Raw genomic sequence first — 65,826 nt, forward strand, 5'->3', positions numbered from 1 at the left:
TTCACAATAACAAATCCTTTGCATCTTCAAGGTTTTTGGCATGTTGTGAAAAAAACATCCTAATTATCCATTTTTACCACAGGTTGTGATTCTACAAAATAGAATAAATGCCAAGTTGATGAATACTTTTTCAATACACTGTATGTTCACTGCTTTGCTGTTCACCTAATTACTTCACAATGCTGCATCTTTCTTGGCTCGGTCATGGTCTGAGCTGGAGGACACATCATATAGACAGGGTGAGATCAGATCATCTGCTTTCTTTAAATCCCACAATTTACATTTAGCTCACTTGCTTCCATCTACACTTTTGTTTTGTTTGTTTTGTTTTTTTTACACAACAATAGTATATTTGCTTTGATCAACTGGTCATCCCATACAGCAGTCACACTGCAGGATGATCATCCAAGATTTCTGACTCTGTCAGAATTTGTCCATGGCGATGTTTTGGTCACAAAACCATGCTAACGGCCAAATGTCGCACAGTGTATACCAGGCTAAAGACCATCCAGGCCTTTATCAGCAAAAGGTGCAAATGCTGGCATTTGTAACGGCATGGAGGCACATCAGTGCCCATGGAATCACTGACTTGTGTTTGAATAAAAGTATCATTGATGTAAAGGCGAATATTGAAATTTGGTAGTAGAGACATAGGCAAAGGCACGACAAAGGCAATGTCTTTTCTGTTGAGTTCTGTGGTTATTTTAGCAGTACAGATCTGTCTCCTATAAAAAATGTAAGATAAATCTTGAAGAGGCATTCAGCATTATTGGACACAGACTCCTCTTGCAAAACTTCAATAACTAGTATCCACAGTTCCTGAATAATTAAAAAAGGATAATCAAAAATAGGGCAGTGTAACACACTGGTAAACATGCTTTTACCTCAGTTTTTCTTTCTTTTTTGACATGATTACTGGTAAAGTAATTTAGATTTGTTCGTATTTTCTAGATACAACAAAGCTGGTCAGTGAACACACTGATAATTTGTGTCTGTTAAATAAAGGTTCAAACAAATGACAGATTTAGACTTTTATAACATCTTAGAACATTTCCCAACGTTTCTGGAAACAGGGTTTGTATTAAGTAGCAGTACATAACCTTAACGGACTATACTGTTTTTAACAGAGAAAACTAATATCAGTAGAATGTTTATCTACAATCACGTAGCACCAGCTTCATCATTCACTAGTTCACACATCAGTCTCCAGGGTCTTATCACAAGGCCTTGTCTTATCCACACCATTGTCCTCAGACTCACCACAGCCTGACACATAAGCTACTACTCCATGATCATACCAGCAGGTCTGCTGAGTTCCACCCCAAACTCTATTTCTGCTATCACTCAGAGAAAACATAATGAGGGATATTTGCTACTTTTAGTATCAATAGTGCTATTAAACCCAAAGGTGTTATATAGAATAGAAATAGAATAGAAAAATACTTTATTCATCCCCCAGTAGTCAAGTAGCTAAATTTTTAAAAAATATTTACAATGATTTTATATTAGAATAATAACAATAATAATGACAATAATAAATAAATAACTACATTTGAGAAAAACATCTCAGCAATCACTGTTAAAAAGCCTTATGGCTTCCTCTGACTGCAGCTGCTCCTCTGTTCTGCCAGGATGCTGCAGTGGGGATGTTTATTGCTCTCCGAAACGGAATATAATTTCCTCCTCATCCATTGCTCTACCACAGCACTGAGAGGCCTTCTGCCTACTACAGAACAGGCCTTTTTCACCAGTTTATCCAGGCACCTACAGTTTTTGTCTGTAGTGCAACTCCCCCAGCAGACAACAGCATAGAACAGTGCACTCTCAATGATAGTGTGATAAAACATGCACATCGTGTCACTGCAGACATTGAAGGACCTGCGCCATCTCAGGAAGAAGAGATGGCTCTGGCCCCTCCTGTACACTGTTTCTATGCTGGCAGACCACACCAGTTTATTATCCAGCACCACCCCCAGGTATTTGCAGGTCTGAACAGACTATCTCCCCTCCATCAATGCAGACTGACTGGCATGGAGTTTTAGATCTCCTGAAATCCCCCACCAACTCTTTGGTTTTGGTAGTTTTCAGGAGCAGACAGTTATTTTTGGTCCAGCCATTGAAAGAGTCCACAAGGACCCTGTACTCCTTCTCCTGTCCACCACGCACACATGCCACAACAGCCGTATCATCAGAATACTTCTGTATGTGGCAGGACTCCGAGTTGTACCCGAAGTTCGATGTGTACAGTGTGAAAAGAAAAGGAGCTAAAACAGTACCCTGCGGAGCCCCAGTACTGCATTCCAGTGTTCCAGAACACATCTCCCCATCCTGACATACTGTGGTCTGGCAGTCAAATAGTCTATAATCCACAAAGTCAGGGAGGGGGCCACACCCATTCCTAGAAGCTTGTCTTTCAGTATGGGAGGCCGTATGGTGTTGAAGGCACTGGAGAAGAACATGATTCTCACATATGAACCAGGCACATCCAGATAAGCATATGCCCGATGCAGCATGTACAGAATTGCATCTTCCACTCCTATGTGTTTCTGGTAGGCAAACTGCAGGGGGTCAAGATCCTCAGCAACCTGCAATCTCATGCAATAAACAAGGGGCAGCTCCAAGGTCTTTGTGATATGAGATGTCAAAGCCAACGATTTGTAGTTATTCAGCTCCACTGGTTGCCCTAATTTGGGTACCAGTATGAGACAAGAAGTTTTCCATTGCATAAGGAAGCCTGAGAATAATGTATTCTGGCTGTCTTGTCAACAGTTAAATGTGAAACATTCATTTTAATGTGTCCAGAAAATTCTCCCAACATTGACTGTCTCTTTGTCACCTCAGTCAGACTGGCATGCAGGTTCCAAACTCTGATCTTAAAATTTCTCAAAAATAATATTTTATTGTGTCAGTGGCAAAAATGGAAAGAGACAGAGACAAGAAGACTCCAAAATAATCTTCTATAGACAGAAACGTTCATGCATGGTGCATTTATTTAGCCAGACATCAAAGTATAGGCCAAACATGCAGTGAGATAGCTCAGGAGCATTTTGATTATTTGTCTGTGGGCTTCACTTCATCTTTTATTTGCTAAGTGGCCCCTCTTAACCACTGCCCTTTCAATTTATTATTTAATTCTTTCCTCTTTGTCCAATACACTATTATAACCTAATATCCGAAACTATCTGGGTATTCTTCCATCCTTCAGGCATTTTTTTAAAACCATGAGTTCATCCCAGGTGTACCTATCTTTCTATCCTTCCCCACTCTCCTGAGTATGCATCCTTCAAAGTCCCCCAAGCTTCTATCTTCATATCTCATACCTACAGCCTTCACAGTTGCCCACTTTCTGTGTTTGTGAGGTTACATACAAGTCATGCGTGCAATACTTACAACATCAACAGAAATATAAATGCAGCTGTCTCTTGGGCTCCTTTTTCTTGCCTCTAAAATAAATGTGAATGTTAACTAAACTTTATTTGGACGAGATGTAAGTTGTAAGGTCAAGACCTACAGACCTACAGTACAGATAGTCACTTTCAGTTGAGGGAGACAACTAAGGTACCTAAAAATTTAAAACAGATATCTTCTTTTCATTGCCATGACTACAAGCTGAAGCTCCCGCCCAACTACCCGACCACATGGCAATGTTACACAGACAGTTTCTGACCTAAAGAACCCTTTATGTATGAAACATTTAATTTGATACATACTGAAATTCAAGTGTAAAAACAGATGTAATAGACCTACAATCACATGAAAAGGAAATTAAAGTATTATTATGAAATTGCTACATAATAAAAATCCTCTGGTCCTTGTCAGGTTTAAAAATTCAGTAAATACAACTCCAGATGAACAACAACAAATTACTTTTTGAACAGTGGCAGCTGTAGCTCAGGAGGAAGAGCAGTTGCCCAGCAATTGGAAGGTCGTGGTTCGACTGTCGAAGCGACCTTGGGCAAGACACTGAACCCCACGTTGCCTGCCAATGTATCTATCGGGGTATGAATGTGTGTATGAATGGTTAGAAAGCACGTAGTTATGTGTAGACTTAAGACGTGCTGTGTGAGTGGGTGAGTGTTAGAAGCGCCATTTACCATTTAACAGTGGCATTCAAGATGATCAACCAGTCCTCCTGGGAGTGGATGTCCAAGATTATGTGCAATACTCTGAATTATATGCATAAACCTAGTTACATCTCTAACTCTAACTCAGTTATCAAGTTGAACGTTACAAACTATGACAGTACAACTAGAAAAAGACTGAACAAGTGTGGTTCATTTGGAATGTTTGTCAAATGAAACCTTTTCCTCCTCTCTCTAAAAAGAACATGATAGCACAGCACAGGTTCGTAAAGTTGCAACTGAAAAAAACAAGACTTTTGGAACAATGTCCTTTGGATTAACGAAAGCAAAGATGTTTGACCATAATGGGATGTGCCACGTTTGATGAAAACAAAACAACACATCTTATCAGAGCAAACAGCTCACACCAACTGTCATACAGTGGTTGAGGGATAATCATTGCGGCCAAAATTCCTGTACACCTTTCATAAGCTAAGTAGACCATAAACTCCTCTGTCTACCGTTGTATTCTTATAACAAATATGAGGGTATCTACAATAGGACAATGATCCAAAACACAGTAGAAAAGCTGGGACAGAATGACTGAAGAAGAAAAGAATCAAGGTGCTCCAATGACCAACAGTCCAGATCTCAACACAACTGAAATTATGTGGTGGGAACCTAAGAGAGATATGCATAAACAAATGCACACAAACTTCAATGACATGGCAAAGTAGTAGAAAAGAGTGGGACAAAATTCCTCCAAAACAATATGAGAGACAGTTACATGTTAAAGAAAATGACTGCTACAAGTTATTGTTGCTAAAGTTGGTAATACACGCTACTGAATCATTCAGTTTTTCCATCCATCCATCCATCCATCCATTTCCTATACCGTCAATCCGTCAGTCGGGTAGCGGGTGGGCTGGAGCCTATCCCAGCAGTCATTGGGCGAAAGGTGGGGTACACCCTGGACAGGTCCATTCAGTTTTTCCCAAATTCTTTTTTCTTAGATTAAAAAAAAAAATCACTGCATGTGATGTAGCATGTCTTGTGTTTCTGTTCATCTGAGGTTGTATTTACCTTGTTCTAAGACCTGTTAAAGACCAAATATTTTCTTATTATGTTCTGATACATAAAAACATGGAAACTTCTTTTTCACAACTGTAGGCAAGGAGTTTCCAACCCGATCCACTCATCAAACATGGCTAGCAGTATTACTGCTATAGCTTAATATTAGACTGACAGCAATAAGAATGGCACCCCTCATATGTTCTAGACAAAAAAGGAAATGAATAAATTTCTTGAAATAGCAAAATATTTTTGCAGTCCATTTTCATGCTGTGCATGAGAAACCTCAGGAAAACCCAGAGCAGAAAGAAATTGGTACAATAGGTCCTGAGTCTCTGTGTGCAATTGTCCCTAATTATGAGAATGATTCAAGTGAGCTCCACATTCCAGTGCCTCTTATGGTTTTGCTGCTATGTATCTTGGAGCCTGCGGAGCCATTAATACGATACCAATCTTAGCAATGGCTCCAGTTCGGGCTTCCCATGGGCTCCTGAATGCAACCTGTCCAGCTCAGGGGAATCCAAATATCCATCCTGCCCCCCCATGCACTCACACACTTTCCTCCTTAAGAAGGTGGGCATCAGGACAAACAATCAATGCTAATGACAGATCCACGTCAGACAGAGGATAATTATGGGAACAGCATTCTGAAAGATAGTATGTCATTAAAACCCACCGTCTCCACTCCAACTACAACAGACTCTTTTCCTGCTGCCTGTTCATGCTGAGAGACATGTGTGTCTGTGTGTGTTTGCTGTGTGAATATTAAGCTGGACCAGCATTTTTAATGTCTACCATGGCCTCAAATAACTTTGCATGTAATTGCACCAGAGGTTGCTGAGTGAGCCTGTAAAGATGAGATCGAGACACGATAGAGACATGAGACACTTTTTGAGGGGCCATGCATGACTGAGGGAAGCCTCAAAATGAACATGACAGCCACAATTTGAGATCTAAATTTATGAAAATACTGACATAGCTGCTGTCAGATTTTGAAACCATATTTGCCAAGACACTATTACTGCAAGATGAAGACGTGACATGTTCAGTTTGTATTGATTTGCAGAGAAATAATCCTGGCACCCATTTGCAAAAGTATAAAATGAAAATGTCCCACAGGCGCCGTATGACTACATGAGCAGTGTTTGTGTTTATTTCTTCTTCTAGGCAATAATCAAGTTACTGAGGCAGGCAATGAATCACATGTTGGCAAAAAAACATGCAAGAACAAATGCATAACAATACAATCTGTCTCACTATGTGTCCAGATGTATGTGAATTTAAAGCCAAACAATAGACAAATTCGCCTGCTCTAGAACCCCAAGTAGTTTTTGTTAACACAATCTTACTTTAACACATTTTTTAAATAGTGCTATTGTAGGTTTCTTTAGACCAGTGTTTCCAAACTTTTTGGGGACCCACTTTTAAAAGTTGATAAATCCCTGTGACACAATTTACATACGGCCTAGTTTCTCAAAAAGAGAATTTGTGCATTAACAAACATGTAGGACTATTTTTCTTGCTAGTTAAGCATCATCTAAAAATCAGCCATTTAAAAGTGATAGATAAATCACTATTTTTTTTTATTCACCTATTCTTGACAACATATACTTCAGTAAAATGCAGTGAGGTGAAATAACTGCATCTCAGAAGAGTTGACAGGGCATTTCATTGTTTTTATATTCTCATCAGTACAATTTACACAACTTGTAATTAATGAAACCAAGTAAGTGCAACATAAGGCAGTTTATACTTTGTTTTTCTCCCTATCATCAATAAAAACAAACAGAAACAAACAAAAAAAAACTTTATTTGGCGACCCACATAAAATTCCCCGTGACCCACTTGTGGGAATGAATGTTTTAGACCATAAGAGTCACGCCCGAATCAAGTTCCAAAGTTAATGTACTACATTCTTGCCTTTAAGCAAAGAGACTGTATTAGAAGTTGTTGTGTGAACTGGTGAATGAGAAGTTACATTTTAGAACTTTGCCAGATGGATTGCTTGACAAAATTAAGACTGTGTCAGGCACACTTTGTCTATTGATTCATTGCATCCAGCTAATGGTATCATGTGCAAACTAAACACACAGCTAACACTACTAGTATTTGCCCAGTAATCATGTGCTCAAAAGTGTTTAGCAGGAAACAATGTAGGTGGCATCTTCCAGCAAACTGGCCGAAGAAACTACAACCTGCAGATGTTTACTTTCAGTTTTACTTTACTGAGAGTTCAATTGTAGGTACTTGTGAGGTAGTATTAAGGTTTGATTACTTTTAGAGATTTGAAAACAAACTAGTCATACAACTGATCATCCTGTATCAAATTATTAATAATTTTAGCTTTTTTAAAGAGCTGTCTAAATGAAAGCAAATGTTCTGCTGGAGGGGAATTATCCTTGTGAATACTATAATTAATGACAGCTAGGAGATGAATAATTCAAAAAGTGGTGGTGGCTGCACAAACCAGCCTGTAATGAGCTTCACATTGTTGCATTCATTTTCAACTATTTGCTCTCCATTTGGAAGACAGTATCCCAGCAACAGGTTTATTTGGATCAGCTTCAGTATCAGCAGGACGCTCTGTTTGGTGTTGCTTAGGCTGCCGTAGAAAAATCCAAGGCATGATAAAAACATAATATACAGGAGCCTGGCATCCCTAAGAGAGAGTCTCACTGTCTGTGGCTCTCTCTGGGTATCCATGTTTGGAAGTGCTGACAAACAGAGAAGAAAGACAAAAAGCATAGGGTCTGGGCATGTTGCTGGCTCCCAGCCAAAGAGTCATATTTGCATCCTGTTTGGTCTCCAACTATGGTCAACTCGCATAACCATGCTTGATTGTATGCATTCAGAGTAAACTCAAGCACCTTTGAGAAAAACTGGGAGTGAGTTTAAATGATTCCCTTGCTTTATATGAAATGCTGAAGTCTGCATGCAAAGAAAAAACAAGTATTTGAGTTGTCAAAAATAAATAGATAAAACCTACTCATGAACTTGATAACAAAAATCTACCAAACTTATTTTGACTTGAACATTTTTAATTTAACAGAGCTCCAGATGTCACTTACGTTGGTAGCCTCACAGACGTCAAGGCAAAAACAATTATTCAGTCACGATCTATGTATTTTTGTGTTTTTTCAGTTTAGTCGCAGTCTTGCCATTTCTTTACCTCTTTCCTCGGTTCCCTCCTGCCAATCATCAGTTCTACTCCCTTCACCTGTTTTCAGTTATCCTCAGCTGCTGTCATTCACTAATCACTCTCCCTACAGTATTTGGGCGGCCGTGGCTCAGTTGGCAGCGTTGGCCAGAATAGCAAAAACCATGTGCAGCAAAATATGGATTTAAGAGAGTGCGAAGGCCCGAGACATCCTCCATTTTAAGGTGGTTCCACTGTTGTGATAGGCCAGCTGTAGAGGTAATTATCCAGCCAGCTGCAAAGCCTACCCACACAGGTGAGCAGCATCCCTGCAGCAATTACCTAAAAACAACACAACACACGGGGAAGGGGGGAAGACACAAAAACACAGAATACCTGGCTGCCTGGTACATAACAGGCAGATTGGCACAGGTTGGCGGTTTGATTCCCACTCTTGCCACTCAAAAAGATTGGTAAAACTGACAGCTGGAGGGATGTCAGTCCACCTCCTTGTCACGGCTGAGATGCCCTTGAGGCAAGGCACCGTACCCCCATGCTCCCCAGGCGCTGTGAGTAGCTGCCCACTGCTCCAGGGAATGGCATCTGTCTCTATGATGTGTATGTGTGTCAACAGGTGCCAACCTGGATGGGTTAAAAGTGGAGGAGAAATTTTGGGTGTATGCATGACAATAAATTCTTTGTTAGATCCATTAGTTGTTGGATTTGGTTTTTTGGGGAAAAACCATCAGTTTTGGTCCTGCTCCTGTGTAATGTACAGTTTGTTTCTTGTTTTTTCTAGTTTAGTTTTTATGGTATTCCAGCAAGGCTGGGATTTTGTTTTATTTCCAAAATAAACTGAGTTTAAGTTACGTCCCGGCTCCATGTCTGCAATTGGGTCCATCTTCCTGATCTGAATCGTGAAATATTCATCTGTTGATAACATGCTCCATGAAGCAGGAGATTTAGGAACAGAGCAGATTTAACCTGATTTTTTCACATATTATCTGGGGGGTATGTTTCAAACAAATAAAAAAATATATACCAGTTTCAGAGAGCTTCTAAATTCTGTTTACAATGTATGAGTTCTCTTACAATGCTCATCAGTCATTAGTAGAATTGCGGTCAATTTCTCATTCCATGCCTTCATACCAACATTCTACAGTGAATCAAGAAGGTATTCAGTCTAATTCCCTTTTTACACATTTTGACATGTTGTAAATTTGATTATGAAAGGATACATACGTTTACAAAAGAGTAAACCATTATAAAATAGTGTAGAACTACAAGGACTCTACATGTGGGCAAATAGAGTAATTGAGCATGTCAGTTTCTGTCTCATTCCAGAAGATAGTTGATAATAAATTAATATGACAGTAAATGCAAATACATTAATTCATTATTAGTAAATGTATACAAGATAAATTGATATCTCTGCTTTAATTCCGAACTGTACTCATTGTGTTCATACCCCTATTTATTTACTTTGCCTTTTGATTTCCAGCTTAATTCATTGATTTAATAATTTATCATTAATGTATTGTATGTACCAAAAGTAGCCTGTTTTAAAGGGGAGGTTTCAAATGTGGGTACATTTACTCAAATGTGTCGAGAAATTATTAAAATTATTGAAAACACTTAAGACATGTGCTCTGACCATGCTGGAAATTGAATGTCATTTGTTATTATCACCTCTCCAAGGTGACGGTATTTGGTTTCATGCAGGACCTTGCTTCTCTCTAACAGATAGGGGATCAGGGAGTTACATCCTAGTTAGCATCTGTAAGATGAAGAGGGAATGGATTTTGAGAAACAATCTAACCATACAACATGAAGATTAAACGGACCACAAATCCCCCCAAAAGTAATTTGATTAATGTCTCTTTCAGTTTACACGTATGAAACACTTGTATAGTTAATTGGTTTTTCAAAACTTTATGTCTTCTATGAGCTCTGTTCCTTTTTTCTTAGGTAAACTGGATTTTCTTAAGGTCGTCACCCACTGAGGCAGTCACTAAGGTGGAGGAATCTCATAATTAAAGCCTCATTAAAGCTATACAGCCCAACTATGTTGGTGTACAGGGCAGACAGGAACCTCAGAGATTCACAATGGGGCTTTTCATAATACTTCATTTCTCTCAGGGAAAAGAGAAAAAGCAGTTGCTCTTAGCATTTGGGCAGATGTAATTGCAATCACTCAGCTTGTCTGATGCTGATAATGGGGTGATGGGAAATTCCTGTCAGAGTCGTGGCGCAGGGTGGTTTCGCAACCACTTTGGCAGGCTTCATGTTCCACTGCAGGGCAGCAAATGCGTTACAGCATGCTCACATAGCTGTCATTAAACACTTTTAGAAAAAAAAAACATAAGACAATCAAAACTCACAAGTGTGTGCCATTCTTCTGCTTGTTGAGCAATGAAAAGACAAATATACTGTCTACCAACCCCGCACAGTTAAACATGTTGAAAGAGTACAGCTTATGAAAAAATGTAAAGTGACTATGCTTCAGCAATCCCACTCAAAAAATATACTATAGATTCTGGCAATGCTGTTTTTAACACCATTATTTTCATGCTCTTTTTCTTGACTTGCAGATTCAGTGAAAATCAGACAGTGGGACATAAGTAGACATGTTAAGTGGTACCTTTAAAAAATCATGGTTAGTCAATTTATAAATAAAAATGTAATGTTTGTTTTCCAAATTACTATGCTTTCCAGAAAGCAACCCATTCCTGCCTGAAACATGTGCTACAGTAGGTGGTTGAAATAGCACGTGGGTGCGACGTTCTTGTGGTCGGCCTTTGGGTACAGTATGTGACACTTGGCATCTGAGCAAGGCCTCCAAGAGAAGCCTCTATTATGAGGCATTCATGCAATGATACTAACAAGCTTACTTTACTGGCTGGACAAGCATTCATGCCACTGAGTCTATGACCTTATTGAAGCCTTTTGAGACCACCCAAGAAACAATACACCAATATTAAAGCTTTTTAATAATGACCACGAAAAATGTAATAAGGCCCTGATTTCTCAAGACTGCAATGGGTTGTGAGCGACAACAGCTATTCAGTTTTAATTATACTGTAACATGATCTTAAACAGTAGAGAAGCAGTGTGGACTAAAGCAGATTAGGTTGTGTGGACACACAATGCTGAATGCTGTGTCTCATCTCAAAGAGCAAGATGTTTATTCAGTCATTCATTTTACTTGGCTGCTGGCCAACAAAGGTATTTTAGGTATTTTGAACATTTTACAATTTTAAAAAAAGTCATAGGGATCTGAAAAGCTTTGCTGAATTGTGGATCATGGTGCTTCATAAATAAATGGCCAATGCAGACAGAAAGTAAAAATTCTGATAGTGTGATGTGAAGTATAGAATAAGAAAAATTCATGCCTCAACTAGTGATTATTCAATTACTTCATGACATACTAATTGATATTGTTATCATTATAAAGTTTAAATAAGCATGTATACCTATTTATCTACATAATTATATATATATATATATTTTTTTTAATGCTGTGTCAACAGTTCTTGCTAGTGTAAATCAAAATGTGATTGACAGATTGATAGATTTTAATGCTAATAATACATTTTATTTGAAGGACCCTTTGAAAACACTCAAGGAAACCAAACAATAGAACTAGAGAGACAAATAAGAAACATACACAACATCACTGTACAAAACACTAAAAACAATGTAAAATGGGGCAGTGTGCCAGAGGTTAAGTGGGGCAAGCTATTTCAAACAGGTAAGTCTTGAATTTGGACTTGAAAAGAGAAAGAGCGTTGATGTTTCTGATGTCTAGTGGTAGACAGTTCCAGAGCCGGGGAGCAGGTTATTCAGTTGCTCAGTGGTAGCAAGGTGGTGGGAAGAATAGTGAAGTTAAGAGTAGGAACAGGATGGGGTGGCAATATGGGCAAGGTCAGACAAATATGGAGGAAAGAGGTCATGGATGGGCTTAAATTTGTACAGAAGTATTTAAAAAAAATTTACGGGGAGCCAGTGAAGCTGCTGCAAAACAGAGGTGATGTAGTGAATACAGAGGGTTTTGGTGATTTTACAAGCAGAAGAATTCTGGACTAATTGAAGCTTATCAAGGGATTTGAGAGCGAGACCAAACAGGAGGAAGCTGCATTAATCGATACAGGAAATAGAGGTTCTTGTAAATTGTGATGGAAAAGGTGTCAGCTTTCGATTGTGTAGTTTTGGTTGCAATCAGAAGAAATTTAGTTTTATCACTATCATTTTATCACCAAGATTTAAGAAAAACTATAATCTTAGCTCATTGAGATAGAGGGATTTGGGAGGGTGGAATTAGGTTTATTGGAGAGATAGAGTTTGGTGTCATCCGCATAACAATGAAAATGTATATACAGAAAATATTGCCATGGGGAAGAAGTTAAATAATGAAACGAAGGGGTCCAAGGATATATCCCTGGGGCACGCCTGTGGTAATGGGGGAGGTTCTGTTGAGTTGGATTAACTCAAATTTTATTAACCGTGATTAGATATCAAGAAATATACAACTGAATCGCTTTCCACTGTCACTCTTGTACCACTTTTGTTACTCAATCTATTATTACTTAATCTAGTATCTTAATCTTAATGTCAAGGTCAAAAAGAGAAAAAGGACAAATTAAGCAGTTTATAAAATAGGAAACAGGACTATATGTAAAATGAATGTGTAAAAAGTATAGCTGATCACTTCCTCAGAAAAGTTAACAATCTTACCAAGTCAGAGCACGGACAACAGAATACATAAAACATTCAAGGTTTGGCTGCAATGATTATGAAGAGCAAAAACATACATTTCTGGGGTTTTGCTGAATGGTCTGGAGCATAACTCTTGTAACTTAATGTGATGGTTACAGGAAGTGCCTGAAAGAAAGGTTCATTTTCAGATATAAAGTACAGTTTAATTCACACCCACAAACAAGTTTGTACAGCAGTGATTATGTCAGACAACACCATCAAAATCAGGATTTATCAGAACAGCAGCTTTGACATGCTTTGAAAGTGCCAATGGGTTAACAGTCTATTTAATGCCTTAAGGGGGAACTTATAAGAAACCATTTAAGGCTTATTTTAACATTTGACAAGGGAAACAGAAATATAGGTGAATGTTGATAACTGCTTTATTAGGAATTTGGCTGTTTTATAATACAGAATACTGTATGTGAGCACAGGGAGTAAGAGAGATGCAAACAAAACTCGCAAGCTTTAGCTACTTTCTGTTGAAAATAGTTGCCAACAGAGGTTTTGTTGCACCGAAGCACAGAAGACAACATGAAAACGCAGTAATCTACACAGACTTTGTCTTTTGCTTTCAATTTGTTCTATTTTCACAATTTCAGATTTTTCCTCAGAATATGTATTTCGACTTAGCTCAGGCCTGTTTGTATACAATCAAAACTAATGTCGAGGTTAGCCATATAAGCTGAAGTCTTAGGCACAATGTTTCTTTGTAGTACATACCTTCTAACATGTGGGATATTTCTAAATGCTAAACTGCCAACGTTAACCACTATCATGTTCACTTGGTGTACTTATTGTTGTATGTTAGCTTGTGGTAGCATCAGCTAATTAGCACTGAAAACAAGGTACAGTTGAGGTATTTGGCCATAAACCAAAGTACTGAAATGTTTACCTGAAAAGTTAAGTAATCACAAATTATATTACATTTTATTCTGAGACAAACATACATAATTTCATAGCATTTTATCTAATACTTGTTGATATATTTCACTCAAAACCAAAATATGGAGACAGTAAAAGAACTATCAGTTGATCTGGGGACCATAACTGTTAGCTTAAAATTTATACAATAGTTATAGAGATATTTCTGGGCCTACGCAAAAATGTTGTAAAAGTTGTTTTACAAAATAACATGAGGCCTGTTTAGCATAAATCATCCAGTGTACTCACAGAGTCTATGTATCATATCATATATATTCATTTATAAAAGTGTGAATTTTAACAAAAAAATAATAGTTCATAAGTGTGTACACAATAGATATTGTAGACAAAACAATGACATGTCAATATATATTAAATGCACAACTGTATTATTTCATGTACCATAGATTTTTCAACAATTGCAGAGAACAATAAAAAAAAAGTTTGGTTTATTACAAAGGTCTCCCAACAGTCATGAAAAATACACTATAACAAACATACTCTCCATTTTACTTTCATTGGTGAATCAACATGCATCCATGTTCCCAGGGGAAGAGGCAGCGCTTTGTGAAAAACGAACTTGGCCCTTTAGTTGTTCGCACTGTCCTTTCACCATCTGACAGGCAGTCAAGTCAATGTCAGCCATTCTTCTTTCCTTCAAAAGTCCCCTGTGGTTTGGTCTTGTGTGATGGTGCTCATAGGCAGTTCATTGTAAAATACAAAAAAAAAAGAATATGGCACCTGGAAGGCTTGAAGGATGCCCTACTAATAACTGTAAGTGTGAGGCTATACACCAAGCAATATCCCCATGAAATCTGAACCGTTCTGTATTGTTATGGAAGCACCAGCTGCGTTATCCACAAATATGGAAGTATACTGGCCCGCCTGAAGAGGAAAACATACACTATGCTGATGATGTGAGAATGCACAATTTTTTAAATGTTCTCTGCTTCTTTGTACTTTTGCTCACCTGTAGCTCCAGCAGCCCCTGAACGCTGACAGTAAATATCTTGCTGTTGCTTTCTAATCCAACGATCATCTCCAGTGAGCTGAAATGACATCAATAGGAAAATGTTTGAAATATGTCAAAGCTGCATTCCTCAACACCTTCGTAAGTTAAATCAATGTAAAACCAATGTAAATGCCGAGCTGTTGCTTGACTGTTAATAAATCTTTCCAACTGTAGTGGTGGTTGAAACCATCCATCCATACATCCATTTTCTATACCGTCAATCCGTTAATTGGGTAGCGGGTGGGCTGGAGCCTATCCCAGCAGTCATCGGGCGAAAGGCGGGGTACACCCTGGACAGGTCGCCAGTCCATGGTTAAAACCAAAATTACTTATTTTTGTTCTTTCACTGTTGTTAATATGAGTTGTGGAGTGAACACTTTTTTTTAACACGTCACTATTGCATCATACCATCATTTACTTTGTCATTAGCTTGGCTCCCCGATGTGAATTCCTCCCTGCCTCTCCAAGCAGAGAGTGCTCTGACCGCTGCCTTCTGCAGGTAAGATACTAATTACTAATGAGTATGTCACACAAGCCCACTTCAAAAAACTCCAACCATCCTTTCTAGCATTAAAAATGACTTGTTATGGTATTAAAATAGATAGTTAAGGTATTAAAATTAGATAGTTAAGGTATTAAAACTGACAATGTTTCAGTCAGGAAAACATCATGGTTTGCATTAAAACAAACCCTGTAATAACATCACATTAAAATATTGTTTTCTTGGATGACTTGATGTCAAGGGAGTCCCACTCCTTTGACTAAACATACAGACCATGCTGAATACACAAACCACACCTCTACTGGAATAGTTACTTTTAAAATGGTGCTTTCTGGTATGAAAAAAAATACAGTTGTTTGTCCATCGGTACAAACACAATGTTTTTTTCCCTGACATTTCAACATTTTGCCATGAAACCGAGCTGCCCAATCAGGCATTGACTGTGGGTGTATGTTTTATCATTTAAAACAGTCTGTGGTTGTTCTTGTCTGTATACCACCAAAATTTCAGAATATCTTCCTTTTGGATGGAGTTTTCCAAGATGTCTGTTGTCATTATTCTTTCATTTTGGACAAGAGGCCAAAGCTCCATGGACCTGGCCTTTCCCTTTTTCATATTGATCCTATAATGTTTCATAGAGGTTAATTTGATTACTTTCTATGCTTCCTTTATTTTCAAAGAGTTACTGTATGTAAACGCTAACCCCTATTTACATTCTATAGGCTAAGCTATGTTAGCTAGCTGCTGCTGTAGCTTCACATTAAGATATCGAGCTTCTCATTTAACTCCAAAAGAAAGCAAATAAACATATTTCCCAAAAGTTGAACTTTTTCTTTAACGATTCAGCATCCTCAGTCTGCACAGATGGTTACGCTGCAGCCTTCAGCCACACAGTGAGAGAACTGGCTTGTGTTAAGTGGAAAATTGTACATTTTTGCTGCAAATCAATCATGTTTGACTTCGCTCCAACTGCCATCACAACGAACCTCATTTCACATTCTCTACATTTTCATGTGTGGGAGGGTGAGACACGCTGGGGTTCTGGCTCAAAAAGCAAAAGCCAAGCACTCTTTTGGGTTAAGTATCCCATCATAATAGTATTATTTATACATTCCCCTCATTGTACCATACTAGAGGAGAGACTGTGGAGCTCTGCAGAGTCCTGGGAAGACTACTGGGAGCAATTCATTTCAAACTTTTTCTCTGACTTTATGTAAATAGAAATTTTGAAATACTGGAAAGGTCTGGGATTTGCTCAACATTTCTTTTCCACGTAGACCTCTGCTATCATGTATGTCATTATCTGTCTCCCACATCCCAAACAAGGGCATTTCACTGCTGTGCTGTTGTATATAACTTGCTGCCCGAAGTGTCAAAGGTGAGTCTATAAAGATTAGTTAGGCGACATGGACGAAGGCTCTAAATGAAAAGACACTTTCTTTAAAGACCTATGCTGCTTTTATACAGGAAATGCCAAACTGGTTCCATACAAAGTGCAACAGACGACACCTTTAACAGCTCATAAACCTTGGAGAAAGTTAAGGCAGCATTTAACACCCATAAAATATCACAGTTATAAGAGAAATGTAAACAAACTGTCAAACCAAGAATGTTAAGAATTCAAAGTGTAGTTGCTGTGGCCTAAAAAAAACTTCTAATGATCAGGTTTATTGAATCTTCTTCATAATGGTGGGGTTTTTATTCACCAGCATGCCATAACAAATGCAAACCACATGGTTACACTGGGGCTGCATGGTGGTGTGACGGTTAGCACCATCCCCCTGTGCAGTGAGAGGGTTCCAGGTTCTGGGGCCTTTCTGTGTGGAGTTTGCAGGTTCTCTCTGTGTATGCATGGGTTCTCTCCGGGTACTCTGGCTTCCTCCCACCATCCAAAAACATGCATGTTAGGTTAATTGGTTTCTCTAATAAATTGTCCTTAGGAGTGAGCGTGTGTAGTTGTTTGTCTCTGTGTGGCTCTGTGATGGACTGGCGACATGTCCAGGGGGACTGACCCAGCAACCTAACTGATGGATTAAGCGGGTACAGAAAATGGATTGATGGTTACATTGCTAAGATGCATTTGTTTTGAAAGTGGTGATGAGTATCACCCATCCTCAGCATTTTTAACAACCTTATAGAATACCTACGTGTATCTGTGGCAGAGTGATTCAATGCAGATCAACACCCGGACATTGTCTCTGGCCTTAAGTTGACTCTTACTCCTCTTCACTTCGTTGTGATCTGTAAGGAGGCATAACATTTCCTTTCACATAAATATAGTGGTTCACAAAAACATGTGCTCCCCTCTTGATTTACAACAGTTCTAGTTACCCCAGTTTTATGGAAAGTTTTGTGGAAGAAAATGTTTAATGTACTGTTGGTATACCCCGTACACCTGTAAATAGGTCATTTAAGAACTGCATTTCCACACATAAGGATTAATCTGCGAAGGGGTTACATGAAACAATTCAGAAATGTAATTGCTTGTAGTCTTACTGTTTCAGCCTCACTATTTACTGTCACTGCAACAATACCAACTACTATTCACTGTAAACACTTTACAGGACACTCACTTTACAAAACAAAGAGCATTTGACAAAACAGAACAGAAGAAAAAAAGACAAAATACAACTGAACAGAAAACATTCTTCACAAAACACATCTGATCCAAAAATATCTAAAAATGATAAATAATTGTAATATTTCAATAGATATGCAAAACTTTTTTTTTGCTCCGGCATTTCATGAATTGTTGTGTTGTATGTAATGGTTTGTTCTCTCTGTGTTATTGTTGTTTTATGTTTTGTGACATACTGTGGTATTTTTTCCTATTCTGTGTTGGCATCTCAGGGCCACCACACTTGTTAGATATTGGACTGATGGAGCCAGAATAGCTGAAGCACCTCCAACCTCTTTGTCAGGCAACTAACTCCTTTTAATAAGCTGTAAAATCAAACTACAGCTACTCAGGGTGTAGTTAATGTTTTCATAACAAACGAATGTTCGGAAGGCTGCACTGTAGTTGTTTTCTGATGTATTTCTGAATTTGTAGATCCTCTATAGCCAATGTATGTACAATGTATTTTTCTATTCTATTTCAATTTCTATTTATGGTCATCATCGGTAAACACTGTTGTTTCCAAGTCAAGCAGCGGAAATGTTGAGCATAGATCATGATAGATCAATTTTATAAAATTCAGCTGAATAATGGTTGTTTGTTGTCTGTTTTAGGCTATACCTGTTACTAAATTATGTGAGTTGTTGAGTTTGATGATGAAGTTTAACAGAAAAAAAAAAAGAAAAGAAAAACAAGTATGAGGGTGAGGTCAATCTAAACACTCACTCACTGCAGGGATTTAGCCAGCAGGAGTCTGAACACCCATGTGGTTAGACTGTTAGTGTGCAGAAGCTTTAAGGCTTTGGTGCATGAAATACTGCATAAATGGAAGTTATTCTGATTTACCAATGTGGACATTAGCAGAGAACTGGTAGATCCCTGTGACGGGAGCAGTGAACCTCCCAGTTGACTGGTCCATTCCCGACCCTCTGAGGAAGGCCCCTTTAGCCGGCGGCTGAAAGTACAGGAAAACTGAGGTAATAAGTGCACATTATATCAAAACAATATATGCATGCGTTGAGACATTAACTTTAAGGTTTAGTTACAAAGCCCTATGTGCGTACAATGTCAGTTACTGTTGGTGTGAAGGTGGTTATTCATTGTAATCACTGCAAGCAAATCAGATCAAATTGAACTTTGGTAAACTTAGAGTGGTCAGTTGACAATAGCAAGTAATGTTGACATTGTGGCCCGAGTCCACAGTAAACTGTGAAGAAATCATGAAGCAGTTTCATAAACACATATTCTAAATGAATTACTAACTGAGATAATGTGCTGCATGCTGATAATTAGGACATTTGCTGTTATGACAGCTTCATTAACTCTGGAAAAAAATCTAATTTTAACAATCCTGAGAGCAAAATACCCACAGGGATTAAACTATGAGGTACAGACAGAACAGAAGAAGAGTGCTATCCCAACTGACAGTGCTAACATGTTCAATAACCAGCCCTGTTGTTGTCCCTTCACCACCGAGACAGTAGTAAAGATGAATTCCACAGTTCCACATTAAGGTGTACCCAGGGGGACTCATTTATTCAAACATGAGCTGAATAAGTTGTGAAATGTGCAAAGGAACTATTTCGATGAGCAACAACACTGGTGTTCTCCAAGCTCACACAACTTCAGCACAGCAATAGTGTTTCACTTCTTCTGTTACAAATGGTCATTACAATGTGAGACAGTAAGTAATGATGTGTGTGGATCATCACAATCTCCTTACCAATAATAAGTGAGCTTGCACAGTGTATTTTCCAGCCATGCGCTTATAACACCTACAAGAACCACTACAGTCATGAATCACAATTCATTCAAGGCAGATTAATAAAAATGTCCAGTCTCCTTTGAAGCCATGAGCTCTAATTTATTTGTCTTTGTAAATGTTGCACTTTATCAACAGTTTCAGCATACTGCAACAACAAATGTATTTCCAATTATCATTGTAGCTAAGGCTCTGCAGTCATTTTAGTGCAGTAGACATGGTTTTGGAAAAACAGTATTGTTTTTATACAGTTTTCATCATATCACCCAAGTTGACAGTCTGGTTCATATTGTACAATCTGTCATTTCTTTCAGCTGTTGACTCACAAAAAATTATGCATGCTTTTATTTACTGTTGCCTTGACTAGTAATACATTATGCACAGGTATTAGTCAGGGCTCCTTCAACCATCTCCAAATGACCCACGATACTGCTTCTTGACACATTACAAAAAGGCCCAAACACATCTGTGCAAATATATCTTTACAATTTAAAAACTTTTCATATGTTGACTTGTTACTATGATTACATTTTTATGTATGTATGCATATATATATAACTTTTATAGAACTTTTATTCAAGAACGGAATAAAGATAAGTAAAAAAAATACTGTATTTAGAAAAAAAAAGTATTTTGATTCCAGTAATAACCCCTGTTAACCATTCAATTGCATCAGATGTCATTTGAATTACACTTATTGAGTCCTGGGGAACTCAAGATACCAGTTGTTGCAGTTTTGCAGAGATATCTGTCCATTTTTTCTGAGAACAAGAATTCTGCTGCTCAACAGTCAGTGGTTATTTTTTTCTTGTCAACGCTCCATACATTTTCAACAGGACACTAATCTGGACTGTGGACAGGCCAGTCAAGCACACACACACTCTGGGTCTATGAAGCACTGTTGTTATGAGTCAAGCAGAAAAAGGTCTGGTATTGTCCTCTTGAAATAACTACTTAACTCCCAGGAAAAGACGTCACCTTGATGGTAGCATATGTATCTCTAAATTCTAATTTATGCCTCTGCATTGATAGTATGAAAGTCACCAATGCCATGGACCTTCATGCACCCCATGCCATCACAGACCAGAACCGGGCGCACCAGGTGTTATTTCCCTAAACACAGCTGAAATGTGGTCACATTTGACCACAGAACAAGTCCACTTTCTTTCCATCCGAGATGAGCTTGTGCTCAGAGAACTCAGAGTGGGTTTTTTTGTGCACAGTTGATATATGGCTTCCTCTTTGAGTAGTAGAGTTACAGGTTACATATCTGGATACAGCAATGGACTGTGTTGAGGGAAAATGGTTTTCCAAGGTAGTCCTTTGCCCTTGTTGCTATATTGATCATAGTGGTGCACCGTCTAAGGGCTTGAACTAGTATCACTAGTATCAATGGTTTATTTCCTTAGCCTTCATGCACTGAGAGTTCCTGAGCTCCTGAGCTCCTGAGCTCTCTGAATCTTTTCATATAGTTTCCTGTCATGAACTGTTGCATGTTACTTGTGTATTCTACATAACTTTCTCTTTCTTTTTTTATCTAACAACTTTTTCGAGTATGTTAGCTGGCATCCAATTATGAATTTGTTTGTATTTTTGCAATACAATGAACTTGGTCAGTGAGACACTGAAAATCATCTATTTTGTGTCTGTAAAAATTCATTAAAAAAAATATATTTTTGTTTATTGCATTTTAGAACACCTCAGCATTTCTAGAGATAAGGTTTGTACTTTGAGGCCAAAGTTTGTGACAAAAGGAAAATGGGCCCCCACATCATGGTAATTTAGTACAGCAGAAAGTTAATCAGTTTGAGTATACTGGTATTTCCCTGGGAATTTATCATTATACTTGGTCAGAAGTGGTTCTAATTATGTGCACATTTTCCAGCACAAGCAGAAACCAATAGATCAGATTTTGGTATTCTGCCTGTTTGTGTCCTTCACCATGGCCTCTTTCTAATTCTGCAAAAAACATTCAAATATAACTGCCCCAGGTCTTAGTATTGCAGCCTCACCAACATAGTGTTGTGTTACTGTGTTAAATAGTTCAGTAAAGCTTAATTCTCCCTCCTCCAATCATGTCAGCCTGTCCTAACAGGGCATACTTCTGCCTCTACAGCATGCTGTTTCAAATAGTGTCTATTTCTGTCCTCTCCACACTTTATTCCAAGTCAGAGACAGAGTGTCTTTTGTATGCTGCCCAGAGAGTGATGTGTAGAATTGAAAAGATATTTTTGACCAAAGAGGCAGTCTATGTCTCAGAGTGGCAGTGCATGCTTTGCCAGTGCCAGTTACCAGGGAGTGGATGATCCTCTCATAATCCTCCCTCATGTAAAGTAAGCAACGATTACCAAACACTCACTCTTTCACAGTTACAGCATTGAAACAAAGCATGTAACCATACCGAGGAGGATTAGCCAAAACTTTACTTTTTGCAATCAGCGAGCGAGGCTGAACAGATTCATAAACATTTACTTGGTTTCAAACAAACTTACTGTCTGAAAGTTCTGGAGCTCCACCAGAGTCTTCTTGTCCACCACCACAGGTCCCTTGAGCTTGCAGTGGAAAGCTTCTTCTATTCGGCGGTAGGAGGTCATTCCCTCCAGGGTGAGGAGGGTTGTTGGTAGCTGGCTGGGGCTGGTTTGCCTGTCGGGTGCAGCTGCTCTCCTTTCTGTAGCCTCTGACAGAGAAACAGCCAAGTTATGACATTGAACAACTTCAATGCAACTTTAAAACTGTTCTATGATGATGATGTAGTGAAATTATTTGAATACTGTGCCTCTCCAACTGTTTATTTTAGTTTGTAGGTTATTTCTGCACAATTTACAGAACAACAGCCACGTATAACGTATATAGAGTTGAAATGTGCAATGGAAAATCAACATCCTTATTTTCCACCCTACCTTTAATCATCTCTTTGAACTCCCGGAGAAGAACTTCCTGGGTCACTTCAGCCCCCGGAGAGCCAGGAGGTCCCTGGGGGCCAGGAGGGCCAGGGGGACCAGGTGGGCCAGGCTAATGAAAGACACACACACAAAATATTGTCATGCTGAAATGTCATCGGAAAAAAAACAATTACTTTTTTTTTACTGTTTTTTACTATTACATACAGCTAATCAGTGAAAGAAAGTTTATTTTGAAAAACTGCAAGATACAGTCTATCTACAGGTTTTTTACCAGGGGTCGTTTGCGTTTGCGACACTTTCCCTGAAAGTTTCCAACGGGTCTTTTGACAAAATCCATCCATGATCCCAGTGGATCCACCCTCTGGTGGTCAGGGAGCTATAGGAAGAAAGGAGCGAACCATTAAGCAAATATGAGCATCAATCATCCAAACATCAGAATTGTAGTTTAATCAACAACAGTGTGAAAAGATTACAACCCATAGATTCCCCTTTTCAGGAAAGAAAGTGATTCAACTGATTTTCTTTAAAGCCAAACATGCTGTACTGCAAACCTGCAAAAAAAGGACCAAGCATTTTCCAATAAGAAAAGTCTGCCCACTCGGATGCGAAGGAGCTACAAAACTAAATCTGATGAATTATTATTTCTGCCTTTAAACCATCTTTGGAAAATCTCACTCTAAGATACAATAAATGGTGCCAGACACCAGGGAATGTCAAATATAGAAACCTCCTTCCCTTCTGTCTGTCCTGCCCTGTCCACATTTGACTTTGCCATCAGTCACCAACCTCCACCGAAAGCTTCATGTTTTGCTTATTTTTACATTCCAGATAATTCACTCAGGTGCCACGTCACAACTTATTTGCACCAACAGGCTGGCATAAATGTAAACAAACCTTGTCAAGTGATTTATTTTTTTCAGCACATGAAAATTTCCATGAGCACCCTGGTGAAAAATGAGCCTGCCCGTCTGTGTGATGTTGATTTTGTGGACCACAGGCCTCGATTACTGTGGTTCATAACTAGAGGACAAAGCGGCCAACAGTTTCCCCCTCACCCAAAGACACAGTATTTTTTTTGTCCTTTTATTAATACAACTCATATTAGTCTTATGAAGATTGTTAGCAAGATAACACGTTTGTAGAATATGTGTGCAATTGTGAGGTATGTTTTAGATATTGCGTGTTTTCTAATGTTCTGCAATACTTAATTTATCATAAATGTATTGTACAAGAGGCTGGGATCTGTTCGAGAGATAAGAAAGTAAGAAGGCCTCTCTCTGGAAGCAACATTTTTATGTAGAGTGCTGTTTTTTTTTCATTTTGGTAACATGTAAGGCTGAATGAATTCCAATTAAAGCGAGTGCAAATCTTACTCTAACCTTTCCCCAAATGTCAAAAGCCTTCAGTTGAGATAGAAGAGGAGATAAAGACGAGCCATGGAGGTGAGCTGTCTGAAATGGAATTTGTTTAGGTTTGGCAGCGGCCCATGGATCACTTATCTACTAAACCAACATGCCCCTTTCTGCACTGTTAAAGACTTGAATCTTGTTCCACCGCAGCAAAGTAACTCCTTGTTTGTCTTTTCAATAAGTTGGAATAAAAGTCTGTTTTTTAGGTTTTCAGCATTTGCTCCCCATCTCTCTCTGACTCTCTCTCTCTCTGACAGAAGACAAAATAAACAACTTAACAGGCGCTGTACTGGCTACGTGTCAATTACTCTTGTGTTTCTGTTGTGATTTTGAGACTTGGATACAGATAAAAGCAAGACTGATTGGGTCAAGAATAGTTTTAGACTACTCAGTACTGCCTCCATTAGACTGCAGGCCTATTGGAGAAACAGTTTTTTAATTGCTTTGTGTATGAATTGTGCTCTACAAATAAACTTGCCTTGTCTTGCATTTTTTGCCATTACGATTTTTCATATTCAGTAACATGTTGGTTCTTTAAACTGCACTGGAAATAACTGACATCTACAAAAAGTGTAAAAAGTATTTGCCCTCTTGCTGATAATTAGATGACAAGGTCAATACCACTCCCCAATCTGTTTGCTAAATATGAGCCTGACATTGGTAGAAAGTTAATTTTGTTTATAACAAAGACTGGAAACGGCAAGCCTGACTCTGCAATGGTCAATAAATCTGCCTAATAGATCTGTACATAAGGGATTCATATTGAAGTCAAACAGATGTCCTACCTGTACTTACAACATCTAAGTTGTAATTGCGACAAAAAGCTCTTATTTTGCTTGAATACTTGTGGTGTACTTACTTGTCACAGCAATATCAGCAACATACAAGTCTATTTACCTTATGACCAAACACTCATTTTACTCATTCATTGGTAAGGAAATTGGAGGGATGGTCTTATTCAGTAGCGGCATTTACACTTGGTATGTTTACATGATACAGGGGAAAAATACTAGTTATTGTGTTACTCTGACCAAAGATGTTAGTCTATCTGGAAACTTGCAAAATCAAACTTCTCAAAGTAAAAGTAACATAGCAAGATAATGGTAAATGGACTTGTACTTGTATAGCGCTTTCCTAGTCTAGCTGACCACTCAAAGTGCTTCACTACATGCCGCATTCACCCCAATCACACGCATTCATACAGCACGTCTTAAGATTCATAACTACGTGCTTTTCTAATCATTCATACACACATTCATACCCCCAATGATACACTGGGGGGGCAACGTGGGGTTCAGTGTCTTGCCCAAGGACGCTTCGACATGTAGCCCGGGGAAGCCAGGTCGAACCACCAACCTTCCGATTGGTGGGTGACTGCTCTTCCTCCTGAGCTACAGCCGCCCGTAATGAGAACAGGAGTCGAATTACTCCTCCATGTATACACTTAAATACACTCAAGCTGGCCTAGGAACTCTATACATACTCCACAGTTTCCGTCCATTACACAGAAAAAGAGGAAGCAGTCAGCAGCAAAGAATAACCACAACAAATAGCCTATATTTTTCTGTAAAAACAGTAAAGCCTAAAATAATTTCTTAAACATCTAAATTTGCAAGGAAGTTGTTCTCATTCACATTCACTTTCAACTCCTCCAATTAAATCCTGATTTTATAACCACAGTGTCATTAGACAAAATCACCATTCAAGTAACGGTACAACATCTGTGTAGTGAGTTAAGCTAAACAACATGCATGATGATCTCTTGCAGAGAAAGTTTGAAGCGGCAATGTATGTACTTCTCCACAGAGTTGTGGCATCTGTCATACTTCAGTCAATGAGTTAGTTCCCCCTCTGTGCATGTTTAGCAATGCAAAGGAGAATTGTCCAATTAACTGGTCAAGTCAAGGTAAAATCGTAACTCAACTTAAGTGTGCATATAAACATACTGCTTATTGTGCCAGGCAAGCACCAGTGCATACCAGGGCCATTAGTGTCCACTGTCACTCATGGGGCTTAGGGAGCTCCTTTGGGACTAGAGGCCAGGCCTTTTGGCCCAACAACTACCCCTAGGACAGAGAGCAATCTCTGACATGAGGTGGTGTCAAGGTGTAAGGTGTGGTTTAGAGTGAGGAGACCAGGTGCTAAAGAACAAAGTTCAGCAGCTCATCGACTTGTGAATTCTTTTGGCTATGTTGTAGTTTTTAAAAAAAATGCTACAGCAATGGACAGGGTGTCAGATGCTATTGGAGCTCTGCTCTTAATCTGGGCAGAATATATTGAACAGTTCAAAGACAGCTTGATAGTGTCGACCAGAATGTAGATTTAATGAAGCAAATAGCTGCAAAGCTGGATATCTCATCACATTCAATCTTGTATTGTAATACCTCTCATTGTCACTGTAGTGCTCTCTGTAACCCTTACTCCAAAATAGCTTTTCAACATAATTTTTACAGATCCTTTATTCTTTTATCTATGTTTTCTTAGTATGATTTCCACAAAGAGAAAAAAAGAAAACAACAGCCACAGCCCTCTCCATTACAGGTCACGTATGCGTCCCGTTAGCCTACCTGGCATCCAGACTAACTTATCTTAACTTCAACCTCTGACCTGTTAACTGAGGAAGTTGAGTAACTTTTAGCATGAGGCAGCATATTGTGGAATGATTTTGTTGTGTTCCCTGATTGTATTGTTGCTGCTTCATGGCACGAGGTGGCAGTGTTGTAAACACATACGGTTAAGATCGCGGGAAAGAAGAACAGAGAAGATGGCTACTACTGAAGTGTAGACTACATTAATTTATCAAACTGTCGTACTACTAGTCTGTGAAGTAAACAGCATTTCAGCTCTACACCCTGGCCTTGTTATTGCATGCAAACACTATATTTTGGCGATGAGGAAAGATCCCGACATAAATGTGTTGTTTTTTGCCTTTTTGGCTGACTCAACACGGCTGGAAACGTGCCTGCACCTCCAATGTTTTTGCTGTGCCTGGGGGAGCCGCAGATACCCTTCAACATGTGGATGAGGATTTTCAAGAATTATCTGCTGGTAATTAATGCAACAGGAAATGTGCGGCCTGAAGCTCGCAGGAGGACCACATTACTCCACTGTCTCAGAGCCGAGGGACAACAGACTTTCTACTCCTTATCAGATACAGGTGACTCCTTTGACTCTGCTGTCGCTGCTCTAGAGAAATACTACACACCCAAAGTAAATGTCGTTGTGGAACGACATGCCTTCAGACAGCGAAGACAAGCCCCTCATGAGACTATTGCACAGTCAGTGCGGTTACATGCGGGCAATCGGATCGGATTAATGGCTAAATTACAATAAGATTGAGTTATTCAGCTCACGTAACAAGCTTAATCCGACAAGAAATCGAATCGGATCGGGTTACTTGCAATCGAATTAAGACCCTGGGATAACTCGATCCGATTGCCCACTTAAGGTGCCTGCATTCTGCGCATGCTCGAGATTTTTTCCCGCGATCATCAACTTGAAGTCGAAGGAGACGATATTACTGTTGTTGTCGCCGCCATCAGAAAGAAACAAACAACGCGATGGAGAACGTGCCATTGTGCATCGTTTGTGCCATAACCAGCTCATCACAAATGTAGAGGGACGTAGCTTCATCTTGCTCTTCGTTTGCCATCTTTCTCGAATGCCTTAGTTTTGTTGTTGGTAGTGAAGACGTCAACCGGAAGTGGCTCTATTAGCGATAGTTGAAATGGTACAGCGCCACTTATCTACTGTGGTATTGCATGCTTTGTGCCAGTGATTCGATACATTCACCGCCATGTAACAAAGGATAATTACCCAGTGCAAGCATAAGCTGTATAGCCCCGTTCACTGTTCACAAAAAATAAATACAAACAGCACACTTGCCCAAACAAGCCATTCAATGCTACTACGACATCTTCCCGCAACTGTTTCAGGTGAGGTTCTGACAAACATCTAGCTAATTCTTCTCAGCGCCCTGCAGCCAAAGTAACTTGCAAGTCTTGCCATAAAGTTGGTCATTTTGCTTGTGTTTGTTGCTCATCCAAGACAAGTGACGTAGGTGAGATTCAGCTACCTAAACTGACTATGCTTTACCTAAACAACCACTGCCATGCACCAGATACACTTAAGTGCAAAATCAATATCAGTACATCTGCTTCTCTTACCAAAGAGCATGAACTGGTTGTTGACACAGGATCTGCAGTGTCTACATCTATGTTCAATACTTCAGTGACATACCACTGCTTCCACCTGGTAGTCAGCTGGTGACATACACAAGAAAGAAAATTCCTGTGCTTGGCTGCCTACAAGTCAAAGTGAGTAGAGGAGTTCTCAGTGCTCCAATCACATTCTATGTGGTGAAGAAAGGGACCTCCCTCTTAAGAAGAGATCTTATGAATGCCTTAAGCATCTGCATCAAAGGTAATACTGTCCTCCCTCCCGTGCTTACCACAAACTCTGCATTTACCCCCTGCACCTCTGCTGCACCTGCCATCAGCTTGTGTGTCTGCTTCGCCTGCTCCTGTGCTGACCACTAAGTCTGCACCTGCTTCCTGCATCCCTGCTGCTCCAGACATTGACTGTGCATAAAAACTTTGTGCATAAGGTGAAAATTGATTCCACTGTTAAACCAGTATGCCAGAAACTACGACGCCTGCCTTTCACTGTAAGAGCTTCTGTGTCAGCTGAACTGAACCAACTGCTGAAAGCCGGTGTGATTGAAAAAATTGATGCATCACCCTGGGTTTCGCCTATTGTGGTCACAGGATGGAAAACTGGTGGAATATGGATGTGCACAGATCTCTGTGAACCAAACAAAGCCGTGATCACAGACTGTTACCCCCTTTCCTCATGTGGATGAACTGTTTGCAAACTTACAAGGTGCAAAGATGTTTTCTACAATCGACCTGGCTAACGCATACTACCAGTTGCCTCTTCATGAAGATAGCAGGGACCTCACAGCATTTATTACACATGATGGTTTGTTCAGATACTGCAGGGTTCCTTATGGCCTCGTGTCAGCTCCCTCAGCCTTCCAGAAAATGATGGCTGACATCCTCAACGGCCTCCCAGGTGTCCAAAATTATCTGGACGACCTCATCATCTATGGTAACACCCCTGCTGAGCATGACCAAACCTCAACACTGTCCTCCAAAAGGTGAAGGAGGCTGGACTGATGCTAAATCAAAACAAGGGTCACTTCAGGAAGACCTCACTACGCTTCCAAGGTCATACCATTACTGCAGATGGCATCCTTCCTGACCAAGAGCATATTAATGCCGTTCTGAAAGCCCCTTCCCCATCAGATGCTGTTTCCCTAATTTCTGTGCTTAGTATCCTGGTACTCAAAGTTTTTTCCCTAACTTTGTGACGGTTGTGGCTCCTATGCTTGTCTGCGCCAGTGACAAAGACAAATTCACATGGACTCCTGCAGCACAAAGCAGCTTTAATGAAGTCAAGCAACTTCTTGTGAACAGTCCTGCACTTGCTATTTTTGACCCTTAGCTGCGACCTGTGATTTCCACAGATGTAAGTGACTACGGACTTGGAGCTGTCTTTGCACAAGTACAGCCTGATGGCATAGAAAAGCCAGTGACTTTTGCTTCACGCAAACTGACTGAAACAGAGAAAAAATATTCGATTGTTGAAAAAGAAGCACTCGCCTGTGTGTGGGCTACGGAAAAATGGAGAACATACCTGTGGGGACGCCGTTTTACTCTCTGCACCGACCACCAGGCACTAACAACATTGCTCAGCACAAAAGGATTTCAAGCGCAACACTCCAGGGCCAGTGGGCCCATTATTGAAACACAAAGAGGTTTTTGGCTTGGAACTTGAGGCCTCTGGGAGGTACAGCGATTGTACTGGCCTTGTAGTGCATTTGGGGCTGCTGTCTGGTTAGGTTTAGGAATCTAAACCATTTGTTTGTTTTAGAAAAAGACCACAGTTAAGCTTGAAAAACACATGTAAACAATGTTATGTCTGCATGTTGGAAAAATTTGGTTGATTCATCCTTAGTGTTACAAAATGAGACCAAGCATCCTGACAAAGCATCTGTATAACACAGAAAATCCGAATGCTTTCATCTAGTTTGTTTAGTTTGTTTCTTAGCATGAAAACTAACATAATTCTGAGCATACGTTTGGTATGTGTACTTCCAGACAGAATCAGACTATATCCCCCTGCTCCAAGCAAAGTCTTTATGCAAAGGTTGTGGGTCTTCCCAGCAGCGGGTGTAGGTAACAAACAATGGTTCCAGACTCACACTTGCACATTTGTCTATCAATGCTAAGCTAAAAGGGGTGTCAATCTAATCTAAACTAACTTCTTAAAATATCAGACAATTGCTTTAACATACCAGTTCTACGAGCTTAAAAAGATATTAACATGTTTGAGGCTGGAGGTAAGCATGCTGCCTTCTGACTTGAGTCTGTGACACTCTTGAACAGCTCTGTGCTGTGTAAACATTTTGTTCTATAAAGTGTTGTCATAGTTAACGGTCTTCTTTTTCAGAAATTCAAAACAGTGCAAGTTGGCCCACACATGTAACTTATAATTACACATCTTATCCATTCGAAACATAAAAATAAAAAGCAGCATATCATTGCCAGGAAATCTGTCATACTCTGCATGTTATCCAGTGTAGCACACACCATTGTAATTAAACCATTAAACTGTTCCCCTCAGGGATTTTCTGTGCTCAAGGAAGAAAAGCTATAACCAAGGTAATTATTACCTTTATTTCTGAGCTAAGAAATAAGAGCAAATCACTGTATAATAATTTAAGCATCAGGTTAAGGAGTGATCAAATCTTTCCATTAGATACATTGTGTTCTCTTCTTGTCTATCTGTTCTTTCAAATAATTCCAAGTAGTTGTGATGGCTGGGACGGCACATACACATAAGTTGACAAAAATTGTCTGATTCATTGTATGCAGGTGGGTATCTGTCTCAACCAAGAACTTCAAAGACTGTACATATTCACACACAAAAACCATATCACACACTGACGCAGAAAAAAACTGTCAGAGGTGTTCAACCCCTCACTTGCAGCTACAGACTACGGTGTAAAGTAAACTATGGATTCCCTGGCATAATTCCGAATCAGCAGGAACAAGTCCTGAACAAAGTGGGGAGGGAGAGATTCCAGGTATCAGTCTGAGAGCTGATGAAGAACACCAGGGCTCTGGCTTTGATCACCGTTGATGTGCGAGTGCCTCACAGTTGTCTCGTCTGTCAGCAACTGTAAGCACACGCCTTTCCAACACAGGCCATGAGAGTGTGTCAGGTATTCTGTGAGAGGATGAGAAACTTAAGGCTTTCAAGACAGCATTTATCCAATCATTGATTGGGCTCTAAAGAACAGCATGCATTGTATTCTGTTTATTTTTTTCTAAAGATAAAAGTTTCAATACAACAATCTTATTGTCCTCCATTTTTTAAAAAGCAGCTTGATATCACTTTCTAGTCTATTAATAAAAAATGCATAGCTAGCAGTTAATTAGCTAAGCTTAGAACGAAGAGTTATGCTATATTAGAGAACGTGGCTCATCTGTCTGTTACAAAGTTAACAAATCCACTTTCCAGCACCTAAAGCTCAAGTTACATGCCATTTTAATATTCATATAAAACTTCCATGTCTGTTTCGTGGTGGCTCACATGTCCAAAAATAAATTGGGTGTTAACAATCAAAAGGTTTTGTTATGGATTGAATAAGCCAGGCCAGTTATTTTAACCTGTTTCCAGTCTTTCAGCTAAACTAAACCAAACAGCAGTGGTTGGTAACATCAACCAACAGGACCCTCTGTGCTAGAAAACAAATATCTCAGCCCGTGTAGCAGAACAATCAGATTGTTCATCAATTAGCTATTCCCTTCTGCACAATAATAAAGTGAAAAAATTGAATATTGCTGTGCATTCAGGCCTAACTATTGTCTGTTTTTCATGATGTTCTTTCTTCTCTATTGTTCTTTTGCTGTTACTTTCCCTATCTCAAACATTCCACTCCAGCACATGAAAAGGCAGGGAGCTCCCATGGACAAAACTGAAATCTGTATATATCTATGTTGTAAGGCGATATCTGGGTTGTCAGATGTCATGTGAGTTTGCTGCTGAGATACAGACCAGCCTCTAGAAAAAGGAATTTCTTTCCTTATCAGGTGGTCTCACAAATGTAGTGTTTTTTAGTCTTAATGTTCAAAACTTGTGGATGTATACATCAGCGCTACTGTTCATGGTATAAATTACAGTAACCACATCTTTGGATATGTTCACTTCTCACAATGGAATGGACTCAGGATCTGCTGCTTGTCTCCATAAGATGTGGATTTGTAGTGAAAAACACATGACACAGAAATTACTCTTCAATGAGTTCTCTACTCTTTGAAAAGTCTCTAAATTATCCAGACAGAAAGAAACTCATGAAAGCTATTATGATTATTTATCAAATCTGAAACCATAGTTTTAAGACATATTATCAAGTTATGAATTAAACTATTTCAATAATATGCTTGTGAACATTGATGTATCGGTAAGAAAAAAGGAAGAGCCATCATACTATGGTAGCTCGTTGAGGTGGGGTTTGTTTTATTGCATCAGAAACTCATCACTTGAGGAGGAAATCTTCTCTTTCACATGTCGATCCTCTTCCCCTCTCTAAGCTCCTGTATGAGTTTCTGAGTTTCTGTATGACATTCAACTTCTGACAGTCACACGCAGTGCAGAGATTCCACATATTTCACAGCAAGAACACAAGCCAAACTGAGTCGAATAGTGCAAACACACAGTGCAGAGATGAATAAACAGCCATCAAATAGACAGCAAAATTAGCAAAAGACATGCACACATGAGACAAACAGGAGAAATAATCCAATATGAGTGAGTAATGTATTGCTAGTTTAATGTTAACTGAGCTTTTTTTCCCCAACTGCCATCCTGGAAAATGTACCCCCTCCTTGCACGGTGCCCCCTGTGTTGGCATATGTAGTTCTGGCACTGTACTGAAATCAGTTAATTTCTATTTATATAGCGCCAAATCACAGCAAATGTCAGCTCAAGGCACTTCAAAGATAAAGTCCAATTTAAGTAAATTATAATCCAATTCTTGTGCATTCATCATAGCCCATATCTTTATTATTTCATTTGTCACACTTTCTCCAGCACAGTGAGTTTGGAATCAGTGAATCAGTTTTAATCACTGTTGATCTATCACAGAGGCCTATAAGGTATTATTACCCAGAGAAAAATTACTCTTCTGTGTGCACTGTTTTAATGTGTTTTTCATGTAGTTTGGAGAAGATTAGCTAGAATTTATTTGAAGCAATAAAATGGGAAATATTCCCCTGCAGCAACGTGCCACCAAAAACACAAACACAACTGTTAAAACATGTCTCTGGGGCTGCAACCAGATACTGAAACTCTGCTCCTCTGCAGGCAGCTCCTGAATTCTTCCATGAGTAAGGCTGAACTTATCTTATTTTCACTATAACCTTATCTGTTTTTTTACCTGTTCATACACACTAGATGACATGAAACATTTTGCTGCTGATAAAAATGTAGCACATGCAGGTTTGAGGTTGTGCAGGATGATGGAGAGCCTTTTATAATCCCTTGTTTTTACATCCCTGTACTGCTCCCTGTGCAATCATCCATGCATGAGTGGAAGGGCCTAACCCGGGGCTGGTGCCACCCTGAGAGGGAGGGATCCCCAGGCTGTGTGGGACGAGGGGATCCTGCTAACCTGCATGCATCCCAGTCATCATGCAACCACGACAGTGTTCCCCACCACTGCTCTTCAAAGACACAGATTGCCTTGAGGATTTATCGCAGAGAAGCTAAATACAGTTAGGCATGCAATGTTGACTCTGCTTTCTTTTCACTATCTGTATTACACAACTGACAAGCACTGGGAGAAAACACAATTACTCTATCACACTACAAGGATGGTGTCAGTGGCTCATTATGTGTTGCAGGAACGCATTTGAAAGTGTGAATAAAATATAATTATTATATAATTACAAATGTGAACACGCTATGCATAATGTAGCCTGATTTTAAGTTGCTGCTTCCTACAATTTTGTTATTGTCCCAACAAGCGCATTTCTTTTTTTTTTATGGGAGAATAAGTGAAAAAACATTGTGTTTATGCTCATGTAATCACCAGAAACAACCTTGGCTTCCTCTTGATATAAAAAGGCAAAATAAACTTAAAGAAACCTTGATTGCGGTGTTACATCTGTTTTGTGTACAAATTATAGTTTTAAATCTAGGATGAGTGCTCATTTTCCCTGTGGTGGGTAAAATGAGCAGTTGAAAACCTCTAACAATTCAAATCCTACCCAGGTACAGGGTTTGGACGATGGTTTAACTGTGAGCTAAATAGTAATCTAAGTGGTCTGTAGATCCTACTCATTTTATACCAGTAATTTGTGGCTCTTAACTATGTTGCACAAGTTCAAAATGTATTTATTTTCACACTTTTATGCAACTAATTTCCTCCTGATGGGTTGGGTTACAAACACATGGGGAAATGTGATAGGTGGTGACGCAAACAGGGCATACGGAGTATTAAAAGTAAGTACCAATGTAATGCCTTTAAGAAGATTTACTGGCAGAAATACAATGTAATATTAGAAATTCTTGTTATCTGTATGTAGAATTATGAAAATAAAGATTTTAACTTTGTTAAATGCCTTCTTTTTATCTTCAAGCTAGCCATTTTATTTACAGCATTCAAACAGCAGAGGTTGCATTTCTACTGTAGCCCAGACTAAATGGACAAACCACATGTTTCTTTCCCACTGGTCACTTTTACTGTGGCCACAGTAGTTGCTTCATGGCTCAGTCGCATGTTAAAACTCGAAATCAGGTCTAAATGAAGATCCTTGTATTTGTGCAGCTGAACATTAACTTTGCACTTTTTTGCTGACAACCAGCATGACTTTCAAGGTAATGAATTTCAGTCTGAAAATTCTTTCAATGCATCAAATTTGTCTCATTTGCAGATGGAGAGGGACATACGACTTGGTAAGCTACGAAAAAGAGTCAATTTTAAAATGCGGTAGATGTAGTGAAATGGTTTGTTTGAAGGCAAGCCTTTTTTTCCCAACAGACTGTTCTTAACCCCAAACCTAAAGGTTTTTATTGCCTCAGCCTAACCAGATGATTTAGGTTATGATAACAGTGAATGAATTCCAAGGTGGGTTAAGATTAGAAGGTGAAGGAACAAAAATGCATAAAACGTTCTGACTCAGTCGGGAGACTAAACTTTAACACCACCTCCTGATGAGGACTTTTTCACCCTTTAATACAGGAGAACGATTCTTTGACGACAGTTTCACAGAAGGCTGAGAAATTTTTACATTCACTTGGGCTGTTTGATTTCATTTTCTAAAGAGAGTTGTTACACACTCTGGGGAAACAGTTTGATTTCACTTCAAGAGAACAAACATGGAAAATACAAATACAATCATGTTATCAACAGAAAAAAGTCCTTTCTCTACATCTTGCCTCATATGTGGCCAAGTGAACAGACTGGCTGCAGGACAAAGCAGATTCTACTTCAAGAGGAAGCTAAGATCCTTCAACATGTCCAGCAACATGTTGCATACCTTCCATAAGTTTGTGGTGGAGAGTGCAAACTGCTTTGCTACTATCTGTTGCAGCTGCAGTGTCCGAGCCAGTGACTCAAAGAAACTGAACAAACTGATAAAAAAAAAGACTGGCTTTGTGCTGGGGACTGTTCTGGAGCCCCTGGAGCTTGTTGCGCAAAGAGGATGCTGCATAGTTGATGAACATAATGGACAATACTCCCCATCCTGCACAGAACATAATGACTACACAACAGAGTGTCTTCAGTCAGAGTCTTTTTCAGCTCTACTCCGACAAAGAATGGTACAGGAGGTCTTTCCTGCTCACAGCAATAGACCTACACAATGACTGATGGCAAATTACTTTTTTTAATCTATACTGCAACAATATGATTTCCTCTTTGGGATTAATGAAGTATCATTCGATTGAATTTGATTTTTTTGGTGTCTGTAATTGTGGTACATTGTCTGACAGCCTGAGAGCCTATGTTTGCTAATCTGCCCCAAACCAAGTAATGGTGTACCTAATGTCAGATGAACATTTTCAGTTGAGCAACATTAAAAACTTTGTTTCAAATTTGTTTGACAGTTGTTTGAGAGTACAGCTAAGTTCTTTTTTATAAAAGATAAACAGACAATAACTAGGGAGCAAGGCAGATTTTGTGACCTCAGGCTATCTGTCTGTAACTTACAAACTGCCAAAGTAAGAGCACATTTACTACTTCTCATGGTGTGTGGCATGCTTTTTTTCTTTTTTGAATTCCCTTGAAACTCAGATAGAGCAGCACGACAAATGCAACCTTACATTTGTCCACTTCCGCAGATGTCATATCTAAATCTCGGGTTCCATCCAATGTAACAATGTTTGGCAAACTTTAACACTTACAGTGTGTTTCTCCTCATCGTAGTGCACATTATATGCACCAGCAGGATAAACCTGAAATATAATTCTTTCACGTTATCATATGTGGATTAATAAGCACAGCTGATTTTACTTAAAACCAGGGTTGGCGACTTTTGCTTTTAGAAACACGACCAGCACATGATCAGAATCAGGCAAGATTAAGGGATTTCAATGAATCTGACATGAATCCAAGTAAAATAACCACTCTGTGTCTGTGAGAGGAAAACACATCCTTGTGGTTTATTTTACTTGCAAATTCCAGTTGTAATGACAAGACTGTTTATTATTTGTTTCTTTTTCACACTGTTTCAGACCGCTTCATGACGTAATTTCACAATGCTAACAAAGCGTAACCTCTGTTGTTGTCTGACACGTTGAAAGCAGAGTTCATCATTACTTGTAGTTTATGAGAAGTGTATGTTCTCGCATTGGCCCTGTTTCCTGCGGGATATGACCTTGTCTCTTATGAGTGGGTTCATCCTGAAGGTCCCACACACAGCTGCATTAATCATCACAAAGGATGAGAGACAGAGGAAACAAAAACCCTAGCTTCAAGCTAAATCCAGCTATAACTCAACACGCCAGGCATGATGTCTGACTTGACTCCCTCCATTACAGCCACTGAGGACCCCTCACTGCTCTCAACAGATTCCTCTCAACTTAAGAGTGTAGAGCAATAAGGCTCATGCCTTTGACATACTGCTATAAAAGGTTCACAGAGCTCACGATTGTTTGAAATGTTCTTCATTTCATCAAAAATATTCCCTACTGCTGCAAACCCCCTGCACACCTTGCTGTTGTGATCGCTTTTAAATGGAAAATCTCCAGAGGAATGCAGCGTACAACTACACGTTGCCAGCAGCCCACACATGGGATTGGTCAAATAGAAATGGCATCATAAGAACTGTTTCCACTGGCCACAAGGGAAAAAAATGTAAATGTGGGGTGTAAATGTTTGGCTGGTTTGAAAATACAAATTGCTTGCCAAGGCAGCTCCAATAGACGTGCTGTTTTCTGTGAGACCTAACAGATGTGTAATAGGGTAAACTTACAAACTGCCCAAGAAAAGCACATTTACCACTTCTCATGGTGTGTGGCATGCTTTTTTTCTTTTTTGAATTCCCTTGAACAGAAACTCAGATAGAGCAGCACAACAAATGCAACCTTACATTTGTCCACTTCCGCAGATGTCATATCTAAATCTCGGATTCTAGCCGATGTGACAATGTTTGGCAAAGACACTATCTGGCATAACACTACGTCTTAAGAGTGATTATGTCATTACCATCTGATTGAGGGAGATGAGATGAAAAGAATGTCAGAGAGGGAGGCGCAGGGGCCTAATCCTCACTGAGGTGTTCCCTTTCAGGACCCTTTCTATAGGGCTTTGTGAGGGGCTTACACGGCATACTGCCCTAGTTTTCAGGGCCACACCGCCCCTATCGGATGTCCCAGACACAGCGGAGTCAGACTAGCACTGTGCATGACAGAGTCAATGAGCTGGGAACAACATCACCACAGGTCTTTAAATATCTGCCCACCTAATTTTCCCAGGAGTTACATCACAGCCTGTAAGGCACCACAGGGGGAGGCAGAGTTTGTGAAGACACCCTGCTCCCTGTGGGACGAGACCCTCTGTGTGTGTGTGTGTGTGGGGGGGGGGGCTCAATCTTCAACAGGCTTCGGGCCTGACACAAGGTCATCCTTCATAGCTGCTGCTTTTACAGGCCGAACCAAGTCAAATAAACACCGGCAGGCCACAACCACCTACAAAGCGTTCTTAAAGATACAAAGGAGACCTCACTGTGTGGTTTTAAGGTGAGGGGAGGGGACAGTGGTGGAGATTGAAGGCTGGTATATAGGGCAGAGACAGTTACATGAGAATGCCAAGATAATGGGTGGGCTGAAAGCAAAACAAACACCCTGTTGGAAACCCTCACAAATATGCAACACCAACAAAAAAACCAATAAATAACAAAGTCAAGGGCCAAATGTTGCTCCTGAAAATGGAAATGTACCACAGTAATGCTGTTTTGCGAGAGGAGTCTTTTTCTTATGAAAACAACATTGTTCTTCCCATGAAATTTTTTTTTTTAACTTTATCTGTTTCTCTTTCTAGAAACAGAAACTTTAGATTATGCAGCTTATTGGTTATTATCCTGCAACAGAGGTGAGGTGTTGGGACATATCAAATTTGACTCTTAACTAAATCCACGTTTGTTCACATAGAGGCGAAAATTGGTGGAAGACACCCGCTGCGCGCTCTAATTGATGCATTGATTGGCCTTTGGATGTCCACATTCCTGGCATTCTTCCGGAAGTCATCCATTTAGAGTTTCACACATTTTTGTCCGTCACCCTGTCTGAGGCTTAACCTGGAGGGGCACACCTGTCCTGTGCGGCTTTTACCTTCACTGCACTTTACTCCCACTGCACACAGCATGTGCTGACAACAAATCTGCACATATATACACATAAATTTGCAGGTTAAGCTCAGAATTTCATATAAAGCTCACAAATGCATAAGAAGCTTAAATTTTTTTTGTAAAGAAGTAATCTTAACTCACTACCTTGATGCTTCCACCGACTTCTTCACTGTTAGACAGAGTTGCATTGTATGCCTCTGTGTGTTGTGGAGTGGCCTCTTTTGGCCTCTTTCTCTCTTTCTTGGCATCCACACCGTGGAGAAGGACACACTGAGTCCAAAACACTGCAGCCACCACAGCCAGAGGCCCAGCCCCACACCACATCTTCACGCACTTTCGATCAGCACAAGATTCCCTTATAAACCAGGCCAAATCTAGTGGGGGAGGACCAGTCGTGTTGGTTTGACAGAAGCTGAGGATGCCCACGAGGCTCAGAAACACAAGCAGAGAGAAGGAGACTGGAGGAATGCAGCTTCAGGAACTCCTTGTCCAAGAGACTGTCAGGCTGACTGCCGCCGCCGTTCCTCCCCTCTTGATGAGCTCTCAGCCAGCACAACGTTGCAGGGGCACTGTTAAGTCTAGCCAGAAAGCCAAGGAGGCTTACTCAACTATGAAATGTGTCAAGCAGAATGGTCCAAGGGAATGACAGTTCAGCGCAGATCTGACAGCAAATAAACCCATTAGTGAGATTTTTCACGCTTTCTGCTCTGTTGGGGGGTGAGGTGTTGGAGGAGGAGGAGGAGGAGGGTTGGGGGGGCACAGGGGGCAAAAGAAGAGGCAGAGAGGAGGGGCGTCCAAAGCCGAGGGTGGGCTGTGACGGCTGAAGATGGATGGCAGTGTTCTCTTTTTCCTCTGCTTTCTCCTGCTGATTCTTACACTGGATAAGAGGTCCACGCTCCAGCACAGAGATGTGGAGGCTGGAAAAGCTGAGAGGTCCACGGAAGCTGGACTTTCATCAAAGGTTGTAGATCAGCATTCAAGTCAATCTGCCTCAGCCTGTGGAGATGCACAAGAAACAAAGAGGAGATGAAGGTCAAGAACTGATTTTTGTCAAGGCTTCCTCTTTTCTCCTTGAAGAACAAGTAGCTCCTTACTGCTGTCACATAAAACTCTACAAATAGCAGTGTTTGTTTTTCGTTTTGTTTGGGTTGTTTTTTTTCTTGATTCTGCCTGACAGAGCTTGGGTGCTGCTTACTGACTGCCCCAACAAGTCCGTACACTGAGATTTAGAGTCTGGTAGGTCCTGTTTTTGCCTGCTCCGTTGCACTCCCTGCCCCTCTGGTCTCAGTTGCTCCTTTGCTCTGAGCTTACAGGAGGGCTCACAGTGGAGTTTTATCATCTCCCTCCCCCTGCTCCCCTCTCTCTGCCTTGCCTCTTGCTATTGGCAACGCTACAACCGTATTCAGCTGTTTTATCTCATAGATGAAATGCTCGAGCAGAAGAGGCTCTTTGGTAGACAACTGAATTGTGTGTGCATACCTTGTATGGAGGTGTGTATCTATGATTTTGACTCAATACAAGCCTACTCTACCACAGCCCAGTGTTTAGATTCAAGCTGGAAATGTGCTTTTTTGGGACTGTAAGTTCTTCTCTGGTATAATCTGTTGTTTAAAAACCTGCCAATGAGTCCTGATAGGGCCACTGTACCCGCCATTTGTGTTTTACTCAGTGCTGATGCTTAGCAAAAAGGCTCACTTTAATGGATCTTACAATAGGAAAATAATTATAGTACTTATGAGTTATACTTATATTTGAACTGGTCTAAATTGACGTGTCAATATAAAACTTCTGATGTGAACAACATTTTTGTTTATTCCCACAACAAGATGACTTGTCTAGATGGAATTCTGTTGTCAAATTAGTTAGTTTTGTTTTTGTTTTTTTCCCTTACCTTTAAACATACATTTTCAAGCCAATGTTTGGTCCGTTTGCCATTTTACTATTACATTTTAACACAGTGCCATCCAGAGGGAGCAGCCTGAAGTACAAACAACTAAGCAGTACCTTTCCACTTTGGCCCCATTCTGGTGTCATCCCACTTCCTGTATTTGCTGGCACAGCTGTGTGGAAATGTAGCAGGAAGCTACAGCCAAAAAAACATCAAGTTTGACACATAACACCAGAAGCATGGTGAGTCCACCTTCAAAGTAAGACAGGTATCCAACATGAAAAAGCTCATTTTTTACACATCATTTTCAATAATGGCTTTTTGTGGTTTCACACACCCCTGCCCCAGTTTGTACCATTTTTTTTTATATATTTTCCATAATTTCCATGAAGTGTCTTTAACTTTAGCATCTTCCCTCCATCTATTTACCATTACTTTTCACCAACAAGCATCGTGGCAGCACTTCACAAGAATACATACATATATATTTACATATTGTTTTAATGATGACTAAGATGCAGTGTGGGTATGACCAGGAGAAGAATAGTAGGGGAAAATGTCACCAAATGTCAAATGTCCTTTATTTAGTATCCATAAAGTAACGGTAGAAAATATTGGAAATTGTGTGCTCTTTGGTTCTCCATACTATTCTGAATGTAACACCTCTGTCATTGAAAAAAAATCCTTGTCTGCGCCAATCACAGCCATACACATTCATTTGTTATCATATTAAAGAGACAACAGAGACACCATTAAAAGCGATGTCAAGCGATCGTAAAGCACAAAAGTGTGGTGCAGGGCTGGAAATCAGAGTTGGGGATTGTGGTTTCTCAACAGTTAGTAAACTTCCAAATTAATCAAAAGCACATAGTTTTAAGGTTCACAAACTTCTCCATTGTTGCTTCAAATATAATTGTTATTCGGGCAAGGTTGCAGGGGAGCTGGAGCCTATTCCAGTGCCATTGGACAAAGAACACCCCGAACAAGTCGCTAGTCTATCACAAAGCCAACACAGACACAAGCCAGACAAACAATGATGCACACTCACTCACACAGTCAATTTAGATTCACCACTTAACCTAACAAACATGATTTTGGGCAGTGGAAGGATGCCAGAGTACCTGGACAGAACCTATGCATGCGCAGGGGAGCAAACACCACGCAAAAACATAGAGATTTGATTTTGAGCAACTTTTTTGCTGTGCTAATCATAAATAACACAGTTCATCCTACAAAGCAAAAAAAAATCATATACTCAGGTTCTCTGGCATGACCCTTTGTGGACTCTTCCAATAACAGAAGTATGTAAATGTGTGAACATTCATGCTGACAAGAGACTCGCAAGTAAGAGATTAAAAGACCAATACATTTTTTGGCCTAAAATGCAACTATATTCTTAGTATAAACTTTGAGACCCTACTTTTCTGTCTATTCCATTCTAAATGGGACCAAACTTGAAATATTTGCTACTGTTACTCATTTTTCAAATCACAAGAGTCGCCCCCTGCTGACTATTACGAGAGAAAAAAAAGCGCAAACGTGGGTTTTTACTTTGAAAGTACTGACCGGAAATTGCACTCATGAATTGAGCTACTTTTAGAATTTGTCAGAGCTGCTCTACCAGCTAAGCAGCGACCAGTTCCGCTGGCAGTCTGGGTGTATTAAGAGGAATTGGAACGTAGACACGTATTTTGCAGCTTACTTGTGTATCTCCAGTGTTGTTTCAGAAGAACTTGCCCCACATTTTAGAGAGGGAGTTATTGTGGTGGAGCCACGTGTACAGGAACTGGAGTCTGACAGCTTGCCTGCCTTACTGGAACCACTGCAGGTCTGCGTGAGTCCGCGCTAATATCAGCCGTAGCTAGCTGGCGAGTACTGTTTGCTGTCAGCCGTCTTTCCAACAGAGTCGTTGGGTTTCGCCTTTAGCACAGTTTATTGTCGACTTTGAGAGGTTTGTTTATTTCCGCGGACGTTGCCATCCTTAAGTGCCGATATTTGACTGTTTATCCAAGAAGCACTAACGTAAGTCTTATGGTTTTATTATCCCGACTACGCTAGCCACAGGTGAGTCGGCGTTAAAGTTTTTACAAACTCCAACGACGTGACGCTGATAAATTGGCTAAAATGAATTCCCAAACTCCTGAAAGCATTGCTTTTGGGAAATCGTCACTGCCTTTTCTCTATATATATATGTGTGTGTGTGTGTGTGTTGCTTCCATAAGATATTAAAGAACGTCATGTGAACACAGGTAATAAAAAGTCCTGGGTGTCATGAACGGCTGTCAGAAAACGCGTCACATCTCTCTCTCTATTACACTCTGAGAGCGTTCATGTTTATTACCGTTAAACTGGAAATGTGTTTTTAAAATAAATATAAAGAAAACCATTATAAATGTTGCTTAGATTGATGCAGTGGTTGGCGTGAGTTAAGTCAAGACGTGTTTACTGTGTTAAGAATTAAGGGCTCATGGGGTATAAAAGGGGATTTTCCAGTGGGCGTGATGTTGTAGAAGGGCTCCGATTTGACCTGAACGCGGCATTAAAATTGAGGCAACAGCGTGCGTGCATGATGCAAACTTAGCCTCATACCCGTTATATTCGGAGTCGGTTCGTACAGCTCATCATTTGATTTTACATTTATCCTTCCAAAGGCACCCATGGCTGTTTGGAGGAAACTGTGGCGGAGAAACCTCCTGGCTGTTTCCCTGCTTGTTTACGTCCTGCTCCACACCACAGACGTGAACGCACGCCCGGCCAACATGTCAGCCTCTAAGGATAAGTCTCCAACTAATAAGGACGAGAACGAGATTCTTCCCCCAGACCACCTGAACGGGGTGAAGATGGAGAGGGATGGCCACCTCAACAAGGACTTCCATCAAGAAGTTTTTCTGGGGAAAGAGATAGAAGAGTTTGACGAGGATTCGGAGCCAAGGAGGAACAGGAAGAAGCTTATTGACATTTTCACCAAGTAAGACATTGTTTTAATTTTCGTAAGATATGTCCAGAGTCGCTGCATTTCTGAACTAAACTGTTCAAGCTTCATCGCAGCGACAAAGTCTGTGGCAGGACCTGAAACGACACACATCTGAACACTCGACTGGCAAAGAAGTGACAGTAAATTGCATCATGGTATTGTGAAACCACTTTACTCTAAACTTTTTGTGTGAAGAAAGCAGGCTTCAAGATTAAACATTTAAAAAGTCTTTGGTCCTGCTGAAAATAAAGAGTTTATCATGAAAATATCTGCGATCCAACAGGGTGTGCAGAAGACGGGGTAATGCCATTCCTTCACGTTGTCGTGGTTATAGGCTTGTCCCGTGGGAGGAAGCAACCAGTTGGAGCCCTTAGAGCACTGGCGGTGAACACACTGTTACTGGCATTGTTAAACAAATTGATCGGCTTATTTGACTGAGAGTACCCGTGCCTTAAAAAAAGCCTCTTTGACCATTGCACATTCTGCGTAATGGTTAAAAAGCGTTTTTTTACAAATAGGAAAGACATCATTCTGGACTTTAAACAGATGGGAAGGGGGTGTCCATCTGATGGTGCCATTTAATGCCAAGTATTTCAGTTTCAACAAAAGCTCAGGTTAAAATTTGAACTGCTAGATCTCAGTGAGAAAGTTTACCTGTGACAATGTAAAAAACATTTTTTATTTTTATTTTTCCAAAAGCGAAATGATATGACCATTTGGTCATGAGTTAGTTTTGGAGGTCTATTCTTTGGTCTGATCAGAAACTGGAGATGTTTGGGTGTTTTGCTGCTGCTTTGCAGTTTGAAGAAGGAAGGAAGCAGCATTGAACCTTGACACGACCGGGGAGCATTATCCTGAGGAGCGCTCTTGCTGCTTCTGGCACAGGGAACCTTGCTAAGATGCGTCGATTATAAAGAACAAAGATAATATGCAGATAAGTGCCACCAGTCTGGGCTCAGGTTACGTAGAGTTTCCCAGAGAGACAATGAGCCAAGACGAATCCAGTTGGCTCAAAAACATCCGAACACCAAAACCAAGGTCGTGGAGTCACTCTCTAAAAAGTACAGATCTGACTTTTGTTGAAAATCTTTCTGACAGGATCTCAAAAACCCGGATAGAATGGATGAAGATGCTTAAAGGCGACATCTTGTTAGGAACGAAAGTGTGGGCACTCATTTGCGAGTTAGAAAGTTCACATTACTGACCATTCATTTCCAGCACATCAGTTAACTGCTTGTGCTGTTTACTCTTTTGGAACTAATTATACTTTGAGCACAGTATTGCTCATTTCCTTGGAAACGTTAAGTTGATTTTTGCTAAGCGATTAAAGAAAAATAACTTTGACCTGAGGCAAGACCGATGCTTATATTATTGTTAATAACTGGAGCTAAGTTGAGAACCAGCATCTTTTGTGATTTTTCTCGTGTCAGAGTTGACTTCAACAAGGACCGAAGCGTGAGCGCCAAGGAGATGCAGCGCTGGATTATGGAGAAGACGGAGGAGCACTTCCAGGAGGCCGTCAGGGAGAACAAAAACAGTTTTCATGCTGTTGATCCGGACGGAGACGGTGAGAGTCGCTGTCCGCTGCAGCACCGTGGCCCACAATGATTCATGTTATCTGTTTGGTTATATTCCAAAAAATTGCTCTGCTTGTAGGTCACGTGACATGGGATGAATACAAAGTAAAATTTCTGGCCAGCAAAGGTTTCAATGAAAAAGATATTGCTGAGAAAATGAAAAATAATGAAGATCTGAAACTGGATGAGGAAAGTAAGTGTTGAATTCATTTTGTTTTTCTTTTTTTTTCTTTGCACAACTCAGTAATTGGTTTATGTAGATGTTAAATTTGAGAATACGCTAAATCCTTCTTAGCTGTGAACATTTTTCTTCTCTTCATCACTGCAGCTCAAGAGGTGTTGGAAAGCCTGAAGGATCGCTGGTTTCAGGCTGACAACCCTCCACCTGACCAGCTGCTGAATGAACAAGAGTTCCTGTCCTTCCTCCATCCTGAGCACAGCAAAGGCATGCTCAAATACATGGTCAAGGAAATCGTGCGAGACTTAGGTACATTTTGCAGCAAAGTTGCATTCAACCCAAACAAATAACTGGCAGATGCTGAAGAGAACTGTAGATCAAAAGATTAATTTCAGTCATCGAGTTCTAAAAACAATAAAATCAGCGATGTAGACGCTGACATTTCACCACGGGACCAAAGTGACCGGAAATATGGGACAAATAATGTTTTTTAATTTAAATTTGTGTCAGTTTTCTGAATTTTACAATTCAGAAAATTAAAAAAAGATTACCCTTCTCTTAGTCTATGTGTATTTCTTGGAACTTTTTCAAAGAAAATACAGTTTATACCATTAGTTCAAACAACTGATTAATTCAGTTTCAAGCTAAGTTTGTTGTTTCATGTTTAATTAACAGTGTGATGATCATTGTGTGAGTCATGATTTAGGATAATCTAGGTCAATGTTTCTCAATCCTGGTCCTGTTTTCCATGTTTCCCTGCTGCAGTACACCTGTAAATAAATTCTGCTAAAATGCTCAATGTTGCACCTTCACTATACCACTTCTTCAAGTAAGCTTTACTGTATTATAAGGCTCCTTCTGAAGGTAAACTGGTGCAGAGTAAAAATCTGCAGTTCTCTTCCAGACCAGGACGGTGATAAGAAACTGACCCTGTCGGAGTTCATCTCATTACCCGTGGGCACTGTGGAGAACCAGCAGGCTCAGGACATCGACGACGACTGGGTCCGAGAGAGGAAGAAGGAGTTCGAGGATGTCATCGACTCAGACCATGATGGTATCGTTACCATGGAGGAACTTGAGGTGAGTAACCCAAACGCACTTTGTACTTGCTGTGAGGAAACATGACTCATTGTTTTGAAATGCTGTGTATGATGATGATAATGCTTAAAGGGGAATTCCAGGATTTTTAAACCTAGACCTTATATCTGGCATGAAATACGTTTATCTCAGCTCATAGGTGAATGAGCTGTGCTGCAGCCATGCGTGTGGATGAAGCCGTCCCAGTAGTGTTGTGTGTAGAATTCACTCCGTTAGCTCTCCTTTAGCTGCAAGTAGCCACATAACAGTAGTTATGTGCTAACAGAACAATAGTATGCCTTCGTTAATTCATTCGTCTTAAAGTATTGGTGAAATAAAGGCAGATAATGCCTTATTTAGAGGCTGCATCGTTTTTGCCCCGTTCACTCTGTTATATGGATCTATGCTGATCGCGAGTTTTCTAAATAGCTTCCGAAGGACGCCGACTTTCACCAAACTGTTCTCAGTGAGTAGATAAAAGTATTTCATGCCAGAAATAAGGTCTAGGTTTAAAAAAACTGGAGTTCCCCTTTAAGGACTGCACAACAGACTTCCTCTTAAAGGAAAAATGACATACAAAAAAAGTACTTGCATTATTCTTTAAGTATTGCAAAATGTTGATTTTTATTTCTGCGGAATAAAACCACAGGTTTTACACATCAGTTGACTAATTCTCTTGTGAAATTTCTCTTCTGCCTACACCGTATTTTATTTATTTAATCTTTTATGGTAAATGCAGCCAAGTCTTTGTTCACATGTGGTTGAATTAAAACTCCATTTTTGTTTTTTCTTCCTCACAGGAGTACATGGACCCAATGAACGAGCACAATGCTCTGAACGAAGCCAAGCAGATGATTGCCGTTGCTGACGAGAACCAGAACCACCAGTTGGAGCTGGAAGAGATTCTTAGGTACAGTGAATACTTCACAGGCAGCAAGCTCATGGATTACGCCAGAAACGTACACGAAGAGTTCTGAAGGCAGATTCATCCTCCTCTCACCTCCCCCACGCTCCTACATCTGCTTCAGGGACAAGCCCGGGGGCCCCTGGGAGCAAAATAGTTAAGATGTTCTAGTGTGCAGTTCTATTTGAAAGCATTAACAGCCTCTTTCACTGATGACTCACCCCTTCTTGAGCCCCGGACCATCAAAGCTAACAGAGTTTGCCTTCTGTATGTCATTGGACAGTTTGACTACAAATATTTGAGACGCTGCATCAACTCCAAATTTGCTAGTTCCTTTGTGAAATGTATGTATATGAGGAATTTTAACCATTAATACAGTCTCTTTGCAGGTGAAGTTGTTTACCAGTGTGTCTGCATACAGTGTAAATATTCACATTTCTCGCATACCGCTGCCTCCATTAGAGAGAAATAAAATGCTGCTGAGAGGTTCAACACACAGAGGGATACTATGCCGTCATTAAAATGACTGTTTTTCAACCTACAGGTCTATTAGTGTCTGTAACGGTACCTGCTGTCCTTCTGTAGTGTGCAAAAGCAGAGTTTTGACTGTGAGGAAAAACAAAGACTAGATTGTAATCTCACAGCACACTTTCAGTAGAATTTTTTTAACAGTAATGAATGAGTTGTACAAAGCATAGGGAAAGAGATTAATATATGTCAACAGTTAGTTTGATGTGTTGGCTAACTGAAGGAAAAGCACAGGTGTCGCCAATAATTCATAACCGTTCAGCCGTTCTCGGATTAAATAGTTTCACGTGTGTCTATAAGCAGTATCGTTCACTCATGTGGATGAAGATCCATTCCATTTATTTATTGACCAGTTTAATTCTCAGTCTTTCAATGCCATGTACTCATTTAGTCCTGGTTCCCTCATTTTAGTTCCTCAACACAGTATTGATTAAATACTTTTCTATCAATTGTCTTTTAATGCATGGACATATGAGGTAACATTCTTGCTGCAGTTCTCAGTAACCTGTGGAGTGTTTGAATCCTGCTGCCGGCTCTCCTGTCCTCAGTCTGATTGTAAACACGTGTATGATGACGAAATGCGACAGCTTTGTAAAATGTACCACAAACGTACATGGAAAGAATAAACATTTCTTATCAACTGAAGAGTAGCTTTGTCTTTGTTTTTTTTTTATTTTCTGAGTCGTCTAAATAAAATGACCAAATCTAACCAACAGTCCAAAACTTCACAAAGACTTTGAAGAACTGAACCACATGAAGCTTCTTAAAATACTGAAGATTTCGAGCTAATTGTATTGAAAAATGGTTAATTAGTCCAGGATTTAAATGTTCAGTCGCACCCTCTCTGATTGAATGAACTTCAGGTATATTTAACTGAGCACCAGTATTTTGGCAATTAAATTTTTTATGAACATTGATGATTTTTTTTATAAAGAAACAACTGTTGAACTGTCTCACTACCAAGACAATTTATTTGATTTTTTTTAGATGATTTCCCCAGCCTTTGAAAATATGGGTTTATATAAAACAACCTGGGGAACACAAAAACCTCAAGGCAAGGACAAGCACACATTGACATCAATTGTTTTCCACAACAAAAATCCATGTATTGACAGACGACAGTGCACCAAGCAAGACGTCCAGTCAGGGTTGTCATTTTTAGTATGATTGATTAAAGAGAAATGTGTTTATGCCTTTCCATTCCTCAATGGGGCAATATTCGCAGCACAAATATGGAATAAAGAACGGGACGTGGGTGCTCTGAATCAGATAGGAACTCGAATTGAGTTGTAGTTTATTGAATGATAGTTTCTCAATCCCTGAATCAATCCTAAATTATGAGCCTTTTTTTCTTTTTAGCAAAATTGTGGTAAATATAAATTATTTTGCATTCGCTCCCTTTAACAACTTTCCAATACAAAAGAGACGCGGTGTGAAAAGCCACAATATAGAGTTTATTCTAACCGCTACGAAACTTTTGAGGCTTGACTTGTTTTCCAGTAGACAGAAGAAAAAAAATGCACTCTTTTGGTTCTGAGGAGTTATTAGCTTTTCTCTTCCATTGGCATTCCTCCCCGATTCTTCAAACCGAGAGGTTCTGACCATTATCAGACACAGAGTGTTCAAAGATGTTTGGTACAGCCTCATCTTACAAAAAACAAACAAACAAAAATTAAAATAATTCTGAAAAAATTAATCTTACAATATAAAAATCAAACCCAGGTGACATTTATTAGACAGCAATGCCCTAAATGAAAGACATTCTGGCATTTACAGAGCAATTGGATTAATGATTTATATGATTCAAGTTATTAATGACAGTTTATATTTACCTTGTGCAAAAACAAGACAGCCACAGACACACTCTCCCTCATAGAAACAAAAGTATTCTCCTAATCACAGATGGCTGATGATCAATATCTTGTGTTAACATGTTTATACAAAGACACACAAAATCTGACTTATGGTTGCATGCGAATGGCTCCGTCCAGTCTGATGACCTCTCCGTTAATCATGGGATTCTCAGCCATCGATAACACAAGGTGGGCAAACTCAGTGGGATCTCCCAGGCGTGAGGGGAAAGGCACCTGGCGGGCAAGAAAAGACCGCACCTTCTCTGGAAGACTAGCAAGAAGAGGTGTGGAGAACAACCCTGGGAAAAAAAAAATTATTATTATGTAACGGTGTATTTAGGACCAAAAAGCAGCACTCTGAAAATCAGAAACAGTTGGTAATGACTTTTATTTTTACTCCAGCAAAACAGGAACTTGAGCAGATGAGGAAACTCAACAAACAGTTCAATCTTCAGGCTAATAGCCCACACACAGTCTCTGGGTCTCAGGCGAGAGGAAGATATTAAGCCAAACCTGAACACAGGGTCGGGGGGGGGGGGGCGTGAGCCCTCAAACCCATACAGTTCAGTTCTTTAGCAGCCTGGAGTGAAAGGAAGGGCCTTACGGTAGCCGAGGCAAGGTGGCCAGAGCCAGAGGAGTCAGCCAATGGTGCAGAGGTGCCGACGAGGAGCAAGCAGCAGAGGAGCCAGGGCCAGGCAAAGGAGTCAAAGCCAGAAGAACAAACAGATGCTAGAGACGCTGAGGCAGAGCACGTAGACGGGGAAAGAAGACGGGTAAGTTCACCAGGAGACAAGTGAGGAGGGCAGGTCGGAGGCAGGCAGGGTCAGCAACAAAAGATCAGGCAGATAATGACCGCTGTAAAGTCTTGCATGGATGCAGCAGAACAACCTGGCACGGGTGAGAGCGCTGGAGAGGCTTATATGCAGGGCTGATTGGGAATGAGCTGCAGCTGAGCTTGCAGGTGAGTGTAGTTGGGCTGATTAGGTGGAAGTGGCTGGCAGGTAGAGTGGAGCAGAGGCAGGGGAGAGTGGAAAATAACTGAGGCAGAGGGATAGGAGGGGAGACAGGGAGGATGAAACTGACAGAACCACACTTGCAGTGGGGACGCTGGAAGAAGTGATGTGTCCATCCGTGTCGAGGCTTTGAAGCATGTCGAGTAATTTAGGATGTATTTTGTGAAGCACGTACCGACGTGTCGGTGACGCATGTGGTGACGACCGAGGCCTCGCGAACCGGCCGTACCATGTGAAGGCTTCGCACAAAAAATTCAAAATATAAGTGCCAGCGAAACACAATTGATTTATCCTCACATTGTGTGGATTTAGAACCTTAAGGTGCAAACTTATTGTTCATTGTTAGCTGCCTTTTTGTTATGGAGCCAGCCAGAAAGAGATTTTTTGAAAGTGGCAGCCACACAAAGTCCTATGATATATGGGACCAGGGCTGAAGTGGCACAGCCAGAGTTTGCAGGTAACTGGCAGGGGGCCTGGCGGGCAAGACTTATGCTGCCTGCAGATCTGGCAGGCGTTGACAAAACCTCTAGTGTCCTCCTCCAAGGTGGGTCACCAGAACTGTCACTGCAGGACCTCTTTGGTGCACTGAATACCTGAGTGACAGGTGAGCCGGGAGACGTGGGCCCATTGCAGGACGTCACACCTCAAGCCCTGAGGAAGAAACAGGTGGTCCTGGGGACAGGAACTAGGACCAGGCTGATCCTCCAGCTCCCAGGTGAGTTCAGCCACCAGATGGAGAGCAGGGAGGATGGTGTCAGAGTTAGGGGCGGCCTCTTCCCCTGCCACAAACTGACGAGACAGGGCATCTGGTTTGACATTGCGGGAGCCCGGCCAATAGGAGAGAGAGAAGTTAAACCTGGTAAAGAATAACGACTACCAGGCTTGGCAGGAGTTCAGTCTCTTGGCCGAACGGATATACTCCAGGTTCTTGTGGTTGGTCCAAACCAGGATGGGCGATTTAGTCCCCTCCATTCAGTGGCGCCACTCTTCACTGCTAACAGTTCTTGGTTCCCAGTTTCTTTCCGCTGGAGACAGACGTCAGTAGAAGAAGGCACAGGGGTGCATTTTCTGGTCCTCAGCTGAGTGTCCATCTCAGAGACATCCACCTCCACTACAAACTGCCTATCAGGGTTGGAAACCAGGAGGATGGGAGCTGACGTGAACCGGGCCTTAAGGTGCTGGAATGCCTCCTCGGCTGCCTGGGACCAACGGAAGGGTACCACAGAGGAGGGGAGAGCGGCCACAAGTTGGCAAACCCCAGGAACCGTTGCAGCTGTTTCCGGGAATCGGGGCTGGACCAGGACGTGACGGCAGAGACTTTGGAGAGATCCATCTCCATGCGGTCTTGAATGATAATGTACCCAGAAAGGAGATGGAGGTGGCATGGAACTTGCACTTCACGAACAGAGAGTTCTCCAGAAGGCATTGGAGCAAAGTCTGAACATGTTCTTCCTTGGACCAGGAGAAGATCAAGATGTCGTCCAAGTAGATGAACACGTACTTGTTCAGTATGTCTCTCAGAACGTCATTGATTAGAGCCTGGAAAACAGCCGGGGCATTGATGAGGCTGAAGAGCATGACCAGGTACGCACCGTGTCCAGTGACCGTTTTGAAGGCCATCTTCAACTCGTCCCCCTCCCAGATGATAGGCGTTACAGATATCCAGCTTGGTGAAAATCGTTGCCCCCTGAAGCAGTTCGAAGGCTAAAGCAATGAGTGGGAGGGGGTAACAATTCTTTACAGGGATGTCATTGAGGCCCCTGTAGTTGATGTAGGGCCTCAGGGACCTGTCCTTCTTTCCAGCAAAAAAAAATCCTGCCCTCGCGGGTGACAATGAGGGATGGATTCGGGCAGCCAAGGCATCGTTAATGTAGGCTTCCATGGCCTCTCGTTCAGGTGCAGTCTGGGAATAGAGGTGACCCTTAGCAGGTGTGGTCTGATGAATGACAGCTCCCAGGAGATGACTGTCCAGGGTGCTGGCTGATACTAGATGTGGCAGAGGAACCTGGTCGATACCCAGCTGGACTGCGAGCTCCTCGTCGATCAGGCTGATGTCAGCCCCAGAGTCAACGAAGGTGGGTGGCACTTCGGCCCATTTTTTTAACTGTTCGGACGGAAAGCTTCAGTGCTTCATGAGACTTAATTTCGTAATCACTACAGGTAAGTTCACTGGGAGGCAGGTGAGAATGAGCTGCAGCTGAGCTTGCAGGTGAGTGTAGTTGGGCTGATTAGGTGGAAGTGGCTGGCAGGTAGAGTGGAGCAGAGGCAGGGAGAGTAGAAAATTACTGAGGCAGAGGGATAGAAGGGGAGACAGGGAGGATGAAACTGACAGAACCACACTTGCAGTGGGGACGCTGGAAGAAGTGATGTGTCCATCCGGGTCGAGGGATAGAGGGGGAGACAGGGAGGATGAAACTGGGACATATTAATGTTAATTTAAAAGAAAAATTCTGGTGAATGTTTGTATACATTGTATATTAAAATAAAATTCTAAATATTTGAATATGAAACCAAATCGATTTTGGTTTAATCCAATTTTTTTTTTCCAGGATCAGGTCCGTTAATTTCTCCAGTGCTTTTATACAATTCACCCTGCACTGTTACATGAGAAGTTCCTGAGAATAGAGGTGAATGCCTCCACAGTCAGGATCGTTTGTGAGACTGAAGGGTTGTGTGTCTGAGAAGGTGGTTATGTTATAAAATGTTTGTATAATCTGGATAAAAAGCAAACAGAAATTTTAAATTCTTACTCTACCGAAATATTTCATGTGTGGACACAAGAGCGGTATTCTATGTGTTAAAGTGTGTGCACTAACCAGGTGCTATTGTGATGACTCTAATGCCCATAGGTGCCAGATCCCTTGCGATGGGAAGTGTCATGCCTACGATGCCACCTTTAGAAGCAGAGTACGCTGCTTGTCCGACCTAAGGAAGAAAAAGAGTGATAAAGCTGTTTATTATAGCCAATACAAACATCTGGTCTTCAATGTTTATTTTTTTTTAAATCACCTGTCCATCAAAAGCAGCAACACTGGCAGTGTTAATGATGCAACCTCTGTGTCCATCTGCATCAGGCTCATTCTTCCCCATCTCACCAACCGCAAGGCGGATCACATTAAAGGTTCCTGCAATATTCACCTAGGGGAAACATCAAAAATATGAATTCCAAATTATTTTCTGATAGGAGTTTCCTCTTCATCTGGACAGTAATGAGAAAAAGTACACCCTCTCTCAATCCTAAGGTTTACATACACAACTTACAAAAAAAAAAAAGATTTGGTTCTCACCAGATTTTAAAGTAAGATAGACGGCTTGGACATTTTAAGGTTTACATATCACGATATAATAAAACCAGTTCTAGCAAGTTTTTTGCTTTTGGGCTCACCCTGCAATCGTCGGATGTAACATTATATGAAGTACAAACAAATCTCCATCTGTGTCCTGCACGTGGAAAGCCATACATGTGAACTTGTTTTGCTTAACAGGCCAGAAAGAAGCCACACAAAAAATTAAATATTGAGTAACACCATAGTACCTAAATTATAGTATACAAATAAGACTGAATTTTGTAACATACTGTGATATTAGTGATAAACAAACTAAAAAGAAAACAAAAAATCTAACTATTTTTTAAAACTTTAACTAATTTACATTTGAAAGCATTTGAATGTGGTATGTGTGTGAATTCAATGCACGTGCGACATAATTTGCATTGTATATACTGTATTAGTGTTATGTACTGCAAATTATCAGAAAACATTATAAAAGGTTCCAAATTCACAGCATGAGATAAGCAAAAATGACCAAATATTTTTTGAAAAACTTATTTTCATGCCATTATGAAACAGGCCTGATGTAGCTTCATCTACGAGGCAGAAATTATAATGTTAAGGTGATATTGTACATTTCAATCTCTGATCAATCACAGAACAAGGATAAACACATTGCCATTGTAATGTTGTGTTCCTGTTAGCTGTGATACATAGCACTAATGGAAATGTATAGTGTACACAAACACACAAAACATAGTTTTATTACAGAAATCAGACACAGCTTCAACCTCCTTAGTTTCACACCCAGCAACATTACCAACAACTTAATGGTTTTCTTAGTGCTGCAGCTAGCTTTTTAAAAAAAAAAAACTTCAACTCTACTTCACTTAGTGGGAAAGAAGCCTTTCTTTCTCATTTTTTATTTCTAGAATGCACCGCACCATAGTGGCAGCAAGCTTGGTGTTTTTTTTAGATGACTACTAAACTATTTTTTTCTGCTGAACAAATATTTTCTAAAGAATTCTCTACAATGGTTTAGAGGCTATGCTGCTTGAGTGGATTCTCAGCACATGGAATTGGGGTTAATCGTTTCACCCCTGCTCCTACATCCCTTGCTGGCTCAAAGGCATATCAGTGGTGAATTGATTTTGACCACCCTGTTCCACGTTTGCACAAACATGACACGATGCCCAACAAAAGCACATGAGTCCCAGCTTGAAAAGGCATCAGTGAAAGAGGCAATAGAGACATACTGTTTCCCCCACCAGCCTCTCTGTCTCCAGCAGTCAGGTGAAGAAACAGCCTGAAACACTGAAGTGAAACAAAGCTGCAGATCCTGATGGTATCAGGATCCTGAGTTACAGTACTGTCAGAGACCCTGCCTTGTACTGGTACCTAAAAATCTCATTCATCTGTCCTCAGCAAATACAAACCAGTTGCTCCAACATCCCACATCATGGAAGTCCTGGACAGACTATTATTGGCTCACCTGAGAAGACAAGTGAACATCTTTCAGGACCCACCACAATTTGCTTTTTTAATCCCTGGGCTGGGATTAAAGATGCCATAATCTACCTGTTTCAACAAGCTCACTCTCATCTGGACGAAGCAGGCACCATAGTGAGGATCATGCTCTTTGATTTCTTCAGGGCTTTTATAACAATTTACAATTGTAGGTGAGTGCTGGTTACTGACTACGTTCAGTGTTCTAGTTTATAGTTGATAGTCTATATAGTCAGAAATGTGGCAAATACGGTACAATAGTTACTCACGTTAGCGGTAATGACAACCGGTTACAGCAATTGGAGGTCACTAAAATTAATGTTGCATCAGTGTGTAATCTTGCCAAAACAATGTGGACTCCATTGTTTTCTCTGGACCCCTGCCAAATCTGACCAGTAACGACATGTTTAGCTACATGTCCTCCTTCAATGGCTGGTTATCTAGAAGGTGTCCAACAAACAACATGGGCTACAAAGATAATTGGCTAAGAGAGGTGGCATCCATCCCACATTGGAAGGGGCAGCTCTCATACTTTGTGATTATTTACACAGAAATAATCTGTTTTAAGTATTTCAGTCAGGATTCAGAGTGCATCATAGTACAGAAACAGCACTGTGAAAGCGGTAGACTTGTGTCTGTACTGTTGGATCTCAGTGCTGTGATTGATCACAACATTCTGTTACAAAGGCTTCAACATGTCATTGGAAATACATGTTGGGATCGACCTCAACCACAGATCTGTGACAACAAATCACTCTATTGAACAGTTTGAACAACTTCTTTGGACGGTTTGAAGCTGACAACAGCACCCCTGCACATAAGACACCACTCCCTCCAGATGACCAGGTGCTGTCCCTGTCTTCAGCCAGCGTGAGGAGATCCCTCTCCAGGATCAACGCTTGCAAGGCCGCAGGACCTGACAATATTCCTGGCCGTGTGCTTAAGGACTGTGCAGAGGAGCATATTCTCACAGACTTCTTCCAACACCTCCCTGAGCCAAATTGTTGTTCCCACCTGCTTCAAGAGCGCCACCATTGTCCCTGTTCCAAAGAAGGCCTCTCCATCCTGCTTCAACAACTACCGTCCTGTGGCACTGACTCCCATCATCATGTAGTGCTTCGAGCAGTTAGTCATGCAGCACATAAAATCTGTTCTCCCACCTGCCCTGGACCCCTACCAATTAGCATATTGGGCCAACCGGGGCACTGATGATGCAAATTCCACCGCCCTTCACTCAGCTCTCACTCACCTGTACACTATGGACTCATGTGTTTATGCTGTTCTTAGACTTTAGTTCAGCTTTTAACACTGGATAGTGTAGTGGTATGATTGCCACCTTCCATGTGGGACACCTGAGTTAAAATCCCCTGCATGACTCCTTAGGTAAGACCCCCTTACCCTACATGCCTACCTGTAAGTTGCTTTGGATGAAAGCGTCTGCTAAATACATAAACAGAAACATTCTCCCAGCAGCTGATACAGAAACTGGACTGTCTATGACTGAACACCTCACTGTCTGCTGGATTTCCTGACCGAAAGACCACAGGCAGTCTGGGTCGGCAGCAACGACTCACACACTTCTCTAGGCGTTGCTTTAAAAGGAGGTAAATACAAACTTAGATTAAAAAAAAAAATCAAGACATAATAGCGAAGGAATTTTGGTGAACTCAGGTTTGCGGGCATTCATTATTGCAAATCACTTTCGGGGTCCCAACACAGCATTTTAATCAGATTTATTCTGGTCTGGAGTTAAAGTCCAAAAAATTTGGCACCTGAATATTTTGGTATACAGAGGAGTTCATGGTTGACTGATTGATGGGAAGGCGCCTAGGTCTTGTGGCTGCATAACAAGCGTAAACCATCAACATTCCACCACATGCTTACTGAAAGGCCTAAGGAAGTGGCTCTTAGGTTGAGATTGTTTTGATTGATTTTCATTGATAAAAATCTTTATCACTGTAGAATTATGAACTCTAAATTATTGGGAAAAGGTCTTATAATCCTTTCCAGATTAATGGGTGGCAACAATAGCTACTATAACATCAGTGCTCACACACCTGAGTGAACACACTTTGATCAATTATTTAAGTCCATTGATAAGAAACACGTGATTCCTTCTTACCCTCCGAACTTCAATGAAAGCAATACAGGGCTAATTAAGCTTTTCACACATTGCTTCTGCCTTTTGATACCTAATGACACAATGTAGTAGTATGAGTTGTTGTTAGGTGGTATTTACTTAAGGACCAGATGGCATTTTATTATGTTCAGATACATACATTATACATTAAAATTGAAAGAGGGTGTACATTCTCTTTCACATGACTGTGTGCATCTCTAGATCTTACATTGATAACACGTTGGAAGTCCTCTAGACTGTGAGGAAGGTTCTTCTTCAAGTTATATGTTTTAACAGCCACAGCAATGCCAGCACAGTTAACTGCAAGGTCCAATTTCCCAAACTTCTCTCTGGCCAGAGACACAGCTGATTGCACATCTGCCTCCGATGTCACCTGGAAATGACAAAAGACAAGTTTTTACTGTGGGATGAAAAGAAAAAAAAATAATTTTGCATGCAATGCTAGGAAGTAGCAAAAGGTCTGACATATACTGTGGACAACAGGATGAGGGAGAATTTTAGAGGGTCATAAATTCACTTATGATAGTGCTGGGAATGTGCCAGGTGTGAAAGACATCCAGTGGGCAGAGAGGACATTATACGACTTATGTCTGTTTAATGCTTGACATTTGCTTGACATAGCTATGTACATTTAAAGAAAAGTGGAGAAAATCTTTAGTCCCTATGCAAATACAATCAAGGTTACAAATCAAGGTTGATGTCCTTATCATGAAAATAAACATTAGTCTAGCTGCATTGTAAGCTGTATCTTAAACAGCTATACTTGTCAAGTCAAGTCCAGTGTGTAGTATTAGACTGACCTTGCTGTTATTATGATAAGCACTTACTGGCATGCCCAATTGATCAAATAAACGGATAAAATAAATTATATATTAATTGAAATATATATTTACATTATATTTAAACATAGACTATACAACAAAGGGCACCTTAAGATAAAACTTAATGTCCGTCAGTACTCTAGTTACTTCCTAAAAAGAATAAAACCAATACTGACCTGAGAAACCACAGTAAAAGATTTCTTACAGCCATCTTTCAAAACTAAGAGACAGAAATGTTCTCCACTTTGCATGAGTGGATGATTCTAGATAGGTGTGGAAAGAGTCGGTACAAGTGTGGGACTTACATCTGCAGGCGCAAATACGCAACGATCTCCCAAACTGGCTGCCAGAGTCTGTCCATCAGAGGAGGGTAGATCCACAATGACAGCAGACGCTCCATTCTGCACCAGACGTTCCACCGTGGCCCGACCCAAACCGGACGCACCACCCGTCACCAGACCAACCATACCCTGTCCAAAACATGTACAATAACACACATGCACAAGAGTAGACAAGCGGAGCAGAGGGGTAAAAGAGGGAATATGAGATCATTTGCATTCTATAAATACAGTACAACATGCAGCACTAATTAAATGTAAAGAACTGTAAAGCTGTCCAACTTATGACTCAACATTGTAATTATTTGATTGTTTGTCAGATCTTTTGGTCCATGACATAATAGATCAACTGGAAGGAGTCCAACACCAACAAATTGAAAGGGGGAATATCACTATCTATTGTTGCCGCATTGGACATGCTTCGGTCAAAAAGTCCCCTCCCGTCCATGTATACATGGACAAGGGCAGTGGTGTTATTACATGGCCAGGTCAAACTTTAAGCGTAGCTCAACTTGACATGTTAAAGTACAGAGTGACAGCAAAGATCAGCTCATAAGCTTCAGCATCATTCTTCTGTTTTGAAAATGAGTTTCCTTCCTTGCTATAGTCACAAATTTTAAACAAGCAACCACACTAAAGACCCATTACGCTACTTACGCTATGTAAGAACTAACCTAAAAGTAGCTCAGAAACACTCAATAGTCAAAATGTAATTACAGATGTCCAATCTTAAAGTTTTGACGGGTCATACGTACATCTTATCATCCTATTCTAGACTACATTATCTCCAGAATATAGACTAGTCCGCTGGTTAGTAGACACAACGCTAAGAACGGTCTAGTAAACTACAGAGAATATTAGCTTCACAACCAAACGTCTGAAAGCTAGCTGACAAGACGAGGGAAATAGCATAATTGTAAACATAAACTTATTTAATGCTTATGCGTCATATGCCCTTGGAATAGTGCGAAGCATGGACATATTTAAACTATTTTCCTCACCTTCACACACCGAATGTTCGCCATGATTGTTCGGTTACTAATGTGACGTAATACAAAAGCTCGTGTATAAGACAGATGAGTCACTGGACCGAAAAAAAAATGACTTGCTTTTGTGCCTGGGACCGAGCTGCCCTCTTTTCACAGTATCGGCAGCCATCACGGGTCACCTCATAGCTGACTATTGATTTCTACTCAAGGGCTTCAATTAATTAATTAATGTATTTCAGTTTGTATTATCAATTAATTCATGTAACTTCAATTAATCAAGTCATTAAATATTTTGTTCTTTAATAAGAATATTTAAACATGATTAAATAAACAAGTGAAATAAACACATTTTTACTCACTCAATAGATTTTAGGTTAAAATAACTTAATTAATTTCATTGATTGTATAGAAAATGGATGGATGGATTTCATTGATTTAATTGAATGCAGTATGAATGGGAACACAATAAAATGGACACAAATTAAGATACTCAAGTATTTACATGAAAACATTGGCTTTAAATTGTTCTTGTAGATAATGGAAAAATATTGCTATTATCTGTTTTGGGTATTCATATACATACTTGAATATGTACATATGTATAGAGTATATGTAATTGAGAATGTCTCATTTAAAAGACATAATGGCTTAAAACCCCATTTCTTATGACACAAAATTAAATCTATCAACATAAACTGATAATCAAAATCATGGAAAGAAATAATTATCTGAAATGGAATTATCTGAAATTGTATCAGTGAGAACTCTTACATTTTACTCATCTTTGGTATCACCAGTGGTTGTAATCTGGCCAATCAGTGAGAGTTTCTGGGAAAACTCCCTTCGACAGCTAGTAATCAGAACAGTTGAGGCTAGGTAAATCCCCTGGGCACGCCTCCACTAATTTAGATGTTAATATGAGCGATAGACATAGAACTGAAGCCATGTAGGCTCGGACGTTTCCCGGACTGACAAGGTCCACATCAGGAATTGGGGGACCAGAACATACTGATGGTAAATGGACTACTGGAAAAAGACGTTCATGGATTAGAGTGGACAATTACACATTGCTGGAATGCTACTATTCCAAAAATCCTAGTGAGAGCGGCTATATGCTGGGTATGTGGGGCTGATGCATGCTGTAGTTTTCCTGCATCTATGCTCAGTTATGAATGTGTTAATGTTGAGGATGTTCTGTAGTTCATGTCTGTGTGGGTTTCATCTCACAGATTAAGCCTTATCATGCCTGCTGCTGCTTAGCCCAGCTGAAAGAGGTGACTATGGGGCTTTAGTTGAGGCTCTACAATGCTGTTTTGGACAATGTGTCCGGCCTGGTGTTCTACGGTCGGAGCTGGCAAATAGATTGAGACATGATGGCTAGACGTATATTAGCTAATGACCTTGAAACCCTGACACGGAGAGTTTATGCCCTCATGCCAGCTGAGGTGTAGAGTGAACTGGCCAGATATCAGTTTGTTCCGGGCCATTAACCCCAAAGAGCTGCATGTACAGACTCAACTGGTGCATCCCTGTGTCCTGCAGGAAGTGCTGGAGTTGGCCTTGGAGAGAGGCTGTTGTAGAAGCCAGGGAGCACCACCATATCATGGACAGCCCTGTTTGGAGAACTGTGACACAGGGGTGTCCAAGTCAAGTCAAGTACCCTCCAGATACCTACACCTCTTTCCGCCACCTACTAGAATTAGAATAGAATAGAATTCAACTTTATTGTCATTGCACATGTCACAGGTACAAAGCAACGAAATGCAGTTTGCATCCATCCTGAAGTGCTTTAGCAAAAATATAAATATATATTTTACAAATGTACAGTGAAGTTGTTGTGAATATGCTATAACTATAAGTAAAAGTATATACAGGCTATGAATGTACAGACTATAAACAGGTTATCAATATGAAGGGGTATAAACAGACTATAAAAAAATAAGAAAAAAACACTAAACGGCATGACGAAGAAAGATTCATACCCTCTGCCCCGTATAAATGAGTCTCTAAACTTGGTGTCTGGCTCCTCCTGGTTCTCCTCACTGGACTTACGTAGCGGGTATTGGCAGGTATCCCTGAGTCCCTCAGCCAGGCCAAAGACTGCTTTCTGTACTGGCAGAGGGTTGTGGCAATTTCGAGTCCCTGCTACCTTCGGGCGGCTAATGGAAAAGGTGCTGGCTGACATTCCCCGACAGGAATGTTCAGTCTACTTGGAAGACATTCTGGTCCACAGGGGCTCCATCAAGGCAGCATTGGGAGCCTTGCGGCGGGTTCTGCAGAGGATAGCAGCAGCGGGCCTTAGGCTCCACCCTGATAAATGCTGCTTCATGAGAAGGGAGCTGGAGTACCTGGGACACAGGATTGGAGGAGAGGGCATCGGCACACTGGAGGAGAGGGTGAGTGCGATGAAAGACTAGCCGGCCCCCACAAATCTGACAGAGCTGAAGGGCTTCATTGGACTGGCATCCTATTACAGGAGGTTTGTGCGTGGCTTTTCTTGTATAGCTGCACCCCTGTTTCACCTGCAACAGAAAGACTATGATTTTGTTTGGACAAAGTGTGAGAGGGCCTTCAGCTCTTTGAAGAAGGCCATTTATCCTGGACACGGAGGCGGTGTTGAGCCAGATGGAGCGGAGGGGTAGAGAGTGGTGGCATATTTTAGTCAGAGTCTTAATATAGCAGAGCAACGCTGTTGTGTGATGTGCACAGAGTTTCTCGCCCTTGTAAGAGCAGTAAGCCATTTTAGGTATTACCTGTGTGACTTGCCCTTTACGGTCCAAACCGACCTCTCAGCTCTACAGTGGTTGTTGTCCTTCAAGGAGCCAGAAGGACAGATTGCATGCTGGCCTTTCGTTTTCAAATTGGAGTTCAGGGCTGGAGCTTGCCACGCCAACACTGACGCCATGTCTCGACATCCATGCACCCGTGACGGCTGCCGATACTGTGAAAAGAGGGCAGCTCGGTCCCAGGCACAACATGGATGGGCCAGCCTGCAGAATGACACAAATCATCAGCCAGCCTGCCTGAATGGAGAGCTCGGCAGAAACAGGATGCTTACCTACACCCGGTGCTGCAGTGGATGGAGTCAGGGCAAACACCTAGGTGGGAGGTCGCTGGGTGCTCACCTGCTCTAGGATGAAGTGCTCCAGAGAGTTTGGAAAGAGCCAGCTACCCATAGCTGAGAGGTGGCAGGTGGTTGTCCCTAGGGCACTAAGGGACCCTGTGCTAAAGTCCTGTCATGGAACTACTGGAGAAGGCCACATTGATGTTTCAAAAACCCTTTGTGGGCCAACTCAGGAGAGATGTTGAGGTCTTTTACTGCTGCTGCGACCTCTGCGCAGGTCCCCTGGATCAGTCTCATTCCCAGCTTCAGCAGCTTGCAGTAGGTGCACAGATGGAGAGAGTAGTGATGGACATCATGGGCCCATAGGAGCAACATAAAACATTCTTTTACTGACACGCCAACAACAGAGACTCATAAGGTATATTTCACCAATAAAAGCTTATGACACCTATGGGGATATATCTACAGAAACGGCTCTTGAATCTGACTTTCAAAGTAAACGCTTCTGCTCATTAAGTAATGCATACCAACAGTAAGACTTTCAAAATAAAAACATATTTTAATAAAAAGACTACACCTACCTGAAGGACTCCTCAGTGTAACAACATCTCTTTCTTCTCGGGGGCACAACCTCGTCTCCTCTGTGTGCTGTTCCTCCCTCATACTGCCTATACCAGGCAGGTTCCACCATATAAAGCCAGTATCTCATATGTCAAACTATCTTTCAGCTTATCTCTGTACCTTAGTTGTTTCATGTTGGATTTCATGTTAGATTGGCTACAAGCAGGTCTCTCTGTGGGCAATAGATCCATTGGCACCCATCTAAATTTCTTTCAGAAATTTTCTAGTTAATTATGTTGCAATATTCATTTACTGTTAGCATCTGTAAGTGTTCCTGTGTTTTTGTTTTTCTTTGACTTTGTGTCACCTGTGGCTGCACTGATGACCTGCTTATAAGCCTGGGTCTGCTCTCCAGTTGGTGACAGTTCATCTGCTTTCATGTGGTATCGTATGATCAACTTTTTCAGACTCTCATGCTCTGTGAAGTTTTTTGAGTAACCCTGCTGCATCTCTGTTACTTGTCTGGATTTTTGGAACGCTCCTAGTTTGAGGTACTTAAAGTCTGGATCAAAGATGCCCAGAGCTCAACGTTTGCTTGCCGAGTTTTCTCAAGTCATCAGTCAGCAATTGAATCACTCACCTATCTACTTTACACTCTGAACCGCCACCTCTGGAAGGTTGTTAACCTGAGCTCACCTGTTGTCTTTACTTTTCTGCAGCCCTTTCCATTTCATTCTCTAGGAGAATCATCATCTCAGCCTGTTAGAGCCAGTGTCAGCTTCTTGTAAATAAACTTCTGAGATTGTCTCTGTTTCAGGGTCCTGCCATCAGTCACATTTTGACTATGCAATTTTAAATTCATATGCACACTCTTTTGTGAATTTTCTGTGTGCTTACAAATGTTAAAAAATATTTTGTCTGGATTGTTTTTCTTTTTTTAGTCATTTGCAATTTGAATAATTTTATGTATTTTTTAAAAAAGTTTGTCTTCTGCAAATCATGTGTATAGTCGAAAGCTACATAGTTAAGTATTTGAGAAGATGAAAGTATCTTTATTTAAATGTTTGATTCTGAAATAAAGTGGCTTACCTTTTTTTTTTTTTTGTCTGATACTCCAGCTCTTTCTCCAAATTTTGGATGTTGTCACATGCTGTCATGACCACTCAATGACTTTGTCATCAGTAAAAGTAAATTCAGGCACTAACCTTATCTGTAGCTGTAGGATATTCAGTTATTTGATCCAACTTCATTAATACTTTTATCTTGAAATCTGGAAAAAGAGTAGAGGAACAATTTAACAATCAGAATGCTTACACCTTGGACATTACAGTGAGATAAATATTATTTCCATTGGGCCTCAGTTTGAACCTGCGTGCAGTGTAAGTGGTGAATACAACACTAAAGACATTACTGGAAATGTGTACCAGTGCACAATTTTCTTCATTTGTTGAAAATATACAAATTGAGAGAGGCGTTGTGCAAGTGTTGGGATACTCACAAGCCCCCAGCTGAGCGCCTCTATGTTGGAGTCCCCCAGCAAGAGGGTCGCCTCACTGCAGCTGCAAGTCACAAGAGAGAAGGTTCTGACTGTTGTTTGTGCAAGAAATAAAAGGATACCTTCGATCAAACTCATTTTGACAGGTGACCTCTTATCGATCAATCAAATTAATATGACAGGTGACCTTTGTTTGAGATCCGTTTGCTGACATCTGGGAATATGACTTTTGACCTCTTATCGATCGATCAAGCTATTTTGACGTGTGACCTTTGTTTGACATAGATTAGCCATCTGTTGAAGAGATCTTTGACATCTAAGGAAGGGGGTGTTTATGGCTAGGGTTAAGAATGATTACAGCTAAGGTCAGGAGGTTGTGAGAAATATATTAGTTGACTGTTTAAATAAGAGAAAGGGTTGATAGAAAAGTTGTAGAATCGGTCAGCATTTTAACAGCTTCAAAGACCGGTCCCTGTAAGGTAAAGATGGGAAAATAATTAGATGTGTGGGGGGGTATTGTTCGACCCCAGGTTTGAGGGCCAATGGGTGGACAGGGGAGGGGTTTCGAGTAAAGGATAAAA

The 65,826-nt window shown here is 40.6% G+C and overlaps 3 protein-coding genes across 4 annotated transcripts; 1 reads left to right on the forward strand and 2 right to left on the reverse strand.

Annotated features, from left to right (window-relative positions):
* Positions 1-13,388: 13,388 nt before the first annotated feature.
* Positions 13,389-40,372, reverse strand: c1qtnf12 (C1q and TNF related 12). Its single transcript, XM_072367698.1, has 8 exons — positions 39,215-40,372; positions 23,015-23,119; positions 22,741-22,852; positions 22,333-22,517; positions 18,925-19,033; positions 17,609-17,702; positions 14,918-14,996; positions 13,389-14,832 (listed from the first exon to the last, which is right to left on the reverse strand). Exons 1-8 carry the CDS (start codon positions 39,392-39,394, stop codon positions 14,734-14,736), a joined length of 963 nt encoding a protein of 320 aa, XP_072223799.1. The 5' UTR covers positions 39,395-40,372; the 3' UTR covers positions 13,389-14,733.
* A 2,185-nt stretch (positions 40,373-42,557) lies between these two features.
* Positions 42,558-48,841, forward strand: sdf4 (stromal cell derived factor 4). Of its 2 annotated transcripts, none has more exons than XM_072366666.1 (7): positions 42,558-42,826; positions 43,610-43,926; positions 45,363-45,499; positions 45,589-45,702; positions 45,838-45,996; positions 46,592-46,767; positions 47,565-48,841. In XM_072366666.1, exons 2-7 carry the CDS (start codon positions 43,616-43,618, stop codon positions 47,739-47,741), a joined length of 1,074 nt encoding a protein of 357 aa, XP_072222767.1. In that variant the 5' UTR covers positions 42,558-42,826; positions 43,610-43,615; the 3' UTR covers positions 47,742-48,841. The 2 variants fall into 2 exon arrangements, with proteins under 2 accessions (XP_072222767.1, XP_072222766.1); XM_072366665.1 differs by having other exon boundaries at positions 42,558-42,786.
* A 1,063-nt stretch (positions 48,842-49,904) lies between these two features.
* Positions 49,905-60,216, reverse strand: hsd17b10 (hydroxysteroid (17-beta) dehydrogenase 10). Its single transcript, XM_072367356.1, has 6 exons — positions 60,138-60,216; positions 59,104-59,268; positions 58,186-58,350; positions 54,072-54,200; positions 53,879-53,987; positions 49,905-50,348 (listed from the first exon to the last, which is right to left on the reverse strand). Exons 1-6 carry the CDS (start codon positions 60,159-60,161, stop codon positions 50,158-50,160), a joined length of 783 nt encoding a protein of 260 aa, XP_072223457.1. The 5' UTR covers positions 60,162-60,216; the 3' UTR covers positions 49,905-50,157.
* Between the last annotated feature and the right edge of the window lie 5,610 nt (positions 60,217-65,826).

This window comes from Leuresthes tenuis, unplaced genomic scaffold (assembly GCF_036924035.1).
Source record: "Leuresthes tenuis unplaced genomic scaffold, fLeuTen1.0.hap1 SCAF_16, whole genome shotgun sequence".
NCBI lineage: Eukaryota > Metazoa > Chordata > Actinopteri > Atheriniformes > Atherinopsidae > Leuresthes > Leuresthes tenuis.

Excerpts from the sequence above, each read along its gene's own strand:
- hsd17b10 (XM_072367356.1), bottom strand. The coding sequence starts at position 60,161 with ATGGCGAACATTCGGTGTGTGAAG. Across the intron at positions 59,269-60,137 it reads CGAACATTCGGTGTGTGAAG|GGTATGGTTGGTCTGGTGAC; the intron begins GTGAGGAAAATA and ends TGTTTTGGACAG. Across the intron at positions 54,201-58,185 it reads ACTTCCAACGTGTTATCAAT|GTGAATATTGCAGGAACCTT; the intron begins GTAAGATCTAGA and ends TGTTTCCCCTAG.
- sdf4 (XM_072366666.1), top strand. The coding sequence starts at position 43,616 with ATGGCTGTTTGGAGGAAACTGTGGCGGAGAAACCTCCTGGCTGTTTCC. Across the intron at positions 45,500-45,588 it reads TGTTGATCCGGACGGAGACG|GTCACGTGACATGGGATGAA; the intron begins GTGAGAGTCGCT and ends CTCTGCTTGTAG. Across the intron at positions 45,997-46,591 it reads GGAAATCGTGCGAGACTTAG|ACCAGGACGGTGATAAGAAA; the intron begins GTACATTTTGCA and ends GTTCTCTTCCAG.
- c1qtnf12 (XM_072367698.1), bottom strand. The coding sequence starts at position 39,394 with ATGTGGTGTGGGGCTGGGCCTCTGGCTGTGGTGGCTGCAGTGTTTTGG. Across the intron at positions 22,518-22,740 it reads GTTCAAAGAGATGATTAAAG|AGGCTACAGAAAGGAGAGCA; the intron begins GTAGGGTGGAAA and ends TTTCTCTGTCAG. Across the intron at positions 14,833-14,917 it reads AGGGGCTGCTGGAGCTACAG|GCGGGCCAGTATACTTCCAT; the intron begins GTGAGCAAAAGT and ends TTTCCTCTTCAG.